This window comes from Hyperoodon ampullatus, assembly GCF_949752795.1.
Source record: "Hyperoodon ampullatus genome assembly, chromosome: 14".
NCBI classification, from domain to species: Eukaryota; Metazoa; Chordata; class Mammalia; order Artiodactyla; family Ziphiidae; genus Hyperoodon; species Hyperoodon ampullatus.
This window is the reverse complement of record NC_136927.1, coordinates 62,406,171-62,477,704: the sequence shown is the minus strand read 5'-3', so window position 1 is coordinate 62,477,704 and position 71,534 is coordinate 62,406,171. Positions and strand designations below refer to the sequence as shown.

General features: G+C 47.7%; 3 protein-coding genes across 4 annotated transcripts; 2 read left to right on the top strand and 1 right to left on the bottom strand.

Annotated features, from left to right (window-relative positions):
• Window positions 1–30,200: 30,200 nt before the first annotated feature.
• POFUT1 (protein O-fucosyltransferase 1) lies at window positions 30,201–51,272 on the bottom strand (the record flags this gene model as incomplete). Of its 2 annotated transcripts, XM_079720081.1 has the most annotated exons (7): window positions 30,201–30,389; window positions 33,187–33,429; window positions 34,887–35,079; window positions 44,249–44,361; window positions 45,530–45,712; window positions 49,362–49,483; window positions 51,140–51,272. In XM_079720081.1, the coding sequence occupies 7 exons, from the start codon at window positions 51,270–51,272 to the stop codon at window positions 30,201–30,203; spliced, it is 1,176 nt and encodes a 391-aa protein (XP_079576207.1). The 2 variants fall into 2 exon arrangements, with proteins under 2 accessions (XP_079576207.1, XP_079576208.1); XM_079720082.1 differs by lacking the exons at window positions 30,201–30,389; window positions 33,187–33,429; window positions 34,887–35,079 and adding an exon at window positions 43,919–43,961.
• A 5,646-nt stretch (window positions 51,273–56,918) lies between these two features.
• Window positions 56,919–61,604, top strand: PLAGL2 (PLAG1 like zinc finger 2; the record flags this gene model as incomplete). Its single annotated transcript, XM_079719959.1, has 2 exons — window positions 56,919–57,178; window positions 60,374–61,604. 2 exons carry the CDS (start codon window positions 56,919–56,921, stop codon window positions 61,602–61,604), a joined length of 1,491 nt encoding a protein of 496 aa, XP_079576085.1.
• A 6,126-nt stretch (window positions 61,605–67,730) lies between these two features.
• Window positions 67,731–68,794, top strand: LOC307063279 (putative testis-specific Y-encoded-like protein 3; the record flags this gene model as incomplete). The annotated part of the gene is given in 2 exon segments (XM_079719314.1): window positions 67,731–67,743; window positions 67,746–68,794. Coding segments are annotated over 2 exon segments (1,062 nt in total).
• Window positions 68,795–71,534: the final 2,740 nt, after the last annotated feature.

Sequence of the window (71,534 nt, the reverse complement as noted above, 5' to 3'; positions counted from 1 at the left end):
TCAGGGCAGCAATGCCAACAGCATGAGACAGATGGGCACTGCCCTGGCAAAGCCCACACCTGCCACTCCACAAGCTGGCAAAGAGCCAGACTTCGAGAAAAGCAGGGCTTCTGGATGTCCAAGGTGGAGGCTTCAAAAAGATGTACCTGGCTATCTTCCTGCAGTATAAGCAGGGATCTCCTCCCCAGAGGCTATAAGTATGATGTTTACACCTTGTGCCCCTCCTCCAAGGGTTCACAGGGAACCAGAGCTAATTCTTCCACACAGGGCGCCTTACCAAAAAGTTCTCTCATCATTCTAGAGGCAGATGGCACCACCAACATCTACCTAATTGCTCAGGCCAAAAACCCAAGAGACGCCTCTGATTCCTCTAGCTCTTCCCCTCAACCACCATCCTGCTGCTGGTTTCACCTCCATGACACATTCCCAAACCATCCTCTTGTACCATCTCCACTGTCACCACCCTAGAAAGCCACCATCACCTCTCACCTGGCCTCCTAACTACTCTCCTGGCTGCCATTCTTACACCCCTCAAAATTCACTGGCCACAGTGATTCTTTTAAAAAAACAAAAAACAGATCACATCACTCTCCTTCTTAAAGCCTTCAATGCGTTCCCATTGCTTTTGGAATAAAGTCCCACCTCCTCACTCTAGCCCACAGGCCCTAGATGACCTGAGGCCTCACCCCCAGCCCAGCCCCCACGTGGCCATCTCACCATTCTCCCCTCCCCCCACCCCAGCCCACCTGCTCCAGCTGCTCTGACCCTTCTTTCAGTTCCCAGAACTTACCAAGCTTATTCCCACCTGAGAGCCTTTACTTTTGCTGTTCCTTCTGCCATAGTCTCAAATGTTTGGCCCCTTTCTGGCAGCAAGTCTCAGCAAAAATGTCACCCCCTCAGAGTGGCCTTCTCAGACCACCCAGTCAATTGGCAGCATCCCCATGGAGAAGTCACTCTCCATCACATCACTGTTTTATTGTTTGCACAGTACTTATTTCCATCCAAGTGACCCTGTTCATTTATTGGTCTATTTTTCTGCTGCTGCCACTAGAATGGAAGCTGCACGAGAGCAAGGACCTCACCTACCTCTCTACCATCACATCCCTAAGCTAGAACTGGGCCTGACACACACCAGGTGTTCAGCAAATGCTGAATGAATGAAACTGAGGCAGTGGAGGTAAGAGCACTGAACTTGGAGTCAGAACGCCTGGAGGCCAGTGTGAAATGGGCCACCTACTAGCAGCCTGGCCTCTCTTACCTCAGGTCCCTTGACTGTAAAATGGGAATCTCAAGCTGCACCTTCCCTTCCTTGCAGGGTTACCGATAGACTAAGTGAGTGAAGACACGTTTAAGCATTTTTGTAAACCATCAGGCACCATAAAGAGAGCACTGTATTATTAGCCAGCACAAGAGAATGCTCTTTCTCAGGGACCCATAAATCAGTGGATGAAAGGGCTTAGAGAGCAAGCCAAGGCTTCTAGCCCAGGCACCCAACAGAAGCATAAGGACACAAGAGATGTGAATCCGAAGCTCTACTCTGAGGAGGGGCAAACACAAGATATGGATTCATTTAAAGACATCAAATTCATTTCCAATGCTAGTAATATGCAAATTAAGCTCTGAGGTCCTTGAGGAATGTGGAGCTGGGGCTGATCTCCACATGCTCCACTGTGCTTGGCATAAAGGGATTTAGTAAACATTTACTGAACTGGGGGTCGGACTACCAAACCTGGCATCCGGTCATCAGCTTTCATTTTTCTTTGCAACCCATTCTGGCATGGGATTACAGGTTCCTGGGGCAACCCTGTAATACTGACATTTATGACATTTATATAATACTATGACAGCTACTGTTTCATGCATGCAATGACCCTGTGAGGTTGACAGACCTGGTATCGTCAGCACATGCTTTAATTTATTCATTCACCAACCATAAATAGAATATAAAGTATAATACAGGTGTTATGTTAAGCCCAAATAACAATAGTTAATGTTTACCAAACATGCCAGGCACTTTACATGTATTAGGTGCAAATAAATCCTCATAACAGCCATATATAGTGGATACTATTATTATCTCCCTTTTACAAATGATGAAACTATAGCACAAAGAGGTAAAGTAAATTACTCAGTGGCATGCAGCTTGGAAGTGGCAGAGTTGAGATTTGAACCCAGGCAGACTGATTCAATGCTTTTAAACCACTAGCATGCAATCAGAATTGTACAATAGCACCAAAAGGGCCTACCAGCCTACTCCTCTCACTTTAAAGAGGAGGGGGCATGGGGACAGAAAAGCCCCTTGTAAACATTCCATCTTTGTTTTGAGGTCCACACTTTGGATGGTATCTATTTAAATGAAGCTTTATGTAAGATCGTGTTTCCTTGCCAGTGGAAGAAAAGCCTCTAGCCAAAGCAGTCAAAAGGAACAAAAGAAGACCCTTGTGGCTTTGTAACAGCTACTGCTGAGAAATCAGAGATATCAGGGTACAGGGAAGAAAATACAGGATTTACCTGGAAATGTGTCCAGCTCCATCACTTAATAGGTATAAAATTCTTAGGCAAGTCATTCACTTTTCTTAGCCTCAGTTTCCTCATCTTCGAAATGGGGATGACATCACCACCTACCTGGCAAAGTCTATGTGAAGATTAAATGAGATAATATACCTGAAAAGTGCTTCTTAATCATATACAGTTGACCCTCAGTATTTGTAGGGGATTCCAGGAGCCCCCTTGGATACCAAAGTCCGCGGATGCTCAAGTCCCTTATATATAAAGGTGAAGTACACACCTTCCTTGAAAAAAAATCCACATCCACACATTTCAAACCTGTGTTGTTCAAGGGCCAACCAGACTTGTAAATAGCTATTACTGTTTCAAGCACTTCTCAAAAGACATAAAGATAACTCTTTGTCTTCTGGAAGGGTCAACAAGGCCTAAGTAGAAAATAAAACCATAACCTCAAACAACTACAAGGACTTGACCCCAGGGTTTCCCCCACCAGGACTACTTTGCAGAAGTCCACACCACCTCCCTTTCTCTGAGCAGAATGGAGAAGTAAAACTGAGGGTGGGGGGGATGTCAACAGGGGGAGGAATATCCAATGAGCTGGTGAACTACACACCTAAATCCTACCTGTCTCAAAGTCAACCCCTCCAGGAAGCCTTACCCAAACCACCCCTCATGCTTCATAATAGCTTGCTGAGCACTTACTATGTGCCAAGTTACTTGACATACCCATCTTACTGGATTCCCACAGTGGTTCATTAACGCATTTTACAGATGAAGAAAAGAAGGCTCAAAGAGATTAACTTGACCAAGGCCACACAGTTACTAAGTGGAGATGCAAAGTCTCAAATTCAGACACTCGGACTTAAAGTTGGACTCTCGGTCCTTCTCCTCCCCATTTAGGGCACTTTCAACATACACGTCTCATAATCTTAACCACTCTGAGCAGCAAGTGATAGGACCCCATTGGGCAAAAAGGTCAACTGAGGCCAAGAGGGGAAGGGACTTGTCCAAGGTCACACAGCGAGCCAGGGGCAGCGCCGAGGTTTGGACCCCAAGCTTTCGCTTCCCCGCCTCCCTCCCGAGCTGGGTCCCAGACTCCGACCCCTCGCGGCCGGGTCTGGGGGTCGGGCCGCACCCCCGCCCGGGGGAGGAGGGGCGAGGTCGCCCGGACTGCCTGAAGATGCCCAGGAGGCAGGGCAGAAGATGCTCCCGCTCCCGGAGCAGCAAAGCCAGTCGGTGGTGCTGCACCGGGCCTTCGGGAAGATCCCAAGCGGCGGAAAGATCGGCCCTACCCGGCGGTCGTTCGCATCGTCGCCGACTCACCTGCAGCCCGAGCCGAAAGCGGGCGGCGGCGGCAGCGGCGGCGGGGGCGGCTGCGAACCGTAGGCTCAGCCATTCCCCGCTGCCCCGGATGGGGCGAGACCTAGGCCGCTCACTTCCTTAGCAACCCGGCTCGGCGACCTACTTCCTTAGCAACCAGTGTCAATTTCAATAACTTTATTGGGACACGAGCGGCGGACATGGAGAGCCGGGCGAGCCAGGCGGGGAGGGGCCGGGCCAGGTATTGGCGCTTAGTAGGTATCCAACAGCCTTCGGTCCTTTCACCCATCTAAGGAGGTATGAGACGAGCGCGACATGGCCTGTCAACCACCTGCTAGTATCTCGTGCCTCAGTTTCCCCATCTGTAAAATGGAATGCACTGGCTTTGTTGCGCCATTTGACCTTTCCTAAAGCGCTTTCACATCTCAAATTGCTGAGATAGCTCCCATTTAGGGCCCACTCGGTCACTCAACCAAAAATTTAGGAACCATTCCTGTCCTTTCCCTCTCTTTCACTCCCCGCCCCGGCCCCCACATCCAATCAGTCACCATGTCCCTTAGAGTATTCCTCAATCATTTCTCCTATCCACCTTTCTTCATCTCCAGGGACACCACATCAGGCCAGGCAGAGTTCCCCTCATTTCTAGCTTGCCTGCCATCTCTGGGCTCTGCTTCTACTCTTTTGTCCAGCCCTGACCTGTCAATCTATTTTCCACAAGGTGGCCAAAATGATCATTTTAAAACATAAAACAGATCGTGTCACATTCTGCTTAACACCATTTAATGGACTCCCACTGCTTTTAAAGTCAAACCCAAAGCCCTTACTGCTTTCTACAAAATCAATAAAACTCTGTTCCACCCCTATTGGCCTGGAAGGCCAGGTTCCATACCCGCTCCCCCCAAGAACTTGACCTGCTGTTACCCACTATGCAGAAGCTCCTGAGAGCAGGATCCCTTTATTCATGGTTACATCTGCCACTCTTGGTCCATAGTAGGTGCTCAATAAATATGTGTTGAATGAATGAATGAATACCTGGGATGCTCTTCCCCACCCCCCAGCCCCTGCTTTTGCCTAGTGTGGTAGATATTGCTACTTACTACCCCACATTTTTTTTCTGGCTCCTGAACACACAACTAGACTACATTTCCCAGCTTTAACCTGTGGTTCAGACCAAGTTCTGGCCAATTCAACATGAATATGTGCCATTCTCAGGCCTAGCCCATAAAAACTTCACATATAATTGTTCATACTGTCTCTGCTTTAATGTGAAGGACTTTAAAGGACTTTGCCTTAAAGTGAAGGACTCCAAGGCCCTAGGAGATGGCTGAGTTGCAAGATGGAAGGAATCTGGATCAATGAGACACCCCTTAGAGGACAGCTGTCCAAACTGGACAAGAAAATAAACTTTTATTGGACTCTGCTATTGAGACGAGGAGGCTTTTTGATACAGCAGTTAGCTGGCCCCAACTAAGATACCTGACTTTGAATCATCCCTTGGGTCCTCATTTACTTCCCTTCACCTGTTAACCCACCCTACTTCCCTACCCAGCATTATTCAATATAGTTAAGTCAATGAATCATGTTTACCCTATAATAACTACAAATTTTGTTTCTACTGAACCAAATAATGTGTGTTTATGTTTTATTTCTTCCACACCTTTTGATATTTTTTGAGATTGATAATTACCTCGATTTTTTTCCATTTTCCTTAGTTTTCTTTGTAGCTCTTATTTTTTTTTCTAAATGATCAACAAACCTTTCTGTCTTGAACTTCTCTTAGAAGTTGTATTTAATGGACTGAGCTTCTAATTTTCTCATTGTTTTTCTCTTATTTTCCCTCTTTTCGGCTTTTTTGTTCTACTCTCTGGGAGATTTCCTCAACCTTAGCATCCATTTCTTCTATGGAAGGATTCTGGGCTTACCTTTCAGTCATCAGTATTCCTCTGTGCAGACACTGGTCAAAACTTTCTCCTCCTGTTAAGTCAGTTAGTACTTCCCCTTCTGTCTCTGTCTGCCAAAAATTTGCTGAAATCTCTGCACTGCTAATGTCTCCCTCCTGTTCTATCCACATTATGGGCTGATACATTTTTTATTTCTTACTGTCATATAAGCAGGATTCAAGGAGAAAAAAATAAATACATGTCATGTATTCCAGGCCAATCAATACACCATGTTTAACTAGATGTCTTTATTACTTTAAATTTTAAAAAACAGGTACATAAAGGGGTATAAACAGCTAGTTCAGATAAAGGGTATAGAAAACATGGCTTTTAAACATATGAAAATATGCTCTACTCATATTAAAGGAAACGCAAATTGAAATAACGTTGAAATTTTTTCCACTTATCAGGAAGAAAAAAAACTTTTATAAGGCACTGCTGATGAGCGTCTGGTCTTGATTCCGTCCTTAGTAAGCTGTATAAAACTGTGTAGATTAGTAGTAGTAGTGTAGATTTAGTAGAAGTGTAGGGCGATCAATTCATCCTTATTTGCACAAAACTTCCCCTGTTTTCGAATCAGTCAGAAGTCCCATCTCCCAAGAAAACCTTAGCTGGGCAAACCAGGATGGTTGGTCATCCTAGTATAGGAGGGTAACACTTTGATATATTACCAGTATGTTTCCATTTTCCACCCAACTTAGACACTGAAGCATTTATTTCTCAAGGAAGAGTTGTTTCAGGAGAAAGATAGGGAAAGGACTTTCTGAGTTCCAAAATCCTGGAGAGGGGACTCAGGACATGGAGGAAGTCTCAACAAGTCAGAGCAGGGCTTCCAACCTCCAATTCTGGAGATTTGCTAATTTGTGTGAGAAGAGATATGGTGAGAATGCAACAGCGGGGAAAGAGGCCAGTGGGGCTGGGACAAGGGGTCCTGATATGGAGAGATCATGTGAACCACAGCAGAGACCCCTTCCCCCAGAGCAAACTCCAGCCTAGAAACAATCTGATCTAATTCCAGTGAGCGCCATTGTGTCGGTTCATTATAAGCAACAGTAACCAACTCTGGCTGATGATAGCAGAAACAATTTATTAAATGAGAAGTTCAAAAATCATCAGGAAATTTCTAGAAGTGTCCAGGAATGACAAGACCAGGTCATGTGAGACCATGTACTACTGAGCTAGTCTGGTGAGGACATCGGATGCCCAGTTTTCACCACAGACATCTGGTCATGAGCACTGTCTCAGCATCATTCTCACCCACCCTCCCCATGAGGATTCCCTGCAGTCCCAGCTTCTTTGTAACCCAAGCTCTGATTGATCAAGTCTGACTCACATGTCCATCTCATACCTGCAGTGGAAGCTGTAAAGGCAAGCATCTGGCTTTTTGGCTTCTATGGTGGGAGAAGACCCTGCCTTCATTTACAAAGTGAGAATTCCTTGAACGTAAGAAAAAGGGGTTCTGTTGTTAGGCAAGAAAAAAAATCCCATTATAACCAGACATCCCTTTGCCAAGGAGCTCCATCCGTCCTCCTCCTCCTCATTGTCACTCAGTGAGGACACCTCTCCTCAGCAGCAACCATGTCACCCAGTGGCCACCCAGCTGGAATGAAGCCCACTGTGTCATGAAATTTTGCTCAGTCCCCATCTGACATATCCTGTGAAGGCATCCATTTGAATGGCCAGGACCATCGTGAATCCCCCGTGACAGAGGAGGGCACTGGGTACCTGGGGGTTTGGGGCAGAAGGGGAGTGAGGAAAGGAATCTGCTGGCACCTCTCATGGGTGGGACAGAGTGGAGCCAGCTTGCAGTCTCCTCCCAAACCAGGAGAAAGACAAAACGCAGCCCAGAAACCCATGGATAATTTTATTTTGATCTCACCCAGGGAAGATAACATCCGATGGACTCCCTACAGGGTTGACAAACGGCAGATGGCTGGCTCCCCATGAAAGAGTAAAATCACCAAATTTCCTTTCTTCTCTGACATTCTAGAGCAGCGCTATCCAACAGATCTTTCCACAGTGATGGAAATATTCTATATTTGATGGTGTCCAATACAGTAGCCATCAGCCATGTATGGCTATTGAGCACTTGAGATGTGGCTGGTACTACCGAGGAACTGAATTTTATTTATTCAATTTGAATTCATTTAAGTTTACATGGCCACGAGTGGCTAGTGGCTACCATATTGGACAGCACAGATCTGGGATATGAAAAATGACAAGTATGACTGTGGGGTCCAGATGATTTGGGGTTTTCATCCCAGCTCCGCCCCTCACCAGATAGCTGAGTGACCCAGTGCAAGTCACATTATCTCTCTGGGACTCAGTTTCCTCATCTGCGAAATGGGGCTATTAATGCTACTGCTCAGGTTTATTGTGAGGATTAATGGAGATATAGAGTGGGACAGTGCTTGGCACTTAGTAGGTGCTCCAAAAATGGTAAATCTCTTTCCCTCTTTTATTGGGTGAGGACCATGTTGTCCTCCAGGAAAACAATAGTTGCAGGGTAAAGAGTCCTACTGTTCAGGAGAGTTTGGTCTTGGAAATTTAATACCTGTTGGGGAAGAGGCTTGGAAAGGAGTCATGTAAAAAGACAGCAAAGGTAAGTGAAATGAGTCAGACAAAAAAGACAAATACCATATAACCTCACTTATATGTGGCTTCTAAAACAAACAGCAAAACAAAACAAGAACCAAGCTCTGGATATAGAGAAAGGATTGGTGGCTGCATGAGGCAGGGTGTGGGGAGGTGGATGAAATGGGTAAGGGAGTTAAAGGTACAAATTTCTAATTATAAAATGAATAAGTCATGGTGTGTAATGTAGAGCATGGCGACTATAGTTACTAATTCTGTGTTGCATATTAGAAAGTGGCTAGGAGAGTGGACCTTGAAAGTACTCATCACAAGTAAAAAAATTTTGTAACTATACATGGTGACAGATGTTAACTGGACTTATTGTGGTGATCATTTTGTAATATATATAAATATAGAATCATTACATTGCACATCTGCAATTCATATAATGTTATGTTAAGTATACCTCAGTGCAAAAAACAAAAAGAGACACTGCAAGGGGAACGATTTATTACAATGCAAGGAGGTGGCATCCCACAGCCCGTTTCAGGAAGAAACGAGATGCTGGGTTTGGACTGAGGCCAAGCACCTGAGACACACTTGATGGTCCTCGCTTGGCTGAGTGCCCAGGTTCAGTATGGACGAGATGCTGGGATCTGAGAGAGGCTCTAAGGGCCGAGAACCAAGCCAGTGCCTTCTAAATTCACATCTTGATGTTTTCTGAAGAAAGCCAGACAGACGCTGGCTGCTAATTGCTTCCTCCTCAGGTACTTAACTGGCTGGACAACCTCAGTGAACCTAGTTCACTTTTCCAGACCTCATTTCCCTACTTGCCTCCTGCAGGGTTGCTGTGAGAATTCCCCCAGAGAATGGGTGGGAAACTGCTTTCCCAACTGTAAAGCACCGTAAATGGTGGGGGATGAAGAAACAACAATGATGATTAAAATCTCAGAGCCAGAAGGAGGTCGTAGAAGCCTGAAGACAGAACCAGTACTAGAATCGACGTCCCAGGATGGGGTTTTGTCTTGTATCTGTCCTCTGTGTTTAGCACAGTGGCTGGCACATGGCAGCACACAACACATGTATTTAAAAACATATATTATCACCATTCACCTTTCAAATTGTCAGATTTTTAAAGCATAATTCTCAGTGTTGGCAAGAAAGGAGAGCACTTTCATCCCACTGCTGATGGGATGAAATTGGCACAAATTGTAAGGAAAATTAACACGATGACTAAGAGCCATTTGAGTCAGCCCATACCACTTCTAGGAATCAATTCCGAGAAAATAATGAGAGATGCTCCTAAAGATGTTCATCCCAGCTTCACTTACAACAGGGGACTATTATATCCAACATTAGGGGAATGGATAGATAAACGAAGATATGTCAATAAGAGGGAGTATTATGTTGCCATTGAAAATGTTTTTTGAAGAGCATCAAATGATATGTGGGAATGCTCCAGAAGATATAATGAGGGGAAAAGTAGAATATCTATATATATTAGGAAAGGAGGTTTTAATGCTCCATGGTGGTCATCAAGAAACAGTCTCTCGGGCTTCCCTGGTGGCGCAGTGGTTGGGAGTCCGCCTGCCGATGCAGGGGACATGGGTTCGTGCCCTGGTCCGAGGGGATCGCGCATGTCACAGGACAGCTGGGCACATGGGCCATGGCTGCTGGGCCTGCGCGTCCGGAGCCTGTGCTCTGCAACGGGAGAGGCCACAACAGTGAGAGGCCCGCATACCGCAAAAAAAAAAAAAAAAAGAAAGAAAGAGATACGTGTGTGTGTGTGTGTGTGTGTGTGTGTGTGTGTGTAGGCAAAGAAAAAGCTGGAGGGATACCCATCAAATATTTACAATGGTCATTACCTTTGGGTATTGGCATTATAGTTGATTCTTATTTTCTTCTTAACACCTTTTCATATTTTCTAAATTTTATGTAGTAAGCAGGAATTATATTTATTGCGAAAACTAAGTAGCTGCCATTACACACTTATTACAATGGCCAAAATCCAGAACACTGACAACACCAAATGCTGGTGAAGACAGGAAGCAGTGGGAGCTCTCGTTCATTGCTGGTGGGAATGCAAAATGAATGGTGCAGCCACTTTGGAAGACAGTTTGGCAGTTTTTTACAAAACTAAACATACTCTTACCATATGATCCAGCAATCATGCTCCTTGGTATTTATCCAAAGGAGCCGAAAACTTATGTCCACACAAAAACCTGCACACGGATGTTTAAAGCAGCTTTATTAATAATTGCCCAAACTTGGAAGCCACCAAAGTGTCCTTCAGTAGGTGAATGAATAAATAAACTAAATAAAATAAATAAATATCCAGACAATGGAATAATATTCAGTGCTAAAAAGAAATGCTCGGGACTTCCCTGGTGGTCCAATGGTTAAGAATCCACCTACCAATGCAGGGGATGCAAGTTCGATCACTGGTCAGAGAACTAAGATCCCACATGCCATGGAGCAACTAAGCCCGTGCACTTTGGAGCCTGCATGCCACAACTAGAGAGCCCGCACGCCGCAGCTACTGAGCCTGTGCACTGCAACAAACGATCCTGCCTGCTTCAAATAAGACCCCATGCAGCCAAATAAATAAATAAATATATATATTTTAATAAATAAATTTATTTATTTATTTTTGGCTACATTGGGTCTCCGTTGCTGTGCGCGGGCTTTCTCTAGTTGCGGCAAGCAGGGGCTACTCTTTGTTGCGATGCACGGGCTTCTCATTGTGGTGGCTTCTCTTCTTGCGGAGCATGGGCTCTAGGTGCGTGGGTTTCAGTAGTTGTGGTGCATGGGCTCAGTAGTTGTGGCTCATGGGCTCTAGAGCGCAGGCTCAGTAGTTGTGGTGCACGGGCTTAGTTGCTCCGTGGCATGTGGGATCTTCCCGGACCAGGGCTCAAACTCATGTCCCCTGCATTGGCAGGCAGATCCTTAACCACTGCGCCACCAGGGAAGTCCCTAAATAAATATTTTTTTAAAAAAGAAAAAGAAGTGCGCTATCAAGCCATGAAAAGACATGGAGGAAACTTAAATGTGTATTACTAGGTGAAAGAAGCCAATCTGAAAAGGCTACATAATGTATGATTCTAACTATGTGACATTCTGGAAAAGGCAAAAGTATGGAGACAGTAAAAAGATCAGTGGCTGCCAGAGGTTAGTGGGGAGGGATGAATATGTGGAGCACAGAGTATTTTTAAAGAAGTGAACATACTCTATTATGACACTATAATGGCAGATATATGTCATTATACATTGTCCAAAACCATAGAATGTACAACAAGAGAGAACCCTACTGTAAACTATGGGCTTTGGGCAATAATGATGTGTCCATGTAGTTTCATCAGTTGTAACAAATGTACCACTCTGGTGAGGGATGTTGATGGGGACAGGAGACAACTTTGCTGTGAACCTAAAAGTCTGCTCTAAAAAAAAAGTCTTAAAAAATAAACAAACTAAGTAGCTGTTGCGGTCTTAAAGGATATCATTGGCAACCCACCATCCTGGTCCTGGTGATTACAGGTCCTGGGGTAGTCACCACTTGTATGGTCATGAAGGTCTATCGCTTCCCTTTCCCTCCCCTGAGCAGCAATGCTATCTCTGGTGCCCTGGGAACAACCAGATTCAGGCTCTGCACCAAGATGGCATCTGACACAGGGGCGGCCAACCCATTAGAAAAACATTTACTGAAATGATTGTGGGCAGGGCATCATTTTAGGAGCAACAAGACACCTGAGGATGGCTAAGATGTAGCATTTGCACTGAGCTAGGATTCTGGAAGCAGGGGGAATCTTGACCATACCAATTCTGTGTGACCTTGGATAACTTGCTTTCCCTCTCTGAGCCTCAGTTTCTTCATCTACAAATTGGGCGTGACTCCTGCTGTATGCCCTTATAGAATTCCTGTGGGAGAGTTGATAATGAAGTGCTATAGTGAAATGCTTCATTACTTAATGGTCCTATGGGAGAAGCAGGGTGATTATTCTAAAGGGCAACTGAAGACTCCATATGAGGATGGGGGAGTGGGGGTAAGGGGGAATCACCAGGTTTGGAGCCAGGCAGATCTGGGTTTGGATCTCAGCTCTGCCACTGATGGTCATGAGGCCTTGAACAAGACACTTGATTGCTCACAGCCAGTGAGTATCAAGCCCAAGGAGCATGGTGTGATATCAAAGTTCAGGAACCTGAGAGTCAGTCAGACCTGAATGCAAGACCCAACTCTGCCATTTATCAGCTACATGTGATCTTCTGGCTTTTCCCAAGGAGAATCAGAAGTAAAGAAATTCAAAGGCACACTCTTGACCAGTAAGGAAAGTGGGATCAGGGGATGAAAAGAGAGGGAGCACATAGGTTAAGGAGGGAGACAGATAATCCACAGGTACAAGGTGGTGGCCTAAGGTAAGGAGACCAAGGGGAAGGGCACAGGAGAGCTGAAAGGACATTTATGGAGCATTTACAATGAGTCAAGTACATCAATCCTTACAGTCCCCTATTATGAAGGTACTATTATCATCCCCACCTTACAGGTAGGAAAACTGGCCAAGGTTACATTTTTGTCACATGAACGCAGAGCCCACACTCCTTCCTCTGCCTACAGCCAGGTGGCCCCAGCTCATCCCTGCACTTCTCTCAAGTTCTCTGCAAATATTGGGGATGTCTCTACGGCAGCAAGACTAAAAAATAGCCTATTTTCCTCCTCCCCCGCAACTCCCAGATTTGTGGAGAGGAGACACAAACTCATACTGATTTGAGATGAGGCCTGGGAAAGCACATTCAGCACATCACTGACTAGCAAATAGTGACGATGTTTGGTTATCCCTGTCCCTACATCTGCAGATCTGCCCTGCCCGTAGCTCTCCAGTGGCTCCCCTTCCCCCAGGCACATAGCTCCGAGGCTCCGCCCACCAACACGGACAACCTCACTGTTGGCCGTATTTCCCATGTTTCTCTGGCTAGGTTCCATAAACCCACCAGCCTCTCTGTGCTTTTCTTCCAGAGGTCCTTCTCCCCTGGACCCCTCTTCCCATGCACACATGACAGATCTCTCTTCATATCTGTTCATCACCCCCGACCCCGCCCCAAAATAAGATCCCGCAAACTTCCTCTTTCAGCTGGGTTTTGTCTCAACCTTGCATGAAGGAAAATGCTGTATGCACTGGCACCTAAGAGGAAAATGTGAACTGCGCATCTAACAATTAAAACCAAAGTTCCCCTTGAAAACCTTGGAAGTTACCTCAACCACCCTTATCAAAAATTACCTTCATAGGGACTTCCCTGGTGGCGAAGTGGTTAAGAATCTGCCTGCCAATTCAGGGGACACGGGTTCGAGCCCTGGTCCGGGAGGATCCCACATGCCGCGGAGCAACTAAGCCCGTGCGCCACAGCTACTGAGCCTGCGCTCTAGAGACTGTGAGCCACAACTACTGAGCCCGCGTGCTATAACTACTGAAGCCCGTAAGCCTAGAGCCTGTGCTCTGCAACAAGAGAAGCCATTGCAGTGAGAAGCCCATGCACTGCAACGAAGAGTAGCCCCTGCTCGCCGCAACCAGAGAAAGCCTGCATGCAGCAATGAAGACCCAACACAGCCAAATAAATAAAATAAATAAATTTATAAAACAAACAAACAAACAAAAATTACCTTCATAGGCAGAGCTGTGAACAGTGCATGGAAGCCTGAGAGAGGCCCTCATAATAGTTTAGTTATTTATTGCATTTATTTAGCACTGCATATTTATTTATAAATATTTGTTTATTATTTATTATTTATAAATTATTTATTTATAGCTCTGCATTTATTGGGTGTTTCCTTATGCCAGGCACTGTGGTAAGTACTTTACAGTCTATCTTTCTCTTCACATATCTATGTCTTTAAGAGGTGGGAACTATTATTATCTCCATTTTACAGATGAGAACTGAGGCTTCAAACCATTACCCAGTAAGTGGCAGAGCCAGAGTCAGTCTGTTGTAATCCAGTTTCAAAGCCCATGACTTTTGGTGTCTCTGGGCCCACAAACTGGTGAACTGTGGGAGCATCTGCCTGTAGTTGCATTTTATCTGGCCTGCTCCATGTTTTAAAAAATAGAAAATTAACTGCCGACATTTAAAGACTAGATTTCTCATATCAGTTGGGATCTTCAGCTTCTCTTGAAATATCCAGGGAATTCCCTGGCAGTCCAGTGGTTAGGACTCCGTGCTCTCACTGCCATGGCTCAGCTCAGGTTCAATGCCCGGTCGGGGAACTAAGATCCCACAAGACATGCAGGGTGGCCAAAAAAAAAAAAAAAAAAAAAAGAAAGAAATATACAAAGACTTGGCCACACTTGGCCTGGGTTCCCACATGGCAATAATTGGCTGGGAGGAGCAGCAATTGTCCCCCTTAATCAGGATGTGTGCGGTCCACTTTGCCATATACTTCCCAGTCACCTGCAGACCTACCTCATTTATTTTCATTGCCTGCCTGGCCCTTGGAAGCATGTGAGTTTGTACTCCTGGGTCCACACTCTCTGATAGCTGTAATTTCTTTGCAATGTAGTGAGCTTCCCATCACTGGAGATGTGCAAACTGAGGTTAGCTGGCTGTTGGGTATGGGTGTTGGAAAGGGATTTCAAGAGGTAGTTGGAGAACTAGATTAGATAATGTATATAATCCCCTCCAGCCCTGCAATGCCAAATATTTACTTAAGACTTTGCAGCATATATTGTTAAGAACTCACTTCCCCCTTGGTCTCAACTTACTGTTTCAAACTTTCCTTCCCTTCACCTTGGTTTCTTGATCTATTTATATATTTTAATCATACGATTATGCTATATCAATTCTAGTAAGCTTCCTCAAATCCTTTTTGGAACAAGGCATGGGGAACAAACAAATCCAGACATAAATATTTACATAAAGGGCTTGGTTCCAGATACTGAAAAGAAAAAAAAGAAAAAAGAAAGAATTAAAAGTTGTAACAGCAAGTTATCTCAGTTTCACTGAGATGTTTGGACTCAAGGAGATAAGGACCTAGGAGTCTGGGATGCAGCAGCTGTGAGCATGTGCCTAGGTGGTCGCAACCCACTATCTCAGGAAAGGCGTACTCAATGTTTTATTCTCCATTCTCTATTTAAAAATAGATTTAAAAAATTTTTTTTATTTATTTTTGGCTGCGTTGGGTCTTCGTTGCTGTGTGTGGGCTTTCTCTAGTTGTGGCGAGCGGGGGCTACACTTTGCTGCGGCGCGTGGGCTTCACATTGCGGTGGCTTCTCTGGTTGCGAAGCACGGGCTTTAGACACGCAGGCTTCAGTAGTTGTGGCGCACAGGCTTAGTTGCTCCGCGGCATGTGGGATCTTCCCGGACCAGGGCTCAAACCCGTGTCCCCTGCATTGGCAGGCAGATTCTTAACCACTGCACCACCAGGGAAGCTCTAAAATAGATTTTAAAATCATATAACTAACTGTGGCAGTTTAAAAAAATTGCTTCAGTTTCCTTAACATTCCTCCCATCAGGAGGGAGAAACTATGTCCTCTTTCCTTGAATCTGAGTAGGCTTGTGGATGATTTAAACAATAGAGTGTGGCAAAGTGTTGCTTTGTGACTTCTGAGACTGAGTCATAAAAAGACATGCAGCTTTGCCTGGTTCTCTTGGAATATCCTCTCTCCAAGAGATATTCCTCCGGGGACACAGCTTCCATGTTATGAGAAAGACCAAGCCACAGCGAGGGCCCATTTGTAGGTGTTCCAGTCAGTGGCCCTACCTGAAGCCAACATCCCAGCCATCCAAGCCCAGGCACCACAAATGTAGTCACTCCCAGGTGTTTTCGTCCCCCAGCATAGGCCCTTAGACTCCTTGGAGCAAAGACAAACCATTTCTGCTATGCCCTGTCCACATTCCCAACCCATAGAATCTGTGAGCAGAATAAAAGGATTATTATTTTACAACACTAAATTTGGGGTGCTTTGCTACACAGCAACAGAAAATTTGAACAGCAAACCCAACAAATGATTCAAACTATAAAGAAAACTATAGTGTAAAAATGGTAATCGGGCTTCCCTGGTGGCGCAGTGGTTGAGAGTCCGCCTGCCGATGCAGGGGACACCGGTTCACGTCCCGGTCCGGGAAGATCCCACATGCCGTGGAGCGGCTGGGCCTGTGAGCCATGGCTGATGAGCCTGCGCGTCCACAGCCTGCACTCCACAACGGGAGAGGCCACAACAGTGAGAGGCCCGCATACCGCAAAAAAAAAAAAAAGGTAAGTTCCCTTTCACAACATTTCATTCCATCTCCCTTCCCAGAGGCAACACTTTTAACAGTGTCAAATGTATCCTTCCAGACCTTTTTCTATACATTTACATATATATATATATATATATATAATAGGAATATGTACATTTTGTGTTTCTTTATTAAGTGCAATTATATGAAAAGGCAACTTGCTTTTTTTCTATTAATAATATATCTCAGTGATCTCTTTAAATGTACAAAAGAATTTGAATTGGTGATCTGTTCACATACTGTGGTAGGCAGTGTGTAAGATGGCTCTCAATGACACCCACTGTATTAAAATCCTTGTAGAGTCCCTTCCCGCCCTGATCTAACAATGGCTTGTATGGTTAGAATAGGGTTAGAATAGGATATGGCAGAAATGTTGGTGTGCCGCTTCTGTGGTTAGTTTTTAAAAGGCACTGAAGCTTCCATCTTGATCTCTTGGATCTGGGGAAAACAGCTGCCACATCAAGAGCAGCCCTATAGAAATGCCTACGTGGGGAATAATTGAGGCTTCCTGCCAATAGTCAGTGAGGAACTGAGGCCTCCTGCAATAGCCATGTGAGTGCACCATCTTGGAGGGAGACCCTTCAGCCCTAGTCAAGACTTCAGCTGACTACAGCCCAGGTTGACATCTTGACTATAACTTCATGAGAGACCCTGAGCCAGAACCACTCAGCTAAGCTGATTCCAGATTCCTGATGCTCAGAAACTGGGTGAAGTAATAAATGTTTGTTGTTTTCAGCTGCTGAGTTTTAGGGTCATTTTTTTCACACCAACAGATAACTAGTACAAGAGGTTTGAAATTTTTAAAAATAAGAAAAAGAATATAGCAAAAGCTCTTTGTTACTCCTACCTCTAAACACCTGGTCCCCTATCCTCTCCTATCTCCCCCAGCTAGCTTATAGAAAGCCCTTGGGAAGCATTAAATTTATTAGTTGGGATACAGAAGCAGATATCTTCCTGGCTCCTCTTATAGATCATCTGACCCAAGAAAGGCTGCAGCTATATGGCATTCCCTTTCAGCAGCTGTAAAATCATGCCCTTCTTTCTCCACAGGAGCTGGGCCTTTTCAGCCTTGATGCCACCTTTCCCTGCCAAGGCCTCAGTCTCCCACGAACGTCCCCACATCCTATCTCAGGTCTGGGGGTGGGGGATTCCCCTCCTTGCACACCAGTGGAAAACATTACCTGGCCTTTTTTTTTTTTTTTTTTTTTTTGTGGTACGCAGGCCTCTCACTGTTGTGGCCTCTGCCATTGCGAAGCACAGGCTCCGGACGCGCAGGCTCAGTGGCCATGGCTCATGGGCCCAGCGGCTCCGCAGCATGTGGTATCTTCCCGGACCGGGGCATGAACCCGAGTCCCTTGCATCGGCAGGTGGACTCTCAACCACTGCGCCACCAGGGAAGCCCTACCTGGCCTTTTTCTTCAACCCATAGAAATCAGAAATCAACCACTCACCTCCCAACAGCCTAGTCTCTAGCCTTCTTGTTGAGGGGACCCACCCTTCATCTTGCCCCAGCCTGGCATCCTCACCCCAGACTGCCCAGTCTGCTCCCAAGATATCACTCATGCTGACCCCTCTGCCCTGAATGCTCTGCCCCCAACCTTCTGAAAACAGCCACGTATCTTTGAGACTCAACCCAGGGGCCATCTCTGTGAAGCTTCCCCAAACATCCTCACATGCCTCCTTGCTTCCAACCTAGCCCCACCCCCGCCCCCGTCAGTCCACGGTCCACTTCACAGCCAGGAGGATGGGTGCAAAACCTGAGGTAGTGCTTACTTCCAGTGAGTTGGAGAAACAGTCTCCACCCTGCCTCTGCTGCTGAATGCAGCTCCAAACCCTGGACAGAAGATACTGAGCAGCTCTTGAGGGCTCAGAAAAGTCAGCAGTAGCAGGCAGATTGGGGAAGACCAGCAATCAAAGTACCACCAAACTGGCAGTGAGTTTACACTTTTTTTTCCCCTCTGTATTCCTTGGGCTCTCTCAATGCAGTTCCAAACCTAGAAGTGGACATCAGCATGACAGAGAGAGTGTCAGGAGAAACCCTCTAGTTCTAGCTCCAGAAACAGGAAAGAGGTCTCCTAACACTCAGAAAGACTGGGGTGGGGGGGATTCCTATTTCCTTTCTTTCTCCGTTTTCTTGTGTCCTGGTCCCCAGGCCATCCATGGCGGCGGAGATGGTGGCAGCTGCCTCCAGGAGTCTGAAACTATGAGGAAAGCGAAACTCCCTAACCGGAGGAGCTGTGTCCTGAGATGTTGGGATGAACCCCTACTGATTTTCAGTTGTGGGAAATGCACATCAGGGTCAGATAAATAAAGCCCCAGGGAGCCATAAAGTCCCAGGGAGACAGCACTGAGGGAGGAGTTTGGGAAAGTGGCCCTGTAAAGTTATCTATGGGCTTCTGGGCTCACCTGCTAGCTGCATATCAGTGGATCTAACCTAAACAGCATACCACAGACTTTGAGAACTGAATCATGAGAGGCCACTGCCTGAGCTCCAGACTGGCCCATGAGTGGCACGCAAACAGAGCAGATGCACATAGCACCGCTGAAGGTTTGAAAACAGGATTGACACTGGAACCAAACCCACAGAAGGCAGGTGGAGCTGAACCCACTGTGCCAATTGCCTGCTAAGACAAAAATATCGATATCTCCATGGGATTTAAGTGAGACCCATTGCTCGTAACATAATATTCAAAATGTCCAGGACAATTTACCTGCAATACAAAGAAGCAGGAAAGTCTCAACTCACATGGGAAAAGTCAATGAAAAGATGCCAACACCAAGATGTTGGAATGATCTGAAAAAGACCTTAAAGCAGCTGTTACACAAATACTCCAAGGAGAGAATGGGGAGTATTTAATGGGTATGGTTTTAGTTTGGAAGGAAGAAAAAGTTCTGGAGATGGGTAAGTGGTGATGGTTGCACAACAATGTGAGTATACTTAACGCCCCTGAACTATACTTAAACGTGGTTAAAGTGGCAAATCTTATGTATGCTTTACTGCAATTAAAAAAAAATACTCCATGTAGTAAGGATGAAGATTCTGGGCTTTCTCTAGCTTTTTCATAATAGAAAACCTCAAATGGATATTTTAGAACTGAAACGTACAACAACTGAAATTAAAAACTCAATGGATGGGCTAAACAGCAGAATGGAGATGGCACAGGAAAAAAAAAATCTGTGGACTTGAAGGCACAGCAATTGAAATTACCCAATCTGAACAACAGAAAAAAAATAAACAGGGTCCATGAGACCTGTGGTACAATATCAAAAGGTCATCAGAGCAGCAGGAGGATGGGAGAAAGAGTACAGTACATGAATGTTTATAGCAGCTCTATTCATAATCCACACTTCCCAATTGGAAATAACCTCTTCAATGGATAAATCAATAAACAAACTGTGGTATATCCATACAAAGCAATGCAGCTCAGCAATACAAAGAATTGAGCCATTAATACTTGCAGCAACCTAGATGAGTCTCAGTGGCATTATTCTGTGTGAAAAAGCCAGTTTCAGAGGTTGATGTACTACTGTACGGTTCCTTTTATGACATTCTCAAAGACAAAACTATAGTGATAGATCAGTGGTTACCACAGGTTAAGGGTGGGAAAAGCGTGTCACTACAAAGGGAAACAGGAGGGTTTTTTGAAAGGTGATGGAACTGCTCTGCATCCTGTTTGTGGTGGTGGTTACGCAAATCTACACATGTTAAAATTCGTAGAACTATACACCAAAAAGAAGTACATTTTACCATATGCTAATTAAAATAAAACAAACTAAAACTTGTGGTAGTCAGTCTCAAGCTGGCTCACAGAGATCCTCACTACCTTGTATTTATGCCCTTGTGTAGTCCCCTCTCACATTGAATAGGGCTGGCCGGTGGGACAAATAAAAATGGCAGAAGCGACAGTGTATGACTTCTGAAGCTGGGTCATAAAAGACACTGCAGCTTCTGTCTTGGTCTCTTGAGTCACTCACTCTGAGGGAAGCTAGCAACAATGCTGTGAGGACACCCAAACAAGCCTGTGGAGAGGAGCTGAGGCCTCCCATCAACAGCCAACCCCAACTCGCCAGCCACACAAGTGGGCCACCTTGGAGATGGAGCCTCCAGCCACAGTCAAGCCTTCAGATGAGTGCAGCCCTGGCCAATAGTCACTGCAACCTCATCAGAGACCAGAATGGCTCAGCCAAATTGCTCCCAAATTGCTGACCCACACAGAAGCTGTGAGAGAGAATATATGGTTATTGTTGCTTTAAGAGACTACATTTTGGGGGCTTCCCTGTTGGTGCAGCAGTTAAGAATCCGCCTGCCAATGCATAGGACACGGGTTCGAGCCCTGGTCCAGGAAGATCCCACATGTCGCAGAGCAACTAAGCCCGTGCACCACAACTACTGAGCCTGCACTGTAGAGTCCGCGAGCCACAACTACTGAAGCCCGTGTGCCACAACTACTGAAGCCCGTGCACCTAGAGCCCATGCTCCGCAACAAGAGAAGCCACCACAATGAGAAGCCGGCGCACCGCAACAAAGAGTAGCCCCCGCTCTCAGCAACTAGAGAAAACGTGCGTGCAGCAGCGAAGACCGAATGCAGCCAAAAATTAAATAAATAAATAAATAAATAAATAAATAAATTTATTTAAAAAAAAGAGAGACTACATTTTGGATTACTTGTTATATAGCAATAGGTAACTACAGTCCCGAGATATAGGTCAGATCATGTTGCTCCCCTGCTCAAGATCTCCCAGTGGCTTCTCACCTCACTCACATAAAAACCAGAAGTGAGGTCCACTCTGATCTGGCCCGTGCCCCCCTCATCCCTCACCCCCTTCCCCTCCTCCCTGTCCCTCAAACATGCCAGGTTAACCCCCACTCCAGGCCTTCTGCATTTGCTGTTCCTTCTGCCTGGAATGCTCTTCCCAGGTATCCACACACTCACTCACCTCCTGAAGGTTTCCGCTCAAATGCCACCTGGACACAGAGGCCTTCTCTGACCACCTCAGCCACTCTCCTTCCCTTTACCCTATTTCATTCTCTTTCATGGTCTTCATCATCTCCTCACACTTTATATATTTTTTCCTTAGCTGTTTCTCCCCACTAGAAAGCAAGCTCCATGACAGGAGGGACTCAATTCGTAACGGTTCAATGGTTTAATTTGTATTCCCATTTTACAGATGAGGACACTGAGTCCCAGTGATTACACACTAGATTAATATTAGGGTAGGCTGTGCACCCAAGTCTTGGGACTCCAAACCTAGTGCCTTTTCTATAGAATTACCCAATCCAAATCCCTCATTTTCTAGTTGAAGTGGAAACAAGAGTTCAGAGAGGGCTGGGGACTTTCCTGCCAGAAAGAGACAGTTCTCTGTACCCTCCCCTTGTATACAACTGGCCTACTCCTCAGAAGCTTAATCCCCCAGAGGCAGGAGTGGTTCTTTCCCGCCAGCCATCTCCCAAGTGGGCTGAGTGCTCAGATCCTGTTCACTCACTGGCAATGGCTGGGAGAAGATGGTCTCACTGTGAGCTAACACAGCACTGAAATGCCAAGGAGAGAAGTAAAGGAAGTTTACAGCAGGTGGCGCCTGGCAGGGCTGCTGTAGCCCCAGTAAAGCTTAACCCCTGCATCTGGGGCCCTCGTAATAGTTGCAAAACATTTTCATGCACTTTGAATCTCTCTGGCAGCTCCATGCCAGCTGTTCATGGATGAAGAAACTGAGCCTCAGAAAGATGCTTTTGCAATTTCATGAAATAATAACACTGTTATCATCAAGCATCTATGATGTGCCAGGTACTATGGCAATAGTAGTTCCTTAAATTCTCACAAGGACCCTACAAAGTAGGATGAGGTTATACCACATATGGGTTTAACAAATTAGGGCAGAAAGAGAGTAAATTTTGTCTTTATACTTTGGGACCTGACTTTAAAGTAAGATAGACTCAACTGAAGACATTATTTCCATTTGACAGATGCAAAAACTGAGGCTCAGATAGGCTAATAACTTGATTGAGTCACACATCAGTTAGTGGCTGAGTTGGGATTCAAACCCAAATCTCCTCGACTGTGTAGAGCCAGCACAATGCAGCACCAGGACAGAAATCAAACTGTCTAGACCCAAGATAAGTGGCTTCTCCCTAAGCCACATGAAAAACCAATGAAGCCAGACAGTGTAGGGAACAGGCATTATGCCAGGGAGGGTGAATTGGCAAAAGCTCTTTGGAGGGCAGTGTGGCCATGCCAATCAAAGTGACAAATGTACACACCCTTTTGACTCACCAATGCCACTGGCAGAAACCTATCCTACTGATATACTTGCACATATGGGAAATGGCACCTGTTCCATGTTTTTCATTGTGGCTTTGTTCCTGATGGCCGAAAACATCAAACTTAAAAGTCTCACAGAGGTTAAATACCCCTCCCCCGACAGCCCCATGGGTCTTATTCTGAGGGTCTGTGGGGCCTGGCATAAAGATAAGGCTGAGTGAGGGTCTCCTAAACTTCATCTTCATAATTCACACCATATCATTTTTTTTTTTTTTTTTTTTTGCGGTACGCGGGCCTCTCACTGTTGTGGCCTCTCCCGTTGCGGAGCACAGGCTCCAGACACGCAGGCTCAGTGGCCATGGCTCATGGGCCCAGCCACTCCGCAGCATGTGGGATCTTCCTGGACCAGGGCACGAACCCGTGTTCCCTGCATCGGCAGGCGGACTCTCAACCACTGCGCCACCAGGGAAGCCCCACACCATATCATTTACTTAATATTTTCTCTAAATCAAATCACTTTTTGTAACCTAAATAAATTACTTAAAAGGAAACTTTAAATCACATCTGTAATTGAAAACATACAAAATATCCAAAAAATAAATATAGTGAAAGCCAAACAGTGTTACTAAATTCTAGATAGCTAACTCTGACTCCAGGTCTGCTCTCTCTCTTACCAGGATGGATTAGCAGGTGGTAGAGGACTTAATGACCTGCTGGCACCAAACTGAGACTTTCTCTTCAGCATTGCTAGCAGGACTGAGAAAACGCTGAAAAGACAATTCTCTCCTGCTGCTAGTGCCCTGGGCCTCCTAAACCATCTTGTACACTGTTAAGAGAGGGGAAATAGCCCCCATGCTGCAGAGAATGGATGTGTCATCAGTTTTGTTTTAATAAATTTATTTATTTTTGGCTGCATTGGGTCTTCGTGTGTGCAGGCTTTCTCTAGTTGCGGCGAGCGGGGGCTACTCTTTGTTGCGGTGCGTGGGCTTATTGCAGTGGCTTCTCTTGTTGAGCAGCACGGGTTCTAGGCGTGCCGGTTTCAGTAGTTGTGGCATGTGGGCTCAGTAGTTGTGGCTCGCAGGCTCTAGAGCACAGGCTCAGTAGTTGTGGCGCATGGGCTCAGTTGCTCCGTGGCATGTGGGATCTTCCCGGACCAGGGCTCGAACCCATGTTCCCTGCATTGGCAGGCGGATTCTTAACCACTGCACCACCAGGGAAGTCCCAACCAGTTTTATTCAGAGGTGGATCTTCAAAGAGGGATGGGGTGTCCTCCCAGGCTTCCCTCTGCCCCTTGGGTGGGCATCAGTCCCCACTTCTGCTGAGTCACTGCTTGTGGGGAAGGAGGTAGTTTCTGGGAAATGCCTTTTGTTCCTTCCCTTCCCGCTCTTTACCTGGTTGGGCTTGACATTCTGGGCTGATGATTCATAAAGGATAAGCTGTAAAAACAAATCAAACCTGCTCGTCCTTAAAGATGTTATTTCAGGGGCTTCCCTAGTGGCGCAGTGGTTGAGAGTCCACCTGCCGATGCAGGGGACACGGGTTCGTGCCCCGGTCCGGGAGGATCCCACATGCTGCGGAGCGGCTGGGCCCGTGAGCCATGGCCGCTGAGCCTGCGTGTCTGGAGCCTGTGCTCCGCAACGGGAGAGGCCACAACAGTGAGAGGCCCGCGTACCGCAAAAAAAAAAAAAAAAGATGTTATTTCAAGGGAAAGTTCCCAATCCTGAAGTAAACCAGGTTTCAAGTAAGAATTTGAATTAATCCTGACAACGTAATCCAGAGAGCAGGATTTGCCTTCAGGCTATGGGGTTTTTTCTGTCAACCTCACTAAGGATAAAGAGAAAATTGAAGCAAGGGATCTTTATTTTCAGGCCAGGGAAAGATTATTATTATTGCTATTATTACCATTAAGCTTCCTTGAAGTGAACAGAATGTGGACATGAGAGCTCAGCTTTCTTCCGTCCTCTATCCTGTCTCACCTTCCTTGCCCCCTTCCTGTCCACTCCCTTCCATACTTTTGGAGGATCTATAAGGACAGCATTTCCCCAGCTTTGGTTCCTTTGAACACCAGTTTCTCCATTTCTGCCTCATCCACAACCCACCTCTACTGGTAGTTACTTAATTTTTTAAAAATGTAAGTCCCGGGCTTCCCTGGTGGCGCAGTTGAGAGTCCGCGTGCCGATGCAAGGGACACGGGTTCGTGCCCCGGTCTGCGAAGATCCCACCTGTCACGGAGTGGCTGGGCTTGTGAGCCATGGCCGCTGAGTCTGCGCGTCCGGAGCCTGTGCTCCGCAACCGGAGAGGCCCCAGCAGTGAGAGGCCCACGTACCGCAAAAAAAAAAAAAAAAAAAAAGTAATTCCCATCATTTTGCTTATGTAAGTTTGGCCCCATCCTAAAACAATGAGATCCATTAACTGAAGGACTTGACTATCTAGCTGTATATTTCCCCCAGTGCACAAAAAAGAGAAAAAAGTCAATGTTACAACACAAACTGAGCACTACTCAGCACCTCGCACAGCCATGCCGCTGACCACGCTTGGTGGAAGCTTCGAGGAGTGCCAGGGAGGCACTTCAGTGAAGGGCCTCCATAAGTGCTTGCTGGCTGACCACAGTGTGCCAACCCCACAACCTTGTTATCAGTGGTGCTCAAACTTTAGCTGCTGGAGAGCTTGTTAAAAGATTCCTGGGCTGTATCCGCAGAGATTCTGATTCAGCAGGTTTGGGGTGGGGCCTAGGAGCCTGCATTTCTAGCAAGTTGCCTCAGATAATGTCGATGTTGCTGGTCCAAGGACCACAATTTAAGTAGGTCTTGGGCTACTGGGCATCACAGTCACTTGTAGGTGCTTAAGATGCAGATTCTTGGGCACTGCACAGACATTGATTCCTCAGACCTGGGTGGGTGCCCAGAATCTGATATATCAACCAGCACTCCAAGGAGCCTCCAGAGACCACCATTATTAACACCTGGAACTCACAGGTGAGGTGGAGAGGTGAGTGACCCGCATCAAGGTCACTCTGCAAATCAGGGGCAGCTCCTTCTCCCCGTTGCTTGGGCCCTAAACCTCAGAGCATTCTGGACTTCCCTCTTCTCTCCTAACCCCACTTCAGTGTGTCAGCAAACCCTCTAGGCTCTTCCTTTGAAACATTCAGATTTTCTTGAAAAGTCTCCAGCACATGGACTTGGGAATGAGAGAGTAAATGAAACAAGGCTGGTGAAACGTTGAGGATTGTTGAAACTGAGAGTTCATTTTATTACTCACAATTTTTATGTAGATTTGAATTTTTTCCAAAAAAAAGTTTTTATTTTTAAGTCTTGATCTAACAAATCCACTTCTGGGAATTTATCTTAATGAAAATTTTAGATATAGAAAAAGACTTACAAATAAAAATATTTTTCAAATAATAGCAGTGAAAAATTGGGAACATACTAAGTTCTCATAATAGGACAACAGTAAGCTTTGGGACACCCCTCAGTGGAATTTTATATCATTAAAAACATTTATTCAGGCCATGTACCAACATGGAAAACATGATATACTATTCAGTGAAAAACAGGACATTAAATTGTAAATACTGCATGATTAAAACTATGCAAAGACTTATATCTTTAAAAAAGACTGATATTTTTAAATGATTTTATACATGCAGAACCTGACCACTTCTCACCACCTTCAAGACAATAACCTTTGCCTAAGCCCCATCATCTCTCTCGCCTGCATCCCTGTGACAGCCCCACATTGGTCTCCCTGCTGCTACCCTTCCTCCTTCCCATCTCTTCTCCACGTGGCAGCCAGAGAGGCCCTTCGAAAATGTAAATCAGGGCTTCCCTGGTGGCGCAGTGGTTAACAATCCGCCTGACAATGCAGGGAACACAGGTTCGAGCCCTGCTTGGGGAAGATCCCACATGCCGCGTAGCAACTAAGCCCATGTGCCACGACTACTGAGCCTGCGTTCTAGAGCCTGCAAGCCACAACTACTGAGCCCTAGCGCCACAACTACTGAAGCCCGCGTGCCTAGAGCCCATGCTCTGCAATGAGAAGTCCGCGCACTGCAATGAAGAGCAGCTCCCGCTCGCCTCAACTAGAGAAAGCCCACGTGCAGCAACAAAGACCCAATGCAGCCAGAAGAAAAAAAAATTAACCAAAACTTAAAAAAAAAAAAAAAAAAAGTAAATCAGACCATGACCCTCCTCTGTTCAGACCCAACAAGGCTTCCCATACCTCTCCAAATAAAAGCCAAGTCTTGACCTTACACTGCCCTCCAGGCTGTAGGATGGGTCACGTCACCTGCTCTCATCTACTCTGTTCCCTGCCTCGCTTCTGCAACTCCAGCCACACTGACCTCCTTGCTATTTTTCAAACACTCACTCCAGCTTCAGGACCTCTGCACATGACGTTTCCTCTGCCAGGAAAGCGCTGCCTCCAGATCTCTGGATGAGTGCGCCCCTCCGCCCTCCACAGTAGCTCTTCAGAGAGGCCTTCCTGAGCTCATCTAAACCAGGACTACTCCCCATCTGCACCCACCACGCCCTTTATTTTTCTTTAAAGCACTTAACACCTCCCATGGTACATTTGCTTATTATGTCTTCTACTTTATTAGAATGCAAACTCCTTGAGTACAAAGACTTTATGTCTGATCCTCTGCTGAATCCCTAGGACCTAGCACAGAGCCTGGCACACAGTGGGTCAATAAACACCTGCTGAATGAAAGCATGTTGAATTAAGCAACCACCCAAGAGAACTGTAAGCTTCATGTGGGCTTTCTGTTTCTTGGGTGATTCCCCCACCCTGAAAGGTCCTGGCAGTGGCAGACCCACGGCTGCAGCCCAATGGGGATAAAGGTGGCTGACCATTTCTCCATCGGAAGCCTCCACAGCACACAGCATACAGTGTATCCTGTGAACTGGAGGAGCAGCGCGTGCTGGCTAACAGCACTGACTTTTGGAGGTCAAATCCGGGCTGACCACTACTGGCTGTGTGGTCCTGGGGAAACTGAGAATTTTCTGAGCGTTAATTTTGCCCTGTGGGACTTCCCTGGTGGCTCAGTGGTTAAGAATCCGCCTGCCAATGCAGGGGACACGGATTCGATCCCTGGTCCGGCAAGATCCCACATGCCGCAAAGCAACTAAGCCCATGCGCCACAACTAGTGAAGCCCGCGCGCCCTAGAGCCCACTAGCTGCAACTACTGAGCCCGTGCTGCAACTACTGAAGCCCGCACTCCTAGAGCCTGTACTCCTCAACAAGAGAAGCCACCGCAATTAGAAGCCTGCACACCGCAACGAAGAGTAGCCCCCGCTCGCCGCAACTAGAGAAAGTCCACACGCAGCAACGAAGACCCAACGCAGCCAAAAATAATTAAAAAAAAAAAAATTCTGCCCTGCGCAGAAGTTCCTACTTCCCAGGGCTGAGGTGGGGGCTAAACCAGAGAATGTCCACAAAGCACTTAGCAAGCACAGTGCCTGGCGCAACGAGAGGCAGTCAAATTATCAACAGCCATGTATTTGCCTTTGTCTCTTTCACGTTTACAATGGGCTCTTATCTGATTGGGGCTGTTCAACAAGCCCGTCAGTTTTATCACCATTTTATAGGTGAGGAAACTGGGTCAAAGGAATAAAGTACTTGCCTACAAAACACACTGAATCTGACTACAACTCCAGCACCCTCACCTTCAGAGACACGAGGATTTGGCCAGCCCATTAGAGCCGCAGACTCTAAGGCATGTGCCTAGTGTAGGGCAGCAAATGACATCAGGCAGAAAGCCAAACGCCCCCAACCGCCGGATGGAGGCAGGGGTTCCCACGTCCCACAGTGAGGCTCGTGAACAAGTCTGAACAGATAAACCATCTCTCAGAGTCCACCCAGGATTTAAAAGTCCCCCCAGAAGGAAAATTCAAATGCCCTTTCTGTATAGTTTCTCCTGCTAAGAGTTGGGCGGCAGCTCTAAGCAGCGAATGCCACCTTTGGTGTTTGAGATCCTTGTTGCCCTGAAGCCTCTGATTCAGTCTGCCATGAAAACAAAGAATCTCTTCCCAAAGGTTACCCAAGGGACACCGCTGCATGGAGCTCTGGGCTTGGCTCTCATCAATCTCCTCTACCTTACCAGGACTGACTGTGGCCTTCTGAGGGAGGCCAGATGGCGGGGAAGTAATCGGCAGGTGTTAAGACATGAATTTTAGAACGACAAGGCCAAAAAATCAGACTCTCAGGAGTCATGGATTTTTACAACTACAGCATCTGAGAGACAAAGAAACTTATGACTGTAACACCTTAAGCCTCATGGGCTTGGCTGAGATTATACTGGATGAGATGGGCAAAAAAACCTGGGAATCCAATGGCTCCTGGGTACTGAGCATCTTTGATCTGGTCAGAGGCTTAGTGAACACTCCCTTGTGAGAATATAGTCTGAGGGCTCCAACTGCAGGAGGAAGGCTGGGAGGACAGGCCTTGGATAGCAGCTTAATGGCAAAATTCTACAACCAGGCCCCTTGGAACATGAGATCAGAAGAGGAGACTTCAGAAGGATCCTGCCAAGCCAGCAAGTCCTGGCCCTGGTGAGGTGTTATGAAACCCTGACGGTGCCAGGTTTGTGGCAGGCCACCAACTACCAAGAGACTTTGAGAGCAATATGATGGTCTGGCTTGATGGCAGGTGCTCCTTGCCGGGAATGTGCTGTGGGAGCAGCACTTAGCCGTCTTCGGGGTACTGACAGCACTGTGATTGATAACTTCTATTTGCATAGTGTGTACAATGGAGAAGTGTTTGTGCCCCAAACCCTGGCAATGGCCTAGGAGAGGGGGGCTGATAATGGCTCTGGCCAGGCAGTGGGGATGAGTCCGAGGGCCACTTTGGGGTCATCTGGAAAAGCGGTCAATACACCCACCCACCCCTGGCCTTATCCACATTCTGTTAAGGTCACTTCAGGTACCTATGTTAATGAACTTCACTGATTTTTTTAAATGAGGGAGAGTTCTAGGGGAGTAATGGCCCTGTATCAAAACTATAAAAATCTCTCTCTATATATAAAAAAATCTCTCCGAATAGAGTTCAGCACCCCAGGCTGCTCAGAGCAGGGCAGACAAAAAGACAGATGTTGGACTGCTTTGCTGGTGTGAGAAATTCCCAGGAGAAGCAGCAGGGAGCACATGAGAAAGGGAGATGGTCTGGCTACTAGAAGCTTGGAAGTCCCGTGCCCTGGGAGATGGACTGTCTTCCTCCTCCTCCAGGAAGTCCCTGGTACTTTTTTCTGTTCTCTGATCCTTGGGGATCAGTCCTGGGAGCACCTCTGGCTGCCAGGCCTGGCTGGAGGGAACAACTCAGACAGGCGGTATCCTCCAGTTAGGATCAGAACTCATCCCGCAGCTGAGGGGGACTGTCCATCCCGAAGAAGGAGGACTGCCTCCCCTGGAGGTCCCGTTCCCGCTTCACGAAGGCAGTGAAGGAGGAGACACAGTTGCCAATAAAGTGGTCAGCTTGGCCGAGGATGTACAGGTCGATCTGGGCCACCTCAGGTTTCAGACTCACCACCTTCACCTGCAGGAGGAAGGACAGGGTGTTTTAGCCAGGGTGCAGGCCTAAGTGGCCAGCTCAGCCAAGGCCTGCAGCCACCTGCCACCTTCTTTCCCTGTGCTGAAGTCACAGACAGACAAGGAAGCGTACAGAGGATTAAAATGTAGGGTCGGGGCACCTGAGAGAAGTGCTGCCCAGCAGCTGCCTTAGCCCCTCAGCTCCAGACACACCACTTACTCACACTCTGCCTTTGCTTGTTGGTTCCCTCTGTCGGGAACGCCTTTTCCCATCTACCACGGTCCTGACCATACTCTCAAGGTTCAGCTCAAGGTCACATGAGGGGCTTGGCTTCTCCCAACAAACCATGATCTGACCAAAGCGCACCCCACCCACTTGGTTCTGCTGCCTGGATGCCTCCAAGACTTAAGTCCTGTCCAATCTATCCCCGAGATATTCCCCAAAGGTGAACCCTTCTCTTGATGGATTACTACTCCCTGGCCAGTCACCATAATCTTTTCTCCTCCAGGTCTATTCACCAAAGGAAAGTAGCCAAAGGAAACCTTTTCAGATTCCCCTACCCCCCTACTCCTCCCTCTACCCCAAGCTGAGCACCCTTAACTGGTGTCCTACTGCTCTTCAGGTAAAGATGACAAATCTTGAATGTGGCCTTTATCGCCTGTTCAGCTGCCTCTCCACCTTGAGCTCCAGCCACTACACCAGTCTCCCTTCCACCTCAGGACCTTTGCACATGCTCTTCTGTCTGGAGTGCTCGTCTCTTTGCTCGGTTAACTCCTACTTAACTCTCACCCTGCAGCTCCAGTCACACCTCCTTGGGGAGGCCCTCCCTGGCTCCCCCATCTAGTCCAGGCTCCTCTGCTCTACACTCTCACAGAACCACGCTCTTTTACTTTATAGTACACATTTCAGTGTGTAGCTTTCACTCCTTAGTGATTCTCTGGTTAACGTCTGTTTCCTGCACCTGACTGGGGCTGGGGCTGTGTCAGTTTGCTTGTCGCTGCTGGCTGGGGTCTGCCTCAGTATGCATCTGTTGACTGGACAAGTGAGTGAATGAGCCTCCACACCCAAGCCTGGCCCTCTCTTGTGGCATATCTTATAATTCTTTGCAAATCTCTTTTCCTGAGTTTAGACTGTGAGCCCTGGAAGGCAGCACCACACCTTATTTATCAGTATCACCGGATCAGCACTGGCCCAGCTTAACAGATGAGCAAGGCTTCGTTCAAGATGAAGGGTGGGTTGAGCCCATGGAGCAGGGGGCTGAGTGGTGGAGAAGGGCAAGAACAGTGGCACAGGAACAGGAAATAGAAAATGGTAAGAAGCTCAAGGTATAACAAACATACCAACTCTAGAAACTCACAAAAAAACTCCCTGGGACTCTCCAAATGGGGGTGTGGGCAGAGTTGGGGCTGAAAGTGCTTTGCTGTCACACAGAGATTTCTGATGTAACAAAAATCATCATCTTGCTATTTGGATGGCAGCATAAAAATCATAGCAGTTTAACCATGGCCAAAATCCCCTGAACAATTCCACCCACGCCCTGAAACTTACCCGCTCTGTGTCATGCCCACTAAAATGAGCCCCGAGACCTCCTGGGTAAATTCTATTCCTTCATGGGACTTTGGTTTTCTCAGTTATAAAATGCAGGGGTTGGGTTAGAGACACTCCAAGGTCTCCCGGCTCTGATATTCTTCTATAAAGCGGGTGGGTGGGGACCAGAATGCTCTGACTCGGCACTTCCTCTACAAGCCGGTAAAAGAGAGAAAGGGAGCCCCTCGACATAAAGCCAAGGGCACCCACTGCTAGAAAGCGGATCTGTCTTTTACGGTCTGCACAAGCATTTAGGGCCTTCATTCACTCAAAAGTCTTATTGAATGTTCACTATTAACTCCGTCATTTTATCGATACCTACTTACTTATTACCTATTCTTCACTCATACAGTAACAAGCTTGTTCTATTATTTACTCATATACTGAACACCTACTATTCACCACCTCTTTAATCATTTACTAAGCACAGAAGAGCCTTCCTTATATTCATCAACCACCTACTTCTACTATCAATGACAGCTAACTTTATTCAGCACTTATTTTTTACTGGACCTGTTTTAATTTCTTTACATTTGATCTTCACAATTACACTATGAGATGTAGGCACGACTCTCAGTCCCATTTTATTGACGAGGAAACAGAAGCACAGAGAGGTAAAGTAACTTGTGTAAGGCTGCACAGTGAGTAGAGCCCAAGTCCTCTGGCTCCAGAGTCCATGCTCTTAATCCCTCTGCTGCACTGGACCCCTACCAAGGGCCCACTCTTTATGGCCTTATTCACCAAACATTTACCAAGTGTCTACCACGTGTCAGGCACTGTCCTAGACACTGTAATGGCAAGGCAGGGTCTCAGCCCTTGAGGAGGTCAAAGCAACAGGCTACACCCTGAGGAGTAGAACAGTGAGTCCACCTTGGATCCTGCCTTCAAGGAGTCACAACTGGGAAGAAATAAGACCTGTTTGTACACTAGTCTCACAGTCTAGAAGGTGTCTCAGGAGGAGATGTGATAGAGTGCTGTGACAGCTCCCAGTAGGGATCCATTAGCAACAGGAGTGCAGGGAAATCTGCAGAGCACCTGCGGAGGTGTCTGAGCTGGGGTTTAAAGAAGGGTAGGAACTGGAAGGGAACCTGATGTTCAAGTAAAAGCCTGGTGGTGGCAGGACGTGAAGCATGAGGTGGGAGCGGGCAGACCACCCTGGTGCTTCCTCTGATTCCCTTCCTGCTGCCCTCCCACCAGGCCCACGCCCCATGTGTACCTTCCCTTTGAAGAGCTGCTGGATCTCTGGTACATAACTCTCAGAGTCAGTGGCAATGTAGACCGACTGGGCGTTCAGCGCCGTCACCCAGAGCTTCAGGGTGCGCCTGATCTCCTTCAGGTCGGGGAGGCACATGGTCATGGTGAGCGGGGCGGCGGTGTGGCGGCTGTAGCCCACGCACTGCGGGGAGGCCATGAAGTGGGCACTGGCGGTCCCGTCCTTCAGCATGGCGCACGCGTTCTTCTGTGGGGTGGGTGGGGACAGAGCTAAAGACGGCCACCGCCCGCAACCCCAGAAGCCAGAGCCGGGAAGGGGGAAAAGGCAGGCAATACAGGAGGAGCGCAACTATTTTTTTTTTTTTTTTAAAGCATTGAGGGAAGAGGGAAATGCATCAGAACAGTTAACGGTGGTTATTTCTGGGTAGTGGGATATTGGCTTTTCACAATTTTTTTTCTTGGTATAACTGCACTATCTGGGACTTCCAGCAGAATTCTGAACTGTGGTGGTGACGATGGGCAGCCTTGTCTGATTTCTGACTTCAGTGGGAACACTTCTGATAGCTCCCAAGAAGTACGTGTTTGCTGTGGGTTTCGGAGAGATAGCCTTTATCAAGGTAAGGTGGGTCCCTTGTATTCCTGGTTGGTTAAGAGTTGTTTTTCTTCTTTTTTAAATCATAAATGACTGTTGACTTTTTATCAAGTGCTTTCTTGGCCTCCACTGAGATGATTATATGATTTTTATTCTTTGGGTGTTAATATAGTGAATTTCACTGCATTCCTGGGATAAACTTTACTTGTTTGTGTTATATGTTCTTTAATATGCTACTGGATTTTACTTGGTAATATTTTACTTAGGATCTGGGCATCTATGTTCTTTATGAGAATGGACTGTGCTTTCCAGAGTTGACCTTATCTGAGTTTGGTATTAGCATTATGCTAGCTTTATAAAAAAAAAAAGCATCTTATATCTTATGTTCTAGGGAAGCATAAATGGGAATTAGCTGAAACCACTCACAAAATACTCTGGGCCTGGCTCCTTTACTTTGTGGAAGGGGGCAGGAAGGGAATCTAGTGGGTAAATGTGTGATTGCTTCCTCAATTGACACTGAATGAATTTTGATCTACTTTCTATACTTTTCAGTATTTTTCAAGTTTTCAACGATGAGTATTTCTCACATACATACATATATATCTTCTGTAAACTAAGGAGATTGTCTACATTACTCCAGTGATTTTCACAGGGAGGATAACCTGATGAGTTTTCTGCACATTTAAGCAGCTGCCAAATTTGGAGGATGACATCTTCATTTCTTGGGAGCCCCACCCAACCTCCAGAGCTTGTTTTTCAACAAGGAGTCTACTGGCTAAACACTGAGCTGGGACAGAGGACTGTGGGCTATGGGGCTCTTTCTGGCTTGCTGTCTGACCCAGAGCCTAGCTTGATACCTCAGTTTATCTGTCTGTGAAATGAGGATAAAAATGGCAACTGTTAAAATGAAAACTGCCAAGCAAGCGTTCTGGAGCTACATTTCTGACGTGTCTGTGGTGGGATCGTGGGGCACAGTCCTGTGAACTTGGCCAAGTGAGACCTCTCTACCCTGGCTAGGATGTGGTGCAGTAGGTTCAGTGTCCAACCCCCACAGGCATGGGCCCTGCTCAGAGATGTGTCCATCCCAGCCATGAGAGGAAGGGGGAAGTTACCCAGTCGGAGCCAATGCGCAGGTGGATGCCCACATAGGGTCGGATGAGGTGGGCACGGATCTGGGCCTCCCCTGTCCTCACCATCTCATCTGACCACACCATGTACTTCTGGAGCGGCCTATGCTCCTCCAAGACAGGGAACTGGGCCGGGGCCCCTGGCAGGGCAAGCACTGGATGTTCCTCTGGAGAAAATCTAGGCATGAGACAGAAGAAGTCAGACAGAGAGTGCACAGCGAGTCCGGCCGCCACCCCCATGGGAGAAAACATGGCGTTGCACTATGCCCCAGAGACCCTGCGGAGGGGCCCCTGCAACATGCAAGAAGCACGAGAGGTTGTGAAACCCCAACGGGCTGATAAGAGACCTTGGCGGCGGCAAGAGGCACAGTATGCAATACTGTCCTGCCACACGGAACTTACAACCCTCTTTGATTGTTTAACAATTAAAAATTTACAGTAGAGCATTCCAACCTTTTGTATGTCATGCTGGCTTCCAATATGTGGTGCAGTAATTCACTCCAGGTTGGGGTGCCTAGACTGAGTCTTTGCCATTTTACCAACACAGTGGGATCGGGAAGTGCAGCTGCTGACAGGTCACACTCCCAGGGAATGTGTACGCTGGATGAGACCATTCACTCAACATTTAACACATTATCTACGGATTGCCTACTATGTGCTGGGGGCCAGGGGAGAATGAGACAGGCATGGTCCCTGCTCTCACGGAAAACACGAGAGGTCTGTAGATGCCCCCCACATACCCTGCCGAAGGCTCTCCCTCCCTCTTGTTCACAATGCACCTTGTAATTATTTTACCCCTGAGTCCAGAAAAGTCTGCTGGACTCAGGCTTCTGAAGTCAGTATCTCCGCGTGCCTAGAACAGTACATGTAAGAGCTCAGTAAAGATCTGCTGACTGAATAGAGTGAGGAGCAAACCTGTGTTCCCTCATTAGCTAAGCCCAGACTATATTCCAGCAACATGAAATGCCCCGCTCTTCCATAAGCTTGCAATGCACTTTCAAACTAGAGATCTCTGCAGACTTCTCCCCTCTACCTGGTATGCCTTCCCTCTGCCAGCCAAAATCCTTTTCCTAAAATTATGAAATAGGTACAGGCACTCTGGAAAACAGTTTGGCAGTTTCTTATAAAACCAGACATGCAATTACGATATGACCCAGCAACTGTACTCTTGGGCATTTATCCCAGAGAAATGGAAACCTATATTCACACGTGAACCAGTATGCGAATGTTCACAGCAGCTTTTTTCATAATAGTCAAAAACTGGAAACAACTCAGACGTCGTTTAACAAGTGACTGGTTAAACAAACTGCAGTACATCCACACCATAGAGCACTATTGCAATAAGAAGGAACCAGCTACTGATACAGGGAACAACTTGGATGGATCTCAAGGGAATTATGCTGAGTGAAAAAAGTCAGCCTCAAAAGGTCACATACTGTATGATTTCATTTATATAACATTTGTGAAATGACAAAGTAGAGAAAAAAGAAATGGAGATGGGATTAGTGGTTGCCAGGGGCTGGGGGGGGTGGTGTGGTGCGTGTGTGTGTGTGTGTGTGTGTGTGTGTGTTTAGGGAGGTGGGTGTGGTTATAAATTGGCCACACAAGGACCTTTGTGATGTTAGAACTGTTTGATATCTTAACTGTGGTGATGGATACACGAACATACACACGTGATAAAATTGAATAGAACTAAGTATACACACACACAGAAGTGAGTACAAGTAACACTGGGGAAATTTGAATAAGATGGATGGACTGTACCAATGTCAATATCCTGGTTGTGATACTGTGCTATAGTTTCGCAAAATGTTAACATTGGGGGAAACTGGGTAAAGGGTACAGGGGATCTCTCTGTATTAATTCTTACAAGTGCATGTGAACCTACAGTTATCTCAATAAAAATATCAATGAAAATTTATTAAAAATTTCAGAGCATACAGGATAATACAGAAAATAATTTAACAGTCCACAGAGCTGTGACCCAAATTAGCAAATATTAATACTTTACTTTGTTTCAGATTTTTAAAAATATACACCTGAATAAAAGCTCTATCCTATGATCTCTTTCCCACTTCCTCCTCTTTCCAGAAGATACTGTGGTTTTATGCATGATTACACTTTACTATTTATATTAAAAGGCATTATTCTGTGTGCTCTTTACACAGTGCAATGGTAAAAGCATGGACGGTCGAGCCAGATGACCCTGCTCTAATGTTGACTATGCCACTTACTAACTCGAGCAGGTGACTTAACCATTCTGTGCCTCAGTTTCCTTATCTGTATAATAGAGCTGATAATAGTTCCCACTTCATAGGGCTGTTGAGATCAAATGGATTAATATAAGCATAGCATTTAGAACAGTGCTTGGCACGTAGAAAGCTCCCAGAAAATTCTCTCACCATCACCACCATCATCATCATATTGCATGTAACCTATTTCAACTTTTAAAAAATTAAACTCTGGGACTTCCCTGGTAGCTCAGTGGTTAAGAATCCGCCAACACAGGTTCGATCCCTGGTCTGGGAAGACCCCACATGCTGCAGAGCAACTAAGCCCGTGCGCCACAACTACTGAGCCTGCACTCTAGAGCCCGCGTGCCACAACTACTGAAGATTGCATGCCTAGACCCCATGCTCCGCAACAAAGAGAAGCCACTGCAGTGAGAAGCCTGTGCACCACGACGAAGAGTAGCCCCCACTTGCCACAACTAGAGAAAGCCTGCGCGCAGCGACGAAGATCCAACGCAGCCGAAAATAAAAAAATAAATAAATTTATTAAAGAAAAGTCAACTCTGTTTTAAAGATTTGGACATGTTGATGGTGTGGATCATGTGATCGTGTTAGTGTCTCTTGAAGTTTTCCATTTGCATGAATAAGCTGCAGTTTACCTATCTAGTCCCCTCCTGCTGGTCAGTGAGGCTGTTTCCGATCTTTCCCCTTACGACAGTGCTGCAATGGACATGCTACTCTTTCTTCACACCCAACCAAACACCTCGCTCCACAAACACCTTCCAAAGTTCCAAGGCCAGTTCCCGCTCCCACGCCTCAGCTCCTAGGAGAGGGCTCTGTACCACTTCTCCTTTGCTGCCTTCTGCACACTGATGTGCTCAATAACCACCTTCCCTGTCCACTGCCATGAGGGTAGGCCCCAGGCACTCTTGTTCACCATGATTCCCACACACACTGGTGCAAGGCCTGTGCCAACTAAGCCACAGCAAGTGTTCATGGACAGCTTGGCTCTATCTAATCCTCGTCTTGTCAGACTTTACATGTACATACATGGGACAGGCAATGTTCCAATTACTTTGTGTACATTAACTCATTTGATCCTCTTAAGAGCCCCGTGAGGTAGTACTACTGTTAGTCTCACTTCACAGATGAGGAAATTGAGACACAGAAAGGTTAAGTAGCATGCTCATGGTCACACAGCTAGGAACTGATGGAGCAGGGATTTGAATCCAGGCAATTTCCTCCAGAACCTTTGCTCTTAACTACTATACCTCACTCCCAGCTCCCCCACCCAGTCAATAGCACCTCAAAAGCCGAGTCTGTGGCTTATTCTTCTGATTCCCAGCCTAGGCACAGGCCTCAAAACATAGGAGGTACAATAAATATGTTTACAGTGAATGAATGAGAATTCAGGGATCTCACCAGAAAGACCAGATCAGGTTGTCAGGGGTTAGAGGAAGAAGTGAATAGTAACTGAGTATCTACTGTGGGCCAGGACCTCAGCTAAGTGACTTTCATAAGCCACCTTAAAGGGTTTCAAATGGAAAGCAAAGCTGTGATCTCCCAGGGGGCTGGAACATTAGGATAAAATCAGGATCTGTTCCCTCCTTGACCTCTTAGAAAGTACCTGCTGTTGACCTTTGGTGAATTCCAAATCTGGAATATCCATCCCCTCTACATGGATCCGGATCAGCACATAGAGCTGTCCCAGTGCAACGTCAGCTCTGACATGACAAGCAGCAAGAGGCCAAGACTGACATGCTCATTTGCTCCCAATGAGGGAGGAGAGTGTTGTTTGGAAAGAAAGTGGGGAATAAGGGTCCTGTTTGGGAAGAAAGCTTGACCAGGTCCATCTGTTCACATCCCTGATGGCTGACCCTAAGTCAGGCCTTTAGCCTGGTCACTGTTTAGCTAAAGAAGGCACACTTTCCTGCTGCTGGGTGCAGTGAACCTCTGGGGTTCTTCACCACCACACTGACGCTACTGAGATCCCCCTACCACGCTGGGGTTTCTCCATGCACAGCACCCACATGTGAGCCCAGGATACACCAGTGGATGGATACTATGCTGAGTGCAGAGGATGCAGGGACATGAAAGAGGCAGAGTCTAGTTCTCAATGTCCCTGACATGAAGAACTACCTTTCCCTGCAGCTCTTTGCATGCCTGGCTTCTTCTCATCCTTCAGGTCTCAGCCCTGCCAATTACATGTCACCTGTTTATGTCCTCCCAAGGAGGCTGCAGCCCGGGAGAACGATAAGCCACGTGCTCAAATACCTGTTGCCTTCATACCAAGAGAATGGTTCATAGCCTCCCAACAGTAAATGTGGAATAAATAATAAATGTCTGTTCAATTAAATCTCCATCAGGGTATTCACAGACTCAGAACCAGCAGAGCTGGAAAGATCCTCAGCGGGAAATCACTTAGTGGGGAGAAATAACTCTTATCCTCTTTTCCTAGAAGCCAGTTTTCAGCTGGACACACAGAAGCCCCAAAAAAGACATTTCTCAGTACTTGTAGCTAGGTATGGCCACATGTCTAAGTACTGGCCAATGAGCTGGTGTAAGCAAGCTATAAGGAAGGCTCCTTAGAAAGGTGAGGACGTGCCCTTCTTCTGCCCCTTTGGTCCTTGCAGCTACCTGGGGCTTCCTGAGTCATCTTGGCCCATGAGGTGACACTAAGGATAAAAGCCAGTACTGGGGGAATTCCTTGGTGGTCCAGTGGTTAGGATTCCGCGCTTCCACTGCAGGGGGCAGGGGTTCGATCCCTGGCTGGGGAACTAAGATCTCGCATGCCGTGCGGTGTGGCCAAAAAAAAAAAAAAAAAAGCCAGTACTGGGATGGCTGAGCAGAGATGGGAGTCTAATTCCTAGACACAAGGGAGCTGCCATGCAGCCCTGGGTTGCACAGCCCAGTCCTTTTACTTAAGAAAACAATGAACTTTTATCTTGCTAGTCTGCTGTTATTTGGGGTTTTCTGTTACATGTAGCTAAGTTAAACCTGGTACACCCGGACCTGTGGCCACCAGCACTTCTAGCTGATATACAAGAGGGTTACTGGTTAAAGGCAGTGCGGGAGGGGAACCGAGCAGTTCCAACTTGGCCCCCATTGCTGCCCCCACAGCACTACAGCGCTTCTCCAGAACTCTAAAACTCAAAGAACAGTTTGAAAGTGACCGATCTTGCTCAATCCCTTCATTTTATAGATAGAGCACTGTGGCCAGAGAAGGGAAGCAATCTGCAGTTACAGTGAGCCAGGGAAGCAGCTGACCCTTTCTAATGCCATTCTCCCTACACCCATGCCCCTGCCCCCAAAGGACTATTTTCTCCAGCAAGAAAGTGTCTACTACTTAAGAAAATGTTTAAAATACTTAAACTCTCAAAACTCACCCCTGCAAACACTCACAGGATTCTTATCAGACTGCTTCACCAGGGCCTACAAAGCCCTGCACAGTCTGACCCCTGCCCACTTCTCCAGTCTCCTGTTCTATATGGCAGGTTAATTCAAGTCTCCTCCCATTGGGTGGGCTCTATGTCCCCTCCCAATAGCATTTGGCAGAGGTAACAGTGTCCTGATTGCCAGGCCCAGGCTTTAGGGGGCCAGCAGCTTCCACCTTCTGTCTCTTGGAGCACGCACTCCCTGGATGCACCCTCTCAGAACCCAGCTGCCACGCTGTCGGAAGTCCAAGCCACATGGAGAGGTCAAGAGTATACATGCCAGCCGACTGCCCCAGGTGAGCTCCCAGATGACAGCCAGCACCACCTGCCAGCCATGAGTGAGCCCTCTTGGACATGCAGCCCAGTTGAGCCTTCAGATGACTCCAGTCCCAGCCGACAGCTGACTGTAGCCATGTGAGACCACAAGCAAGAAGTGCCCAGCTAACCCAAGTGTCCATCAACAGATGAATGGATATCCCACACACATACCCTACCCAACACACTCCATTGGCATGGAGTGGAGTACACATATACACAGCAGTTAACCATTTTTTGAAATCTCATGTTTTCACATGTTTAGAACTGATCCTGCCAATGATATTTATTTACTAACCTGATAAATATCAATTACTCCTCAGAAAAGATAATTACTCAATTACAAACTATATGTAATAATTTCATTTTAAGTTAATATGTATAAGTATACATCGTATATGTACATAAAAATACATCCATTTTGGAGGGTGGAAGTATACATATCAAAATTCTAATAGTTTTTTGGAGGGGTGATGGGAGTATGAGTAAGTTTAATTTTCTTCTTTATTAAAAAAAAAAAACCACCACCAAATGTGGTGGGTATTCCAAAGAGTATTCATCTTAAGAAATTAGATGTTTAACATGGATTGGAACTTTGTACAGTTGGGATTCCATAAAGAAAATGGAAAAACAAAAACCAAACCAAAGACCTGCCCTGCTGAGCCCAGTCGACCCACAGAACTCTGAGCAATCATTCTAAATTGTTGTTGAGCTACTGAGTGTTAGAGTGGTTTATGACACTGTGATGGACGACGGGAACACCCTACCCTTCTCCTCCTGAAATGCTCCACACCAGCCACTCCGGCCTTTCTGCCCCTTGACCACACCAAGTTTGTCCTGTCTCAGAGCTTGCAATGTCCCCACCATGAAGAACTACCTTTTCCTCCAGCTCTTGGCATGGCTGGCTCCTCATCCTTCAGATCTGTTATGGACTAAATGTTTGTGCCCCCCACCCCGGCCCCGCCAACAATTCATATGTTGAAGCCCCAACTCCCAATGTGATAGTATTAGGAAGTGGGCCTTTTGGGGGCAGTTACATTTAGACGGTCATGAGGGTAGAGCCCTCGTGATGAGATTAGTGCCCTTATAAGAGACCAGAGAGCGTTCTCTCTCTCCAACATGTGAGGATACAGTAAGAGGCAGCAACTGCAAGCCAAGAAGTCTTTACTAGAACCTGACCACGTTGGCACCGTGATCTCGGACATCCCAGCCTCCAAAAGCATGAGAAATAAATGTCTGTTGTTTAAGCTCCCTGGTCTGTGGTATTTTGTTATAGAAGTCCAAGCTGCCAAAGACAAAGTCTTTGCCTGCCAATCACACATCACCTGCTTATGTCCCTCACAGCACTATGTCTTTTGGATATTCTTGCCTGTCTCCCCAGCATCCACACCAGTGCTTGACACTCAGGCGGTGCTTCTTACATGTGTGTGGAAGGAAGGCAGCTGCCCAGGTGGTCCTAGGTCTCTCCAACTGCCTCCAGGGACCTCATCTTCCCCACTAGTCTTCCTTTCCCAAAAATTTGGTTGTAAGGCACAAGCTTCCCCAAGCCCTTACACAATTCCTACAACTCAATGAACTGAAGCAAGACCATGGGGCCATGAACAAGCGTTTCAGCAACATTGTCCGACTGATGAATCCATGCAGCCCTGTCCCTTCTCTTCCAACCAGGACTGTGTGCTTTTTGGAATTTGCTCTTAGAGCTGGTGTCATGTTTTTTTTCCCCCTGGCATTTTAGAGGCAAATCTCCATCCTTTGAGGACAGGTCTGCCATCTGGCAATAGCTCTGGGTCATTCAGAGTTGAATGGGGAGAACCAAGCAGGTGATCAAATGGGAATCAACAATTCCCTATCAACAATGAGGGGGATTAGACTCTGCCAGGACTGAGTATCCTCAGTAGCTCATGAACTAGTTCTGAAGGCAAGTCCCAAATAGGAATTGGCAGCTATTAAAGGCAAAGCTCTTTTCTCCACATTGATGAAGAATGGGTGCTCTGGAGTCAGGCTGCCTGGATTCAAATCCCAGCTCTGCCACTTCAAGCTGCATGACCTTAGGGAAGTGACTTCACTTCTCTGTGTCTCAATTTTCTTACCTGTAAAGCAGAGATGACAATAACACTTGTCCCCCAGACTCATGGAAGCATTAAATGAGCTATTACCTTAGAAGACTTAGGTAGTGAAGATTCAGAACAGCAACTGGCACAAGTAAGCACTAAATAAATATTAGTTCTTATTACCTATGAAAGCCTTACACACAGACCCCTGCTGCCCAGTCAATAGCTGCATTACCTTGGGCAAGTTATTTAGCCTTACTGAGCTCAGTTTCTTCACCTGTCAAATGGAAATTGATCATAATACCCATTTCATGAAATTTCTCAAAGATTTAAATAAAATAAAGCATGTGAATAATAGTAACAGGTAACACTGACTGGCCCTCTACTAAGTGCCACGTGATTTATACACTTGGAGGCAGATACCATAGTGCTCCTTCCATTAAACCAAGGAGGAAACTCAGGCCAGACAGCTGGAATGGCTCACTCAGGGTCATCTGAGAAAGAGGTAGGGCTGGGTCAGAGCTCAGGGCTCTTATCCTGAGCCTGTGCTCGTTCCTCTGCATCAGTCTGTCTTTGGCTAACTAAATGCCAAGTGCTGGGACCTCAAAAGAATTCATAAGCCCCTCATGGTTTCTAACCCAGGTCTGACACCTAAGCCCACGCTCTTTCTTGCCACCCTATAGCATCAGGGACAAATGTACTATGTTAGTGTCATCATTATGTCTAGACTGTAGCCAGCTGAAGGCTGAGACTGGGTCTTCCTCATTTTTATGCATCACCTCTGGCCTTTGAGCACTATGTCTCATACGTGACAGATGCTCTATAAATATTTCACAGCCTGTGCCTATGCCCTGCTAACCTATTTTTTGCTTTTTAATAGGGCTTACTGGAGCACAATTAATAAAGCACATCCAACTATTATCAGGATGACATCATTTCTCTGTCTGCAACTGAAGCTGTTTTTCTCTAGAAGCAGCTTCCAATTTTCACCTTGTGAAGAGGAAGGTAACAGGGGAGTGATTCTCACGCCTAGAGGAGGAAATCGAGACTCATGTGACTGCACAATATTCTTTTTATGACATCCTTTATTGGCTGATAAACTCTTGCTCAACCTTGTGGCAGGTCAATGTCCCACCGTGTCAGGCGTTGAGATGGGAACAGATCACATAGGATCCCAAGTTCAACAGACAGAACAGCCGCACCTTTGGTCTCATACATCAGGGTGTGGTAGAGGGGAAGAGGGCCAGGAAGGTGCTGAATGCCCATGGGCCCCCCAGCTCTCCCCTAATCCCAGCAGTGCTGCCCCCTCCACATACCTCTGGATCCACTGGTCTTTGTAGGAGGCGCTGAAGGAAATGCCTGCAAAAAGCTCAGACCTGTTGAAACTCACATGAAACTGATCCCAAAATGGGCCAAAGGGGTTTCCTTCCTAGAGAAAGAAGAGTGGGGAAAGGCTTACTGAGCAGGAGGGAAGGCCAGTTGGGGATGGGGCCAAGGAACTGTGGATGGGGGAACCCTGGGTGATTTGACTCAGGCTGAAATACCCTCATAGGATGGGCCAGTAGGAATATCACTTCGTGATTTCTGGGCTGGGTGCTGAGGAGGGCAGCTCGGCCTCCAGTCTGGTTTTCAGCAGGCAACGTTCACCACAGTATCTGAAGGAGTCTTTCCCGCTCGTGTGCCATATGCCGCTGACCCTGCGGCACTGGTGGGGGTCTGGGGAGGAAGTCAACCTTTGGATTTGGGACCATGGACTACGAGCTCCAAGAGACCTTCAAGACCCAGCTAATCCAATGCCCTTATTTTCAAGATGGAAACAAGGACCCAGACAAGGTAAGACACTTGCTCAAGCTCACAGAGCAAGTGAGGGCAATGTTGGGGCTGTAAGCAAGGTCTCCCTTCTCAAATTTCACAGCTCCTCCAACCACCCTCCTCAGACTTTAGCATAAGCACTGAAACACATGTTGAGGGTTGTCTTATTCCCAAAGTGCCAGAAATTTACAAACTTCTACTGATAAATATAACAGCTTTTCATTTACGTGCTGAGAGGCAAGAAAGTATACAAGTTAGGAGGGTGGACAATGGAGCCATATTACCACAACTTACTTGCTGTTATGATTTTGGGCAAAATATTAAACCTCTCTTTGTTGTATTCAGTGTCCTCTCTATAAAATGGGGTATTAATAGTACTTTCCTCATGGAACAGTTTAAGGATTAAGTGGGATAATATGTGGAAAGCTCTTAACATGGTACCTGGCGTGTAGTAAGTGCTATGTGAGAGTATTAGTGATTATTACTGATGTGGCACTTTACAGTTTACAAGCACTCTTACACCTGGCCCTCATTGATACTTTATGAGCAAGACACAGCAGGGACTGGTGTCTTTACTTTGTAGGTAGAAATAAAGGCTCAGAGGAAGCAAAGTCCTCTGCCCAAAGTGAAACTGCTGACAAATGCCAGAAATGGGACTTAAATCTCCATCTTTCTATTCTAGGCCCTTCTGGTGCCTTCTCCCACACACTGCTATCGCACAGTGTCTCAGGGGCCTAGAGGACCTGGAACAGGCAGAAAGGGTCCCCCAGACCCACAGGACCCACCTTCATGGGGCATGTCTTCTTATCAGGGCTTCGCTGGGCTGCCACCTCAAAGCAGTATGCCACGCGCTTCTCAGGGGGCCAGTGAGTAGGTGCCAGCTTCTCCATGAAGTCCTCCAGGCTGATGACCCGATGGTAGGCCTGGAGGGGCTCCAGCTTGAAGTACTTCTGGTAGGACACATGGAGCTACAGGAAAAGTGGGGAAAAGCAGGGGGCGAGGGCCCCTCCTCAGTAGCCTAGTGGCTGTTTCAAAGACATTCATTGAAACCATATACTCTAAGACCCAGACAGCTTGGACTACATGCCAGTGAACAACTTTTTTTTTTTTTTTTTTGCGGTACGCGGGCCTCTCACTGTTGTGGCCTCCCCCGTTGCAGAGCACAGGCTCCGGACGTGCAGGCTCAGCAGCCATGGCTCACGGGCCCAGCCGCTCCGTGGCATGTGGGATCTTCCCGGACCGGGGCACGAACCCGTGTCCCCTGCATCGGCAGGCGGACTCTCAACCACTGCGCCACCAGGGAAGCCCCAGTGAACAACTTTTGATAAAAGATACCACAGTTAGAATGGAGGCTGGGAGAAGACATCTGCAAACTAAAGAACAAACAGTAATATACCTCATACTCAAAAGTGCCTGCTGATTTATAAGAAAAAAGACAAATGATGCAAGAGAAAACGTGGGCAAAGGATAGGAGAGAGCAACTCACAGCAAAGGGAACCCAAATAGCCAACACACTCAAAAGATGTGCAAGCTCACAAGAATTAGGAAAAAGAAAATTACAATGACAACAAGACACCACTTCTTACCCATGAGACCAGCAAAAATTTAAAAGCTTAACTCTAATTACTGGAAAAGATACGGCTGATAGTAGAAGTATACATTTTGGAACAACTACTTTGGAGTGTAACCCCTTACAAGCATCTAATAGAATTTTAAAGGTGCCCTCTACCTCGAGGTATTTGCCTTAGAGAATCCTGCCCTTTGTACCAAGAGATGGATAAAAGGATGCTCAGTGCCACAATGGAAGTAGTACAGGAAAAAACTTGGAAGGAGTCATACCAAAAGACACTAAATCCATGATAGTGGTTGCCTCTGGGGGTGGGGGAGGGACTAGAAGTAGCCTCGAGCCAAGACACACAATCTTTTAACGACTTTATCTATAAACTTTTATTTCTTTTATTAACAAAAAGAAAACATGAAGCAAAGATGACAAAATGTTAATGATTATCATTTTTAGTGGTAGATACATGGACAGTGATTATAGTAATCTCTGTATTTTTCTAGACTTAAGAAAATTTCTTAGAACACCATGAAATAAAATTTAGACTTTATCCTATAGGTCAGAGTTCCCAAGCATGTTCCACAAGTTCAGGTGGGTAAAGGGTTCTGCAATAAAAAGGCTCCAGAAATAAACAGGCCTGGGAAATGCTATGTTAAGCAGGTTTCTTTATGACAGAACTTCTCGGGGCCTTTAATATGCTAACATGCATTTTGAATCTCCAAATTTGGGGGGAATGAGGAATTGAGAACACAATTTCCCAAACTGACTTAACCACTGCACCATTCCTGCACGAGGCATTGATGTTCCAATGAACAGACTTCGAGAACCTTAATTATTAGCAACAAGGTCTTGCTGAAGGATTTTAAGCATAAATAATATGAGATCTGCTTTCTTGAAAGATCACTCTGGCGGCAGAAGAGAGAATGTACTGATGGTAAGATAAGAGGAAGGAGAGGAATTAGGCTACTGCAATGGTCCTTTTACTTGTTCAAGTATTCATTCAACATGTATTTTTGTTTTGTTTTGTATGCTTTGCTTTGTTTCAACATATATTTTTGAGCATCTCCAAAAGTCCGAGAGATGGGGAAGCATGGACTGGCTAAAAAATGTAAAGGGAGGTGAAGTACAGAGTAAAGGGAAGCATTTAGGATGACTTCTAGGTTCCTGGCCCAGGTGAATGGAGGTGACATAAACTAAGGCTGGAAATATAGGTGGTTACACAGGTTTGAGGGGAAAGTTCTGGCTTTGTGAACTTCAGATTATCTGTGGGTCATCCAAGTAGACCCCAAGGCGTAGGAGTTAGAAACACGAGGCCTGTGGTCAGAGGAGAGTCTGGGCCACAGGTAAATTTGGGAGGTACGTGGAGAAAAGTGAAAGCCCAAGGGTCAACAGAAACTTATAGCAAAGCAAATAATGGTAATAAAAGCAACTAATATTTACTGAGTGCTGGGTTAGTGCCAGGTGCTGTACTCATCATGTTTCATGGACTTGATCATCTAATTTTAAGAGGTAGGAATACAACCATCTCCAGTTTACTTATGAAGAAGCCCAGGTGGACAGAATCTAGGTAACTCATCTGAAGTCACACAGCTAATAAGCAAACAGAAAGAGGAGATGCACCAACATTTAAACAGTGGGTGGGGAGAGAGGAGCCCCTGATGCAGCACAAAGAGGAAAATGTGGATAGGTTGGGCTGAAGCAGGAACAGTCTGTGTCTTGGAAGCCAGGGGAGTAGGAAGTTCAAGAAGGAGAGAGGCACATGGGGCCAGGTGCCACCGGGAGGTCAGTTGAGATAAAGACTGAGAAATGACTCCTGGATTTGGCAATTCTGAGGTCCTTCGTGGCCTCTGTGAGAACAGCCTCAGTGGGGAAGGGAGCCCAACTGGGGTAGGTTGAGTAACCTGTAGAAAGCAAGAAGTGGAGACTCTGAAAGACTCCTAGCTGAGAAGGCAAGGTGAGAGAAGGCAAGCAAACCAGAGGGAGATCAACGGGCCAGGTCTAAACTATAACAGTGAGTACAAAAAGTCAGAGCATCAACAGCTCCCGGTTACTAAGGACTCCCTGCATCCTAAGCACTTTCAATTGATGGCTTCAGCTGATTCTAAGAGGGAGGCATTCCACAATCGCTAACTCACTGAGGGAGGTAGCAACAATTATTACCAGCCTATTTTAAAGATGAGGAAACTGAGGCACAAAGAGGTCAAGTACCCTGCCCAGGCTACACGGCTAGTAAGTGGCGAAGCCAGGCTATGATCTCAGGTACTCTGGCTTTTAACCTTTCTAAATACAGGCATGTGCAGGAAAAAATAAAACCTACGTTTTAGGCTGTAAGAATAAAATACAGTGTTTTGTACATACTAAACGTAATTTTTTGAAGTTTATTAAAAACTTTCAAAGTCAATTCACTGAATATTAATTCAGTTCCTACTGCCAGGCCCCTGGAGTTACATTGTGAACAATGACAGACACAGGACTGGTGGAAGACATAAAGAACATGCAAGAAATTAGATGATGCTGGGCTTCCCATGCTAAGGGACCCCTTGAGGGGTGAGAGGCAGTGCTGGAGCCAGACTGCTCCGGTCTGTGGCCCTGGACATGTTATTAACCAACCTGTGCCTCTGTTTCTTCTTCAGAACTGATAATAGCAACCATCACCTCTGACCAATGGGTGGGACCAAACAAGGCTGGAAATGGAGTCTGGAGGTTCAGGTCACAGGCTCTGGTGTCAGAGAGACACGGGCTTGAATTCCAGTCTACTACTCACAAGCTGTGTGAGCGTGGGTAAGTTACCTAACCTCTCTAAACCCATTTCCTCATAGGGATGTGATGAGAAGGAAAAGAGCTAATCCTGATGCAGTGCTCAGAAACAGTGCCTGGCAGACAACAGGTGCTGGATAAATGTTAGCCAGTTAGCCAGGGAAGACAGTTCTGGGGGGCGGGGGTGTAGGGCAAACTCAGAGGGGTGGGAGGTAAAGCCTACAGAAAGACTTGGAGTCAGGCAGAGGTGAGCAGGATTAGGGAAAGGCGGACAAGGGTCAACAGCAGGAGGTACTCACATTGGTGAAAGGAGGCTTGTGATGCTGGTACTCAATCCAAGGAGGTACAGCCAGGGTGCGGTTCAACAGCTTTGCAAATGCCAGGGAGCCCAAGAAATGATCAGCCTGGTTCCCAAAGCGCCCTGGATGGTATATTGAAGGTGAAGTGAGGACTAGGGCGTCGAGGGCTTGGGGCATGCAAGGCTCAGAAAGGATGCAGAGCCAGGAGTGTGGAGGGCCAGGACACCAAGGAGAGCCAGGGGAGCTGGCAGCATGGGATCATGTCTGGACTCCTGGGTCTGACGGTCAAGGCCCTTCAGGCCCTGCCTCCTCTGCCTCAGCCACTCCAGCTTCTTTGCTGTTTCCCAAACATGCTCTACACTTCCCATCCCCACCCCGTGCCTTTGCTCTTGCTGTTCCATTAGCCAGGAGTGACCTTCTACTTCTATTTCCTCCCATCTGCATGTGAAGGGGTAACTCCAATGCCTCCCTCACTGGGATCCTTTCACTACCTCTCTGCCATATTCAGTTCCCCTCCTCTGCCTCCCACCTTGGATATGAGTTACTTGTGGTTCTTCACTCTTCCTAGAATGTCCTTTCCCATTTCCCGGCCTTTGGCTGTTTCCTCAGCCTGTGAATGCCTCAGGTGCAAGGTCCCTGTCTGACTCTTTTCTGTTATCCCCAGCATGGCATCCATTCATTCATTCCACAAAGATTGTTGAGAGGCCACAATGTGTCAGGTTCTCTGCTAGGTGGCGGGACACAGGAGTGAGCAAGAAGGACAAGGTCTCTGCCTTCAAGGCATTCACAGTCCAGGTAGGGGGACAGTAAACATATCAACAAATATACAGTGATAAATTTTGATAAGTTCAAAAAAGAAGTGAAAAAAGTTTGGTGATGGAGAACAATGAGGAGGAGATTATTTGGGTTGAGGTCAGTGAAGTCTTTTCTGGTGACATTTAAGCTGTGGCCTGAGGATGGGAAGGAGCTGGTCTGGCACAAGGCAAGGGGAGGTTGTTCCCCGGCAGAGGGAATAGTACAGGCTGCAGGACCTGAGTATGTGTAAGGAACAGAAAAGGATAACTGTGCCTGCAGCTGGAGGGTCTGGGGAGAAGGGTGTGGTGGAGATGATGCGCAGAGGGGCAACATCATCATGGTTACGAGTGTGGAGGATTTTAAGAAGAAATAACTTTAACAGTGACGATCCACCACTCCCATTTAAATTGCACCCCTCAGCGAGCTTTTAGATTCTCCCTAACCCTGCTCTATTTTATTTTCCCATAGCACTCATCCATAAATACTATGCAGTTACTTATTTTTTATATTTATCTTTTATGGTCTATCTTTCCCAACTAAAATGAAGGCTCTACAAGGGCATGGAGCTTTCTGTCTTATCACCACCGTATCCCTGGAGCAGAGAACAGGGCTGGGCACACAGTAGGTGCCCTATAAATATGTGTTCAATGAATGAAAGAATCGCCCAGAGCCAGCGTTGGGTCAGTGACATCAAGTCCTGCCCCACTAACTCCATTTACTGGACTCGGGGCTGGCTTAGGCCTTGCGCAAGACACATCGTAACCTCTCCCGGCCTCAGTTTTCTCATCTGCCAAACGGAAGGTTGGACACAGAGGTCCCCTCAGTGCCCTTGCAACTGGGGCAGAAAGGCGAGGAGCAGGCCCTGCCCCGCGCTGGGGTCCTTTCCTGGACCTGTCAAGGCGTCTCTGGGCGCCTCAGAGAAATGGCTTCTCCTCTCTGGGCCTCAGTTTCCCCATTTGGACAGAAGGCTCGGGAGGCCTTACCCATGCATGGGCAGTAGAGCAGGTAACCCGCCGGGTCCCAGGAGCCCACGGGCAGCCCCGGGAACGGCAGAAGCAGCAGCAGGAGAGACACACGCGGCGGCAGGGGCGACGATGCCCACGAAGCGGCTCCCATATCGGCCCAAGAGCCAGAGCGCTCCGCGACTCGGAGGCGGGAGGGAAGGAAGGGCGTGAGCGTCCGCCCCGCTCCCGTCAGCCCCCGCGCGCCGCCCGCGCGCCGCCCGCGCGCCGCTCCGGCCGCTCTAGCCGGCGGGCAGGCGGGACCATAGAGAGCCCGCGGCACCGCCCCCTCCACGGGCCGAGCGCCCGCTCGTGCAGCTCCCAGAATGCACCGCACAATGGCCCGACCGCCGCCACTACCGGGGCCTGAGCGGGCCTGGCGGAGCCCGAACGCGGCCCGGCCCGCAGCGCGGGGCCCGGAACGCGGTGAGTGTGGGCGAGGGCCCTGGGGGACGGCGGGGAGCGGGGCGGGAGGCAGTCTCGCTGCGCCCGCGCGCCCGGCACCCGGAGCTGCAGCACCCCTCATCTCTGGCCCCTGAGCGCGGTCGCCCACACCCCCGACCCGAGGCCCCCTCTGCGCCAGCCCGGCCCAGATAGGCCCCAGGGTGACGAAAACTTTCCCCGGACCCGATACCTGGGTCTGGGGGACCTGAAGAAAGCCCGCTGGCCCCCTCCCTTCCGAGACCTGGAGCCTCAGCCCTGGGGGGGGTCCCCCACTCCCGACCCCCCAGGCTCCCTGGAGACCCAGATAACGCGCTGCTGACCTTACCAGGGACCCGGGTCTGGGGGACGCAGATAAGCTGCACCTGCTCTCTCCTCTCAGACACGCCTACCCGGACCCACATAACCCCCTTTCCTGCTCCAAATAGTTCGCTCTTTCTCCTCTGTTTCATTTCCCAGAACCACATAACCCCTTTTGAGGCTTCCCTCAATTATTTGGTTCTGGGGAACCCAAATAATTTCTACCCATAGTTCCTTCCTCGGCGATCGTACTCCCAAACTCTAGACAGCTTCCACCCGGTACCATTTTGAGACTCTTGAAATTCAGGGAATTCGCTTTTATCTTCAGCCCCTTTAACCCTCCAGCCCGTGTAATCCATCCCCCACCGTCTCTCTTTCTTTGCGGAGGGTGGGGTGGGGGTCTCTTAGGGATCGAGATAACTTGCTCCTCCCTCTCTTCCATTCCTGAGACCTCCAGACTTCTTCCTGAATTTCTGTCCCTGGTCCGGCAGCCGTCTACCCCCAGCCCTCCCAGCCCAGGGGCGTTTAACCTTTCCCCCCATGCAGTATGGTGGTCTAGAAACGAACCAGGAGACAGGCTATCCCCTGCAAATCCTGTCCTGGCCCCATCTCGGTGGGGGAAAGGGACTTGTAAGGTGCAAGATAAGGGGACATCGGGTGTGGGGAGTTGGTACTTTCACCTGCAAGTGTTCCTGTGTCCTGGCGTGTGTGTGTTTTCCCACCTGTCTGCCTGGGACTCTGAAAGAGTGTGGCCTGGGGTTGCTAACCCTACCGCCCGAGGTGAGGCCACGGGATTGGGGGGGGTGTCTAATCAGGTTTCCTCTTGGTGAAAATGGGGCTGTTGTGAGTTGCAGCCATTTGCTCAAGGCCTCCTTAGGAGTGGGAGGCAGCGGGAATCAGAGGAAATCATGAATCAAAGGGACTCTAAAAAGGGTCCATCTACACCGATAGAAGAACTAGCAGCCCCTGTTAATCCTGTTTGATGTCTCCTGGAATGATGCAAGTCATTGAGACGCTCCAGCCTCCCTGTAATTTAATTCTCCCCCCACTCTGGAGTGTATGTGTGTTTGTGTGTGTGTTTTGGGGGGCAGCTGTACCCATTTCCCCCTTTCCTTCTCACCGTTCTCCAGTCAGTGTGTCTTTTGGATTTGTTTCTGATGCCCAGGTCAGGACCTGTTTTTTATCTCTAAGTCTATTTATAATTTCCCAGTTGCTATTTTGGGTTCTGCTTAAGGGAAGATTGTGTCCACTGCAAGGAAAGTTCCTGGGTGTGTTTCCTCCTCGGCAGGTGTTGAATTGAGTTCTTCAGATCCCCAAGTAGCTCTTGGGCAGCAGGGATAAAAGCTATTTTAGGGTAGTCACTGAAGTGGAGCTGTTAATCCTCTGTGGGTCTCTCTAGTTAAGAACACTTACAGATTAACCCTTTCCTTGGTGCAGGGGCGCTATTTCTCAACAGTTTTGGGGGGAGGTTTGAGAGAATTCAACTGTGGCAGCAGAAGGTGGGAACATGCAACTCAATACAAAGGCAAAGATAATAGCTGCCTTTTGTTGGGTACTTAGAGCAAGCCAAGCCCTGTGCTGAGCCCTTTGCATACCTGACTAAAATAATCCTTACAACAAGCCTGTGAGGTAAGTATTTTTAGTTTTACAGATGAGGAAACAGGCTAATAATGGAGAAAGAACGCAGTCTCTATAGAGATGATGTAACACCATAAAAACTATAGTTTCATCAGAGGGCAGCAGGCATCATGGCACACAACAGAGGACAGACAGACGAGGAAGCGATTTGTCTCCTTTAAAGGCTTCCAAAGAGGGCCATACAGAGTTTTTAGCAAGCATTTGTATTTGGGGCGTGGGGCCTTAATCATAGAGGAGATTCCTACAGTGAGGGAACTCTGGCCCAGGATATGGTGCTGGAGGAAGATAAAGTAAGGGGGACTGGCTCCGGGGGGTGTGCTGAGGGTTAATTGTGAGGGAAAAGGGGAAGGCTGCATTCTGGGGAGATGTTGGGAAGGGAAGGAAACTCACTCTGAGGCCTGAGAAGACTCATCTAGGGAGAAAAAAAAAAAGTAGTACTATTCAGGCCCCGTGCGGAAAAGAGGGAGACACAATTTAGACCTCAGAGACAGCACTGTTTGTATTTACACGTTTTATGTCAGACATTTCAAGAGTGTTTCACTGAATCTTCCATGAGAATTTTATAGGTAAGGAGAACAAATATCTATTTTAGAAATTGAGGAAACTGAGGTTCAGAGAAACTACGTAACCTGCCCATGGTTTCACAGCCAGTAAGTGGCAGTCTTCTGATAGCAAGTCCAAGGTTCTTTCCACAATACCTCCCTCTTCAGATCAGACGCCAGAAGGAATCTTAGGATGAAAATATACCGAGTTATACCAGTAACTGGGAGGACTTGATTGTGTTTGTTTTATGGGAACAGGTTCTGTCAGCTTCTGTAGTTGTTAAGGTTAGAGTATGAGACCAGAAGAGCAGCTTTGAAAGAGAAGCAGAATTTTTTCACAGTTTTGCAGAGGAAGATGTCTGAAGGAATAGGCCTTCGGATAATGTGGGAGAGGCCCAGGAATCTTCCTGGATGAAGGGAGTTTGCAGACAAGGAACAGAGGGAGAAAAACTAGATTTCCAGAAGGGTTCCTAAGGTAACACTAAAGCCATAGCCCCATTACGCGCAAATCAAGGCAAGCACATGGCTGCTGCCTTCCTTCTTTGGTTCTATCAGTACAACCCTGAGAGCTCTTCTTAGCCACCATCAGCCTCTTTCCTAGAAGCCCATTACTCACTCTTCCAGCAGCAGCATACTAAACTGCTGTGTCTTGTTTGTGCTTGTTCAGAAGAACAGATGAGGTGGACGTGTGGGTGGTGGGGGACATACTGTTCTCTTTCTGAGTTTGCGTGGAATTTCCAAGGCTAGGCTCCTCTCTCACATCAGCCAGAGTGATGTGACTTGCTTCCCTCTGGCTGCCATTCCCAACTTTCCAGAGGCTGAGGTGCATGATTTCACATATTGAGGGGGGGTGGGGCAGAATTTGACTTTGAAGGTGGGGGAAATTCCCTCCAAACTAGATGTTCAAATTCGTGCTCGCTCTCTACGCAATTCCAAGCTGCCTAGTAATCGCTGGTATTATAAACAGGTAATTCCACCCTTTGGAAGAAGGAGGGGACTTAAACAATGAAAGCCAGACATCAGAGGCCTTTGAGCTTTATCGTGAAGCAGGCAAATATGCCATGATGACTCGAAGGCTCAAGTGGGACTAGTTTTTAGTGCTAACACGTGACTCATGCGAAATGCAGCCACCTTTGTGCAGATCTTTCTAGGCAAATCTCCACTCGTGATAGGGAGATGTTTATCATATTACACTGCAGTGTTTCTTCAACAAGAGGAATGGTTCCTGAACAGGACGTAGCTTATGTTAATGATGAGCAAAGCTCTCTCGGGCATAAACCCGCTGATCCCATCATCTCGTTCACGGCCAGCCTGTTGGTTGAATGGTCACTGTAAGCAGCAGGTGCTAATGAGCTGAGCAAGCATTCTTTGGCCCACAGCTAGTTTGTGCAATTGGAGCCCTCCCCAGATTCTCATGGACAATCCCCAGATACCCCTTTTGCTCCCTTCACATGGAAAAGCCTCATGACCAAATTTTGGCATGACCTCTTCAAAGGAAATCCCCCTGTTATAGCAAGTTGCATTGGGGTTGGTAATCTTGTGTGATGAGCTTGTGAGTGTGAATGTGGCTCTGTTGTCCCCCTTTTGAGAATCAGTACGGTAATGCCCTTTCTCTCTTCCTCTGAGTTGAGTCAGGAAAGAAGTTGTGTCACCTTTGCTCCCCCGCCCCACTCCACAACCCAGTAGAAGGCATCAGACTTCAAGATATTGGCTCCCCACTTTGGAACTCAGTTTAAACTAGAACTTCCTGAGCATGTTAGCCAATAAGAATCCACTTGCATTCAATGACTGATTTACTCATCTAAAAGAAAGTTGAAAGTCCTTTTCTAGATGCTAGGTGTATGGAGATGAAAGAGATGTGATCTGAACTCTCAAAGAATCAGAGTTTGGTGATGGAGTCTAAGTTCTAATGCACGTGTGTTACTTGCTCATAATGGAGACATGCACGTGCTCTATGAGGGTCTTTGGGACCCTCAACACCACTCAACACCTTGCATGTTCGACGGGCTTTGCTAAAGAAGTATGGTTTGGGCCCTGAGACCAAGAGACCCAGAGTGGTGGTTGAGGGAGGGACAGGACCAGTACTGGTTTAGTGGAAATGCTGAGTCTGCTGTTGCCTTCCTCAGACAGAACCTCTTGATGTTGATATGCTATTAAGAAACACATCTGCTAAGAAACACATCTGGCGCAGGGGCTGACTCTCCAGGGTGTAAATTTCCTAAGTAATGGCTTCTTTCTTCTCTGATGCCTTTTGGGCATTTTATTGCTCCTTAGCACCTCTATGAGGAGAATTGTAGAAAGTGAGGAGGAGGTAGGGTGAAGAGGAGGAGGAGGTGCTGCTATTTCTAAATTTAGTGGAAAGGATGTAAAAGTGAAGTTAGAAGGGAAAGTCTGGAGTTTAGGGCTTTTACTTCCTCTGATTATCCTGTTTTCCTATTAGCCTAGGTGGTACTTGTAATAATAGTTACCACTAAGCACTTACTAGGTGCCCAGCCTTCTGCTGAATGCTTTATATTTATTATCTCATTTAATTCTCAAAAGATCCTTATGATGTAGGAGATTATTAAGCCCATTTTGTAAATGAGGGAACAGCTCAGGGAAGTAATTGGCTGAAAGTCACATGGCTTCTGAGTGGAAGGGCTGGGATGGAACGGGGATCTCTCTGCCTCCAGAGCCCATGTTTTCATGGTATTGGGCTCCCTAACACCAGGTGTTCTGATGTTTCAGGTGAAGAGATTGTTTTCTGAAGGCTGCGTTGGAGGCTGTGACAGAGCACAGAGCCCTGTGGAGCTGATGGGGAGGCTTTCTCAATAACATGGCCCTTCGCCATTAGCCTTGCCATGACCACATTTTTCACCAGCGTCCCCCCCTGGATTCAAGATGCAAAGCAGGAGGAGGAAGTGGGCTGGAAACTAGTTCCCAGGCCTCGGGGCCGGGAGGCGGAGAGTCAAGTGAAGTGCCAATGTGAAATCTCGGGGACACCCTTCTCAAATGGGGAGAAGCTGAGGCCTCAGAGCCTCCCCCATCCAGAGCAGAGACCGTATAGCTGCCCTCAGCTGCACTGTGGCAAGGCGTTTGCCTCCAAGTACAAGCTGTATAGGTAGGTGACACTCCCATACCTCTTCCTGCCCTGAGGTTTCCAGAGGATAAAGCCAGAGAGACTCCACTGAGTGTGGGACTTTATCTGTGGCAGAAGAGTAGAGGTTAATTTGTCCCATAAGTGTACCCTGAACGTCAACCGTTTGAGGTCACTCACTGAAAAATAATGGTGGTATTTTTTATTCAAACACTAGAATCTGATGGGTACAACATCAGATAGCCACGAACAAACCAGATAGAATTTTTTTTTTTCAATACAGGTATACCTCATTGTATTGCCCTTCACTTTATTGTACTTCTCAGATACTGCCCTTCACTTTATTGTACTTCTCAGATACTGTACTTCTCAGATACTTCAATTTACAAATTGAAGGTTTGTGGCAACTCTCAGTCAAGAAAGTTGGCCCAGTTTTCCAACAGCATTTGCTCACTTCATGTCTCTGTGTCATGTTTTGGTAATTCTCACAAAAAAAGATTATAGCTTGCTGAAGGCTCAGATGATAGCTAGCATTTTTTAGCAATAAAGTATTTTTTAATTAAGTATATACATTGGTTTTTTAGACATAATGCTATTGCACACTTAATAGACCACAGTATAGTGTAAACATAACTTTTATATGCACTAGGAAACCAAAAAATTCATGTGACTCCTATTATTGTGACGTTCACTTTATCGCAGTGGTCTGGAACCAAACCTGCAATATCTCCGAGGTATGCCTGTGCTACTTTCCCCACCTACGTCAGGTAATGGTCAGAATATTAGCCCCAAATTAGGAATCAGTTTTAGAAGTTTAGAAGGAAAAGGAGACCCTCAGGTCCAATCTGTAAATTTTAAAGTGCAGGCTCAGAGTGGAGAAGTAACTTACCCAAGGTCTATAGCTTCTTAGGTCCTGCAGTGCCTCTTCTACTGAACTAGCATGCCACTCAGATGATTACTTATGTCTCTGTAGAGTACCTGGTGTCCTCTGGGTTGGAAGATTTCCTGAAACTTCTAAGCCCAAGAACCCCTACTTAAAGTGAAATGGAATGTGAAAGCCCTGATGTAAAGCAGATAATGACAGAGCAGCTTTGAAGGGAGGGGGGCCCACTCGGACGAAATTTTGATTTTATCTTTGCCTTTCCATCAGAGGACTATGAACATGCCCTTACCAATAATGTAGACTTCCTGATGCACAGTCATTCATCTCTTGACTATTATTTATTGATCTCCTGCCACATACCAGGCACAGTGTTCAGTGATACGGACAGAATAGTGAGCCAGACAGATGGGGCTGCTGGCCCTCCTTGAGTTTACTGTCTAATAGCAGGGACAGACAGTAAATGAGTAAATGCAAGAACAAGATGACCACAGAAAGCCTCAGTTCCTTGTCTGGAAAACAGTTGATAGGAAGGAACTAAAACAGGTAACAGGGTAGCGTGTGGCCAGGGTTGCCCTCATGACAGTTCTGTTGTCCTCAGGAATGCTTTGATTCTGTGTGCTCCTCTGTCTTAGGTGGATTTCAGTTGGGGCTGTCCTCTTAGACTTTCTTAGTGACAGTCTGAGTGTCAGTGGGAGGCTACAGGAAAGGTCCTGGGCCAGGAGACAGGAGCCTTGACTCCACCCTTAGTCACTGTATTTTAGGTGAATTACTAAACCTCTCTGGGCCTTTGTTTCCTCACCTTGAAAATGAGGGAAATAGACTGTGGATCGCTCAGCATCTCCCTCTCATACGTTTTCATGCCAGTTGTGTCACAGGAGGTTAATAGTAACCCTCATAGGTGTGAGCACTCAAACATAGCATGAGGGTAATGGGTACGATTGATAAGAATCACTGGGTGCCGTGCTAGAGACAGCAGTGGCATACCTAAGTGAACCTGGGTCTCAGGAAGGTCTGTGTTTAAATTCAGCCTCTGCCACTTACTGACTGGTGGGTGGGGCTGCCCTGTGCTTCAGCCTCTTATGGAGGACAAGGTTAATCACACATCTCACACAGGGCTTGCAAACGGTGGGACTCCAGAGTCTTGCTGAGTTGATTCTGAATGTACTATGGAGCTCTGGATTGCAGTTCCTGGATTCTGAGCTGCTTTCCAGACAGAAAGGAGCAGGAGCAAACCAAGGGACACTGAGGTGCCAGATCACTAAAAAAAAGTTTTTAAATGTTGCTGCTGTGCTCGCTTCGGCAGCACATATGCTAAAATTAAATGTTGCTGCTTTATGTGGCAAACAATTTAAGTGGTACCAATGGACATGCAGTGAAAAATGAATTGTCACACTCGAAGCCAGTATTCTCCTCCCCAAAGGCAGTTTCTTGTGTATTCTTGTTGAGACGTTCAAACGTGTATTCCCTTCCTTCTTTATTTTCACAGGGGATTGTATTACACACACTATACTGAACTTCCTTTTTTGACTTGGCTCCCTATATCTTCGGATATTGTTCCAGATCAGGAAGTTTAGATATATTTCATTTTCCCTTTATTGTGTCATTTAAATTTTTGTAAATACGCTTTTTTTTGCAAAGGAAATGCATTCAAAATTCAAAAGGTATATAATGAAAATTCTCTATCACACCCATAAAAGCTGCCCATTTCTTCTCCCCATAGGTAGCCAATGTTGTCAGTTTCTTGTGTAGCCTTCCAGAAATATTTTAAGCTCATACAAGCAAACATACGTATATCTTCCCTCTTTTCATTTGTATAGTACTATTCCATAGGCACTATTCTGTCTCATGGGTTTTTTTGACTTAAGTGTATCTAGGAGCCTGTTACCTGTGGTACATATAAAGCTGCTATTATTTTAAAAAGTTGAGTTGGGAATTCTCTGGTGGTCCAGTGGTTAGGACTCTGTGCTTTCACTGCTGAGGACCCAGGTTCGATCCCTGATCAGGGAACTAAGATCCCACAAGCCTCATGGCCAGAAAAAAAAAAAGTTGAGTCATTTTATGGACTTAGAATAACTTAATCAGTTCCCTATTGATGAACATTTAGATTGTTCCTGATTTTTTGCTACTAAAATCAGTGCTGCAAAGAATAGCAGTACCTGTGATTTTGCAGGTGGTCGAGGATATCTATAGAATACAGTTGGCATGGTATTCCATTCCACTGCATGGTTGTACCATAATTTTTGTGTCTAGTTGCTTGTTAGTGGACAACTCAGTTGTCTCTAGCCAGCCCTTGTGATCTCATTTCTTTCTCCTCTGTCCTCTATCCCTATCTCCAGGCACATGGCCACTCACTCAGCCCAGAAACCCCACCAGTGCATGTACTGTGATAAGATGTTTCACCGCAAGGATCATCTGCGGAACCACCTGCAGACCCATGACCCCAACAAAGAGGCCCTCCACTGTTCTGAGTGCGGTAAGAATTACAATACGAAGCTGGGCTACCGGCGCCACCTGGCCATGCATGCCGCCAGCAGTGGTGACCTCAGCTGCAAGGTGTGCCTGCAGACCTTCGAGAGTACCCAGGCCCTGCTAGAGCACCTGAAGGCCCACTCACGCCGGGTAGCAGGTGGTGCCAAGGAGAAGAAGCACCCCTGTGACCATTGTGACCGGCGGTTCTATACTCGGAAGGATGTGCGGCGGCACCTGGTGGTCCACACAGGCCGGAAAGACTTCCTGTGCCAGTACTGTGCCCAGCGATTTGGCCGCAAAGACCACCTGACACGTCATGTCAAGAAGAGTCACTCGCAAGAGCTGCTCAAGATCAAGACAGAGCCAGTGGACATGTTAGGCCTGCTCAGCTGCAGCTCCACAGTCAGCGTGAAGGAAGAGCTGAGCCCTGTGCTGTGCATGGCCTCTCGGGACGTGATGGGGGCCAAGGCCTTCCCTGGCATGTTGCCCATGGGCATGTATGGTGCCCACATCCCTACCATGCCCAGTGCGGGTGTGCCACACTCCCTGGTGCACAACACGCTGCCCATGGGTATGAGCTACCCTCTGGAGTCCTCACCTATCTCTTCCCCAGCTCAGCTTCCTCCAAAATACCAGCTTGGATCTACCTCATACTTGCCCGACAAATTGCCCAAAGTGGAGGTGGATAGTTTGCTGGCGGAGCTTCCTGGAAGCCTGTCTCTCTCATCCGCTGAACCCCAGCCCGCCTCACCTCAGCCGGCGGCAGCTGCGGCCCTCCTAGATGAAGCACTGCTCACCAAGAGCCCCGCCAACCTCTCTGAGGCCCTCTGCGCTGCTAATGTGGACTTCTCCCACCTACTGGGCTTTCTTCCTCTCAACCTGCCCCCATGTAACCCGCCCGGGGCCACAGGAGGCCTGGTCATGGGCTACTCCCAGGCTGAGGCGCAGCCCCTGCTCACCACTTTGCAAGCTCAGCCTCAAGATTCCCCGGGAGCTGGGGGACCGCTGAACTTTGGGCCTCTGCACTCCTTGCCTCCTGTCTTCACCTCTGGCCTGAGCACCACCACCCTGCCTCGTTTCCACCAGGCATTCCAGTAGCCCCAAGGAGGACCTCAGCTCAGTCTTGGCTCTGTCAAGGAGTCTCAGTATCTACCCCATATGCATCCCCCATGAAGGCAGCTGAGCTTTCAGAGCTGAGTTCAAAAAGAAAAATTCCAGTATCTGTATGGAGCACTTGGTTTGGGGGCTTGGGCTCCAGGATCAGTTCCAGGAGGAGCCTTGAGCCCCAACCCCATGAAAAGATGTCATACAATAGGACTTCAGGTATTTTTACTTTTTTTTTTTTTTTTAATCTGAATCGGGAGCCACACCTAGCCCTCTCCCTCTCCAAAGCATCAGAACCTCCTTCTCTTTGGAGAAGGGAGAGGTCTCTTGGAGACACAGAGGGTTTTACTTTGGATGACCTCGAGAGAAATAGCCCAAGAAGCCCATCTTCTGGTCCCAGCCTGCAGACCCCACAGCAGCTGGTGAGGCCCGGCTGCAGAGGGTCCATCGCCTGCTTCCAACCAACAGGCAGGAGAGAGGGCCTCTGTTCTTCCCCATCACCTCCATCCCTCCTGTCCTAGCACCTCCATTTTCAGTGTTTTCCAGCAACGGTACCGTTTACACAGTCGCCTCAGACACACCATTTCACCTCCCTTGCTGAGCTGTATAGCCTTAGAATGATTGCAGTGAACATTGTTTACACACCGTGAATCCATTCCCACCAGTCCATTCCAGTTGGCACCAGCCGGAACCATTTGGTACCTGGTGTTAACTGGAGCCCTGTTTACAAGGCGGAGTCGGGTCTCACTGACTTCTCTTCACTTGAGGTCATATTTTTCCCCTGTGGGGAAATAAACTGACTTTGGACTGCTTCAGTCTCTGCCATCTTCCATGACTGTGTCTGTTCCTGCCTTCCTCGGTAGAGTCCACAGGAGACAGGCAAGAAGATTGGAGCAGTTTTCTCACAGGTCTGCAATTCTGTTTTTCTCCAAGTACAGCACGACCCCCTCATCCTCCTTGTGAACTGGAGAGGGGAAGAAATGAAAGGCATGCCCACTTCCATCACCCCCCGCCCCAGTTCTCTAATCCCCACCCTGAATGTCATGAGCTTTTATCATTAGTCTTGGGACGAGGGACTCCGGTTCTAGGCTGGTGTGGATAGCAAAGGAGAGGGTGAGACCTCATTTGTCTCTCTCCTGTCTCTTTTCCAGGAAGTTGTGGAATTGTTGGAAGAAGAGTTTTCAGAAAGTTAGGACTGGGCAGATGGTTGAGTCCTAATCTCTGGGTGTACATCATTGCCTCCCATACCAAACTGTTTTCTTCCCTACAGTGTTCCTCCTCTCTCCCACTTTGCAGTCCCGTGGACTCAGGCCCACTGTGCCTAGGCTTCTCTGCTCTCCATCAAAGAACTTCCATCTTCCTTTTGTGGCCCCTCTCACTTTTGCCCCCAGTACTCAGCAAGTTTCTCGCAACAAATGATTAGTTCTTCTCTTCTGACTTGTGGGGCTCCCTGCCACAGACAGCACAGCTCTTGCCCAGCTGAACCCCATCCCTGCTTCATCTCAGTTCTGCATGGGCTTCGCTCTTCCCACTCGTGGAAGGGAGGCAGCTCAGGGACCACCAGTGTGGGGCCCTCTTGAGACACTTCCACTCTGATTCAGAAACACACTCCTACCTCTTTACTGTTAACTCCTACAGATGCAGCCAGCAGTTTCTGGGCGCTTCTCTCAGCAGGTGCCTCATACTGGCTTCTCCACTAGGGTTTCAGGACAAACTACCGAGGAACTGCCTCAGCCTCTTCCCAGTCCTCCCCTCCTCCCCCTTCTGTCTAGAAACCACTTTGGTTTATCATCAGGAACTGAGCAGGTCCAAGACCCAGGCTTCTGCTTCAGCCCAGGCCAGTACTCTTCCTTTGAGGTGAAAGCCTTAAAATGTAGCTCCCTGGCCCTTGATTGGAAATAATGTGGAGTGAATAAGCATGTTTTAATTTAGGCAGGCTAGTTTGGGATACCTTTAAAAAAAAAAAAAAGACAAAACCAGATATAAAGGTGTCTGGCAAGATTAGAATCAGAGTAGGTGATTTGCTTCTAAAAATTCGTTTCAGTGAGTCCCAGGGACTAATTAAGGTTTACTTTTGAAAGCGTCCCCTTGGTACGCAGCCACCTCCTGCATGCTGTGCATGTTATTGGGACTCGTATATAGGAAATGGTATGTGAGGATCCAAACAGGACCCTGCTGCCATTCTCCTTGTCGTCTCTGATCTTCATCACTAGACCCAGCAACCCTCACCCCTCCCTGCTGCCTTCCCTGCATCTTTCGTTTACAGAGGCAAATGGGCCTCTGGCCACAGAATACAAAGTCTTGGGCGGTTAGAAGAGTCCCCTCCTCTTTGCCTGCTCTTTCCTGTCCCTTCCTTGAATACTCGCCCCCGTTAGTGATGCTGGGAAACTCACAGGACAGGCAAAGCAGCTATTTAAAACCTTGTAACTGGGGCCTTGCCCCTCCTCCCCTCACTTCTTCCTTCCGTCCTGTTCCTCTTCTTCCTTCAATGCCCTTCCCACCCACGAGGAATTTTCCTATCACTGTGAACTTTGCTGGTGCAGAGGAACATTTGCCTTCACCGTTTTTTTTTTTTTTTGGACCATAGACACCCAGCCATTTCTTAAACCTCCCCAAAATTAAAAAAAGTCCACATTGGCCTGGTTGTTCAAAGGATAAGAATAGCTTTATCCTACTCAGTACCAAACCCACTTCAGTACCCTTACTGAGGCCATGAGAGCCTAGGGGTTTCTGCCCAGGACAGGAGCCATGGCATGTTGGCAGAGACCAAACGGGGACCAGGAAAAGGGGTGATGTTCCCTTCCCCCCGCCACCTCCAGCCTCTGTCAGCATGAGCTGCCGTGAACAGTGGCAGGCAACTCCCCCTCTGCACAGTAGCTGGTCAGGGTTGAGTGCAGTCCTGGGGGCCAGGGGATAGCATGCCCAGTTGTGTCAGCTCAGAGGGTCTGCACATCTTAGAGATGTGAGAGGTAGGGAAAGGAATAACTGATGTTTTTTCCCTCACCCTTTTACAATGGCATTTTGTTAATGGAAATCTGGGAAGCAGGTGTGATTACTTCTTTTGCTCATAGATATTGTTCTAAGTTGAAATTCTCTCACTGCCCTAAACTTTCCCCTAGTAGCCCTTTAAGTCCCCACCCCCCTTCTTTTTGGTAGCTGTTTTCTCCACCCTCTCTCCACCTCCTCTCTTATCTAGGAGCTGTTTTTAAGCACGATTTTTTTTTAACAGTTTATATTGTACAGGATCAATATTTTGCTTTTTAACAAGGATATTTATGTAATAAGAAACTTTGCCTTAGGCAGGTGTTGGCCAGAAAAGTCCAGATTCCTCTGGGACCCCACCCTGGCCTCTCCTGGAACTCTGAACCTGCTGTGGAAGGAATTGGCTGTAACCTCACCACTGGAGAGTAGGGTCTGTGGCGAGGGAAAGGGGTGTACTGGTTGTGACAGGAGAAGGATCCACCATCATAATCTAGTGCCTCTATGGAGGGGTTTGGAAGAAGCATTCCAGTTCAGTTTCTTCGGGTGTGAGCTTCCTTCCTTAGCGGCTTCTCCCCATAGTGCACCTCTCCACCTCCTACTGTTCGGCACTAGAACTCCTGAAACACCACTTCTCATACACCTCCCTCCCTCCTTCCCAGTGGTCAAGGCTTTGGAGCCACTCTTTCGGAACGCCAGATTATTTAAAGAGAGAAAAATACAAGACAAAACCTTCTAGCACTTTGTAAACACAGTGAATAACCTCTTGGAGTATTTTTGGCTTTATATAAAACAAGGTTTTTAATTGTAAAATATAAGTGCCATTAGAAAATGCACAGGGCCTATCTTTGTTAAAGTAGATTTTTCAATGTTTTGCAGAATTACATTTTCAAAAAAAAGTTTTTATAATGAAGTTGTTTATTAAAAACTTCTGAATGATGTGTTTGGAAGTTGTGAACCTGTTTGATTGGGAAGGGGTAGGAGAGAGCCTGAAGAAGAACTGGAATCCAGACATCTTCAGCATCCAAGGGGATGATGAGTATAGGGCAGACAGTAACAACCCTTCACATTAGCACCTACAAACTTTGCACTTTGAAATTAAAGATCTTTGAGGTAAGTGGCATCATGCCACCACTTAATAATCTTGGGTGCAAGAGTCAGAAAAACCAAATTGGCTTAAACGGTGACATTTCATGTCACTGAAAATGACAGATGGAGTGCAGTCTTGAGGTTAATACTGATCCAGCGACTCAAACATGGTTGGCCTTAGCATTCCTGTGTTTGCCGTATCTTGTGCACTTGTGACTTCATCCTCCAGCCCTTCAAAATGGTTTGTCCCTTTGTGTAGGAGAAGAATGCTGCCATAATTCCAGTCATTTTCACACAGTGCTGACCACAAATGGAGAGGGACCCTTTCTGGGCTCTCTAAGGAGAGAGGAGTCCTTTATTCACGGAAGCCTCAGTAAGCGTCTCCTGTCTCATTGGCCGTGATGGCATTCTGTACCATCCCAAAACCAGTCATTATACGCCATTGATGACAAGGCTGAGACAAGGGTTGGAGTAGTTTCTCAAAGGAAATTTGGGGTACTGTTAGGATGAGGAATGGATGCTGGTTGTCCAAGAAAAAAATGTCATCCATTGCCCAAGGCGCACAGCTGGTAAGTGACAGAGCTAGGACCTAACCTTGACCACACTTGCGCCTACCCATTTGGTTCAGACAGACTCTTGAAAGGCTATTATGGCTTCACCTGATGTTGCTTGGCCAGTCTCCAGTGAAGGTAGTCATCACTATTCCAGGCCCCATCCCTTGTACTGAGATCCTCCTGTCCAGGGCTCAGACCAAGCTTGCTTTTCTGTGGTCTGGAGCCAGTGTTCATAGCCAAGCAGTGCAAATCACTCCAGAGACCAGCCCAAGAATTTATGGGACGTTAAGTGTTAATGTGTGTAACAGGTGCTTTATGTACAAAGGCAGTGAGTGGGCTGGCTCTTCATCTCTCTGGCCTTCTGTTTACTTGACTAACTGTCCACCCCAGTGGGTTGGATCCCTGCTAGGGCCTCAAGAGAATCCACCTTGCCCTCTAGGGGATGCATACCCAGGAGTGGGTCTGGGGGCTTAAAGCTATCTTTTCCATTGGATGGGAGGAAGCTGAAGGCCTTCTGGAGGAGGTGGCAAGGACTTCCAGGTGAGCGGGTGGGGTATTGGGTGTATTGACCGCCATGGGCCACAAGTTTGGGAGCTGAGATCACAGGAGTGCAGGTGCACTTGCAGGATCAGGGCTGCAGGGGCTGGTCCATCCAGGCTCTTACTATCTGTGCACAGACCCTGCACTTCAGACTAGAGTTCACATTTGTGAAATGTCTGGAGCAGAGAAAAGGGTAGCCCCTAGGCCTAAGACGAGGTGAACCCATGTCCACCCTTCAGCCTGTCAGCCCAGGAAGATCCAGCTCGTTCAGGGAAACCAGGCAGAGGTCCACTTGCTTCCTGGTTGGCAGCATTTGGGACCTTCCCTTGCCCTTAGATCCTTCTACTCAGACCTTGTTTCTTCCTTTTCCCACAAATATTTCGAGCACCTCCACGTGCCTGACAATTACTATGCAAGTTTCAGTCTAGTCAGCCTCTGCAACGGATACCTCTTGAGTCCTGTGCATATGCCTGAGTAATTTATCCTGTGAAAGCTGCCCCAAAGCCACAGTCGAGTGTGGGCACCAGCCGACTCCCATCTGTCCACCACAGATGCGGGGAACAGTCATTGCCTGGCGTGGTGGCTGTGGGGTTGGGCCTGATCCTGGGCGCCTGCTCAGAGCTGTTCGCTGCTTGGTACACCCCTGCACTTCACCCCATTTCCACCGCCGACTCCCAGTTCTGTCTGGGCGCCCGCAGTCGCATCCCCACCGGGCAGCCCCCTGCCACTCCGCCAGGCGCCTAGTCCCAAGACAGCCGGGGAAACCTTGCAAATCACATCCGGAAAAGCGTGGGGGCGCAAGGGGCGGGGCGAGCCCCGTAGGAGAAAATCGGGCCTCCCTGCCTACTACCCGCGGTCCCGCTGGGGTCGCTGCCAGCCACCCAGCCGCCCCTCTCGCTGCACCCGCAGTATCGCCCCAGCGCCCCGAGCCCCTCCAGGCCAGAGGCTCCCGCAGGTGATGGCGGACGAGGGTGCGGGGGCCTGGAAACCGCCGCGCGCCGGGTCACCGCGTCTGGGGCCCAAGAGGCTGGGGGATGCGGGTATCCCGACCCCGCAGCCCGCCCAGGGACCGCCCTGCCTGCCCCGGAGGGCCGGGAAGAGGCCTCCGCGGCCACTGACCTGAGCCCAGAAAACGGTCTTTTCGGGGACGGGGCCCCAGAAACCTGTGGCGCAGAAGGGTGGGAGGCTCGGGCTGGAGCCGGCGGGAAGGCAGAGGAAGTGACGACTGGGGAGGGCGCCATCTTCATGGAGGAGGCGGAGCGGGAGGTGGGGAAGCAGCATGTGGGAGAGGAGATGGAGGTGGCCGAGAAGCTGGTGCGGGCGGAGAAGCTGGAGGTGGGAGCGGAGGCGCAGCAAGGCCCGGGGCCCCTGAACTTTGGTGGCCCAGCTGTGGACCCGCTGGAAGCCATCCAGTGGGAGCTGGAGGCCGTGAGTGCCCAGGCGGACAGGGCCTACCTGCGCCTGGAGCGCAGGTTTGGGCGCATGCACTGCTTGCACCTAGCCCGAAGGAACTTCATCATCCAGAATATTCCTGGCTTCTGGGTCACTGCCTTCCTGAACCACCCGCAGCTGTCAGCCATGATCAGCCCCCGAGGCGAAGACATGCTCTGCTACGTGATGAATTTGGAGGTGAGGGAGCACAGGCACGCCAGGACGGGCTGCAAGTTCAAGTTCAGTTTTTGGAGCAACCCCTACTTTCGGAACAAGGTGACAGTGAAGAAGTATGAGTGCAGATCCTCAGGCCGGGTGGTGTCAATCGCAAGTCGCATTTGCTGGCACTGGGGCCAGGAACCTCCAACTCTGGTACACAGGAAGCGGGACACCGTCCGCAGCTTCTTCAGCTGGTTCTCAAAGCACAGCCTCCCGGAGGCTGACAGGGTTGCCCAGATTATTCAAGAGGACCTGTGGCCCAACCCCCTGCAGTACTACCTACTCTGGGATAGGCCCCACAGAGCCAGGCAAGGCCTAGCAAGGTGGCCCACAGAGGCCCCTCCTAGGCCCTATGGGTTCCAGTCTGGCTAAGTCCTGCCCTGGGACCTGGCCCCTACACAAGACTCCTTTCTGCCTCCTGGAGACCTGTGCTTAGGCCAGCCATGGCACTCTGCTGTCTGCTTTCTGTTCCGTGTACTCTGACCCCTTTGGACTTAAGTGGACTCAGCTCCGACATTGTGGCCTTCATGGCCACGCTCTTCTGTTTCCATGTAGGCTCCATGCATCACATGACTGTCACATGCCACAGTGTCTACCCAAGCACTCAGTGCTGTGGACAGGTACTACCATCATCATGGTCTTTGATCATGGCCTTCCACCCATTTTTTGTGTGTGTGTGGTACGCGGGCCTCTCACTGTTGTGGCCTCTCCCGTCGTGGAGCACAGGCTCCGGACATGCAGGCTCAGCGGCCATGGCTCGCAGGCCCAGCTGCTCCGTGGCATGTGGGATCTTCCCGGACCGGGGCACAAACCCGTGTCCCCTGCATCGGCAGGCGGACTCTCAACCACTGTGCCACCAGGGAAGCCCCACCACCCATTTTTAACATGGGCACCCACAGGTCATCACTAGGAGGACCAGTGCCTCTTTGAGGCCTACTCCTTCAAGGCCACAGCATGCCGGGCTTCATACTTATGCTGACCCCACATCTGTCCGTGGCAAGCTGAATCTTGTCACCCAAGAGGAAGTGGGTGCATTTGGTTAGCCAGACTTGAACATTCCAGGACCTCAGGACCACAGGCCAGGCTAATGGACTGTTGGGCATCTAGCAGAATGAGCATGGGGTGAGGTCAAGGACATGAAGCAGTGGGCAATGCATTCTTTGTGATCACACTGCTCTTCTTACCCCTGTGTTGGTCCTACTTCCCAACCTGCTACTGACTTGTGAAGGTCTGTGTCCTACCTGTGTCTGGTCGCCCTTCTCATGAGTTTCACCCACGTTGCCAGCGACCTTGTTGCCTGCTCCCAGGTCTATAAGGACCTCAGGAACTACCTGTGAACCCAGGTGGGCCACCTGCCAACGCACAAGAGCTCCCAAACCCCCAGGAACTCTGCCACGCTGTTATATCTGGGCATGCGCTTAAGGCAGGGGCAGTAATGGAGTCCCTTCCAGAAGCCTACCTTCCTGAGCTCCAGTCACTGGACTCACACAGAACCCAACTCCCCTGTCTCCACTTGTTTTTAGGCTGCCAGCTTGGGGGTGCTGGAGAGGTGGTGTTTCTGCTCATGAGGCCTTTCTCCACCTGCTGAGATCTCACATGTTTCTTTTTATTTTCTTTAAAGTGATAGCTCAGAAACAAAATAACTGAAGAAGCAAGGTTTTATACAAACAGCTGAGGAGACAGGCTTTCTTGTTGAATTTGCCTCTCTGATTGTCTCCAGAGAGGGAGGGTTGTCCTGTAGTTTGGCGGAGCTCTCGTTGCCCCCTCTGCTTCAGTGCCCTGCCTCCCTCAGCAACGGGGGACAGCACAGGGCCCCTGAGCAGAGACACCAGGAGCTCCAGGCCCGCAGGGATAGCACATTGTTTTGTTTCGTGCTTTGTTCTTGGAGACTAACTTTAGCTCCAACTCTGCTTTCTTCTCCTTTCGCCGGATCCAAACCCTCATGGGATCCTGTTAGTACAGGAGCTTAGCTGTGCCCCCCTCCTAAGACCCCCTAAGACAGTTTTTTGGGGCTGTCTCCATCTCATTTTGAGGGAGTGACCATACCTAGGCCCCTTCCCATGGAAGGCCTTCCCTTCTGCTCCTGAGGACCTGGGGAGGCCTTAACACAAAATAAAGGGGGGGGGGCTGCTCTTGGCAGGGGCGTGCAAGAGAAGTTGGAGCCAGCTGGGAAGACAGGGATGGAGGAGGGCCTGCAAGGTGCAGGGAGGGGAGCCCCCGAATCTTCCTAACTTTTTTGATTCACTAACTGATATTTTAATTTAAAAAATTTTTTTTCCTTTTATTTTTTAAAATTTATTTGTATTTGATTATTCCAGTTTCTAAAAATTTTGATGGTCAACCCTATTGAGGAAATTTGTTGATTTTTTTTAACATCTCTATTGCAGTATAATTGCTTTACAATGGTGCGTTAGTTTCTGCTTTATAACAAAGTGAATCAGTTATACATATGTCCCCATATCTCTTCCCTCTTGTGTCTCCCTCCCTCCCACCCTCCCTATCCCACCCCTCTAGGTGGTCACAAAGCACCGAGCTGATCTCCCTGTGCTATGCAGCTGCTTCCCACTAGCTATCTAGTGGGATATATATGTCCATGCCACTCTCTCACTTCGTCCCAGCTTACCATTCCCGCTCCCCGTGTCCTCAAGTCCATTCTCTATGTCTGCGTGTAGATTTTTTTAAAATTAATTTTTATTGGAGTATGGTTGCTTTACGATGTTGTGTTAGCCTCCACTGCACAACAAAATGAATCAGCCATACACATACAGATATCCCCTCCCTCTTGGACTTCCCTCCCATTTAGGTTACCACAGTGCATTAGGTAAGAGTTCCCTGTGCTATACTGTATGTTCCCATCAGTTGTCTATTTTATACATAGTATCAATAATGTATATGTGTCAATCCCAGTCTCCCAATTCCTCCCACCCCACCCCTTTCCCCCTTGGTATCCATACGTTTGTTCTCTACGTCTGTGTCTCTATTTTTGCTTTGCAGATAAGATCATCTATACCATTTTTCTAGATTCCACATATATGTGTTATTATACAATATTTGCTTTTCCCTTTCTGACTTACTTTACTCTGTATGGCACTCTCTAGGTCCATCCATGACT